The sequence below is a fragment of the Primulina huaijiensis genome, chromosome 8 (genome assembly GCF_012295235.1).
Source record: "Primulina huaijiensis isolate GDHJ02 chromosome 8, ASM1229523v2, whole genome shotgun sequence".
Classification (NCBI taxonomy): Eukaryota; Viridiplantae; Streptophyta; class Magnoliopsida; order Lamiales; family Gesneriaceae; genus Primulina; species Primulina huaijiensis.
In genome coordinates, this window is record NC_133313.1 from 6,370,501 (window position 1) to 6,442,589 (window position 72,089).

The window sequence follows — 72,089 nt, forward strand, 5'->3', positions numbered from 1 at the left end:
AATATAAGACTTTCCTCCCCTTATTTTCACCTTTATTTTCTCCGAGCACTACAAGAAAAACAGCCTTCAACAACGCACATACGACAACGGTTTTTCACTAAAACCGTTGACGTATATTTTTTAACAACAGTTTTAGTGAAAAACGTTGTCGTATGTGTGTTTTTTTAAGCAAAAGACAACGGTTTTCTAAAAACTGTTGTCTTTTAGCATTTTTTGGGGGGTCAAAGACAACGTTTTTCGATAAACCGTTGTCTATTAGCGTGTTTTTTTGAACATTCGACAACGGTTTTAGAAAATCGTTGTCGATTAGTATGTTTTTTGGACAAACAACAACAGTTCATTTAAACATTGCTATATTAAAATTGTCGCTAATTTAAAAATAGAAAACCGTCGCTAAATTTAGCGACGGTTTATATTCTGTGCTATATATAGTGACGGTTTTAAGAAAAACTGTCGCATGTTTTAAATTAGCGACTGTTTTACTGAAACTGTCGCTAAGTAAAACAGTCGCTAAATTTAGCGACGAATTTAACAAAATCATCACTATATTTAGCGACTGTTTAACCAAAAACCGGCACAAATTGTCTATAAATATCCGCGTTTTCGGTCCGTTTTCCTCATACTACTTCACAACACTTAAAATTTTTTTCTCTTACACGATTTTAATTTCGATTTAGGGTAAATTTTTTCGCTTTAATTTTTTCTAAATTTAAAGTGTTAGTTAAGATCATGAATATTGTTAGCATAGTCATATTATAAGTTTTTTTTAGAATTATTAAATTATTAAAAGTAATTTTTTAATTTTACTGAAAAAATTAGCGACGGAAATCATGTCTAGCGACAGATTTGATGGAAAACCGTCGCCGTCGCTAAATTTAGCGATGATTTTGCTTAAACTGTTGCTAATACCGCTGAAACATAACAGTTTAATAACGGTGAAAAATCATTGTCGCTGATCTACGACAACGGTTTTTAACATTTGCCTTTGAGCGAACCCTTTAACAACAGGGGCTTTAACAACGGTTTTTCAGAGCTTACAACAACGGTTATTCATCGTTGTCTTTAGGCTTTTTTCTTGTAGTGGAGCCATTACTCCGTTGAAATTTCGAGAGCTTTCCCAACCAGCATTTTGTACGCCCGACCACTTACCATCAGACCCCTTTCAGTAAGTTTATTCATTTCGATTAAGTCTAGGATTAGAGATGTCTTCCCCCGATGAATCCTTTGTTCTGGAAATATTTGATTATTTAGATGATCCAGTGTCTCAAACAATTGAACCCGGACCATCCCAACCCTTAGAAAAATATCCAGAACCATGTCTTCCTGAAACCCGAGCTGAAAAATCTAAAAGACCGAGGAAATTAAAGGCTTATGAGGTTAGATTAAAAGAAGAGGGTTGGCCCTGGTATGAAGTCTTGGCTTCTCACTTAGATCTTGACCTAGAGAGTGCTCATGACAACTTCAAGAAGGTCGAGCTGAGGATTCAATGCTTGATGGACGAGGCTCAGAGGCGTGAAGGGGAGGCTGAAGCCACATGGGCTCGAAAAAAGAAGAAGTTAATTCAATCCTCGGATTTTGAGAGACTCCGTGCTGGAAGGGCCGTCGTCTACTTTGAAGAAGGGTTCAAGAGTTCCTTGGCCTAATTCAAGGCTAATGTCTATTCTAAGGCCGAGCATCAGGCCTCATTCGTGGATTCAGAGATGGCTCTTAATGATATGACCGGGGAAGGAGAAATGTCCGATCAAGAAGATCAGACCAAGGGTGGAGATGCGAACGACCCCTAGTCCCCCTGAATTTAATTTTTTTCCTTTTTGTATGTCGTGTTTGGCGCTTTTTGATTTGTAATGGCTAGTTCAGATTTATGAAAAAATTTATGCTTCATAATTTACATTCATAGCTTCAGTCAATTTATGATAACCGAGCTGGATGGTTGTCCCGATCCTTCTGAATTGAAACCCAAATTGGTTAACAAACACAAAACTCGAACATATTGATGTTTGAACCTTTTTTACTTGAAATCAAAATTGACTAAGTAATAACATCAAAATCGAACAGGATCATTCCAGCCCTTTTGAATTGAAACCAAAATTGGCTAAGTGATAAACATAAAACCCGAACAGGATGGTTGTCCGAGCCTTTTTGACTAGAAACAAAAGTTGGCTAAGTAATAAACATAAAACCCGAGAGGATGGTTTTCTGAGTCCTTTTGACTTGAAACCGAAATTGGATAAGTAATAAACATAAAACTCAAACAGGATGGATGTTCNTCTAAATTTAAAGTGTTAGTTAAGATCATGAATATTGTTAGCATAGTCATATTATAAGTTTTTTTTAGAATTATTAAATTATTAAAAGTAATTTTTTAATTTTACTGAAAAAATTAGCGACGGAAATCATGTCTAGCGACAGATTTGATGGAAAACCGTCGCCGTCGCTAAATTTAGCGATGATTTTGCTTAAACTGTTGCTAATACCGCTGAAACATAACAGTTTAATAACGGTGAAAAATCATTGTCGCTGATCTACGACAACGGTTTTTAACATTTGCCTTTGAGCGAACCCTTTAACAACAGGGGCTTTAACAACGGTTTTTCAGAGCTTACAACAACGGTTATTCATCGTTGTCTTTAGGCTTTTTTCTTGTAGTGGAGCCATTACTCCGTTGAAATTTCGAGAGCTTTCCCAACCAGCATTTTGTACGCCCGACCACTTACCATCAGACCCCTTTCAGTAAGTTTATTCATTTCGATTAAGTCTAGGATTAGAGATGTCTTCCCCCGATGAATCCTTTGTTCTGGAAATATTTGATTATTTAGATGATCCAGTGTCTCAAACAATTGAACCCGGACCATCCCAACCCTTAGAAAAATATCCAGAACCATGTCTTCCTGAAACCCGAGCTGAAAAATCTAAAAGACCGAGGAAATTAAAGGCTTATGAGGTTAGATTAAAAGAAGAGGGTTGGCCCTGGTATGAAGTCTTGGCTTCTCACTTAGATCTTGACCTAGAGAGTGCTCATGACAACTTCAAGAAGGTCGAGCTGAGGATTCAATGCTTGATGGACGAGGCTCAGAGGCGTGAAGGGGAGGCTGAAGCCACATGGGCTCGAAAAAAGAAGAAGTTAATTCAATCCTCGGATTTTGAGAGACTCCGTGCTGGAAGGGCCGTCGTCTACTTTGAAGAAGGGTTCAAGAGTTCCTTGGCCTAATTCAAGGCTAATGTCTATTCTAAGGCCGAGCATCAGGCCTCATTCGTGGATTCAGAGATGGCTCTTAATGATATGACCGGGGAAGGAGAAATGTCCGATCAAGAAGATCAGACCAAGGGTGGAGATGCGAACGACCCCTAGTCCCCCTGAATTTAATTTTTTTCCTTTTTGTATGTCGTGTTTGGCGCTTTTTGATTTGTAATGGCTAGTTCAGATTTATGAAAAAATTTATGCTTCATAATTTACATTCATAGCTTCAGTCAATTTATGATAACCGAGCTGGATGGTTGTCCCGATCCTTCTGAATTGAAACCCAAATTGGTTAACAAACACAAAACTCGAACATATTGATGTTTGAACCTTTTTTACTTGAAATCAAAATTGACTAAGTAATAACATCAAAATCGAACAGGATCATTCCAGCCCTTTTGAATTGAAACCAAAATTGGCTAAGTGATAAACATAAAACCCGAACAGGATGGTTGTCCGAGCCTTTTTGACTAGAAACAAAAGTTGGCTAAGTAATAAACATAAAACCCGAGAGGATGGTTTTCTGAGTCCTTTTGACTTGAAACCGAAATTGGATAAGTAATAAACATAAAACTCAAACAGGATGGATGTTCGAACCCTTTTTAAACTTAAAAAGGGTTCGAACATCCATCCTGTTTGAGTTTTATGTTTATTACTTATCCAATTTTGGTTTCAAGTCAAAAGGACTCAGAAAACCTTTTTAAACTTAAAACCCCAATTTGGCTAAGTGATAAACATAAAACCTGAACATGATGGTTGTCAGAGCTTTTTTGACTTGAAACGAAAATTGACCAAGTAATAAACATAAAACCCAAACATGATAATTGTCCGAGCCATTTTGACTTGAAACCAAGATTGGCTAAGTAATTTTTCCAATCCCAAGATCGGGCTGATATATGGATTCCCCATTTGCAGGTTTATAAAGCGTCGAACTGGTCGGGCTTTGATGAACGTCACATTCGTGGATTTGTTTTTATGAATGTCACATTCGTGGTACATAGTGCTGAGCTGATGGTCGGGCTTTGTTTAATGTCTTATTCATGGACTTTGTTTTTATGAATGACACCTTCTTGGTTTTTCATAGTGTCGAGCTGATTGTCAGGCTTTGATGAATGTCACATTCGTTGACTTTGTTTTTAGGAATGCCACATTCGTTGTCTTACATAGTTTCGAGCTGGTCTGGCTTTCGTGAATGCCATATTCGTGGACATTGTTTTTATTAATGTCACATTTGTGGTCTTACATAGTGCCGAGCTAGTCTGGCTTTGGTGAATGCCACATTCATGGACTTTGTTTTTATTAATGACACATTCGTGGACTTACATAGTACCGAGCTGCTCGTGATTATACATTAATGCCCCATTTGTGGGCTTTGTTTTCGTGAATGCTACATTTGTGGCCTTACCTGATGTCGAGATGAGGGTTGAGCTTTTGGATTTGTGCCACATTTGTGGGCTTTGTTTTTATGAATGTCACATTCATTTGATTACATAGTTCCGAGCTGGTAGTCGGGCTTTCGAGATGATTTCCACATTTGTAGGTTTTGTTTCTATGAATATCACATTCTTGGACTTATATAGAGTCGAGATGGTCAGGCTTATTCCGGAATGCCACATTTGTGGGCTTTGTTTATGTGAATGTCATATTCGTGGACTTACATGATGCCGAGCTAAGGGTCGGGCTACTGTGAATGCCACATTCGTGGACTTACATGATGTCGAGTTGGTCGAGCTTTTATGAATACCACATTTGTGGTTTACATGGCATCGAGCTAGTCGGGCTATTCAGAGTTTTTCTTTCCGGAGGCATCCTTGTAAGATGGTCAACCCGTGTTGGGCTTACATTATGTTGTATTGAGTTACTTTACCACATCAGACGTTTCAAAGATAACTAACTGTATGATCGATGTGTGCTCGGTGGAAGGCCAAAAATAACTAACAGTAAGACTGAGGGCTCTTCTGTAGAATACCCGAGTGTGCTAGGAGGAAGGCCAATGGCTTTTCCGAGGAAGTCCGGGATGGGATCTTCCCGTGAAGACTAGAAACTCTTTCAGTGAAGACCATAAATAGTTCAAATGATTTGGTTCCCTACAAGAATGTTCTTCATGATATTTATTTTTGGTGTTTATCCTCATGATTCTATGTGCTCTTGATGATGAAACATCTTTCCTCTTCCTCTTTGATTTACCATCTCTTCTCTTTTTTTTCAAGTTCTCATAGACAGCGTCAATTGATGATACCAAAATAATTTACACTGGGTCCGGTCTGGAGTGCAGGTATTCAAATCTTCGCAGCTGAATGGATTTGGTTGGTGCTCTGAGTTCTGGACAGACAAAAATATGGTTAGGGGTGCCGAAGAGTTTACCTACGTTACTCCTCCGATTCTTAAGTCAGTCTGGATAGCAAAATAAAGAGTGAGATATAGTAGTGTTAAGCGAGTAAGAAAGTGTGAATGAATAAAATTGTAGGCCAATAACTTGTATTTTTAGAGGCAGGAGGGGCTAGTTACCTTACGAGAGTAGAAATTTGTTAGGATAGAAGTCTACCTGAGATAAGGGACATCGTTCAGTAGGTCTCAGTGACCACAATATCTTCTTGAAGACGGCTAGGACTTTTGCCTTATCTCGAAAAATTTTGATCGAATCTAGTATTTATTAAAGTTTCGCCTTTATCGACAAAGATGTCTTCATATTCCTTAACAACGTCAGAGCTCTGAATTCCCGTCCACATTAGTGGGCTTAAACTTCTAGTAAAGAGTTCGGCCCTTTAATAAATAAGGTTGAGGAGTCTGCTCTTCTTAGAAATTAATGAGCTACTCCTGGGCTCGGACACCTTACTATATGGTTGGTTTCGGTAACCGGGGCCTTGATCAATAATGAGGTTTCTGCCTTAAAAGATTGGGACCAATTTTGAGATGAGCTTGGATCCATCGAGATATTCTAATTTTAGGTGCATCAATCTTTTTTACAATTTTGAAAATTTTCTTATCTAAAGTGCGTTTTTTAATCAATAATTTCACGTGTTTATATTAGTTAAATCAATTTAAAAACTTTTACTACAATATTTGGTTTTATTGAGTATATTTAATTATAGGAACATTAATATTGGATATATATATATATTTTTGTGTGTGTTTGAATGCATATAATCATCCATAAAATTTTATTGTTTGGCGAATTTGTGTTTAAAACAACTCTTATTTGGGTCATCCATGAAAAATTATTACTTTTTATGCTAAGAGTACTTTTTATTGTGAATATCGGTAGGGTTGATTTGTCTCACAGATAAAGATTCGTGAGACCGTCTCATAAAAGACCTACTCATTGAATAAAGGGAGATGGATTACACAGTAAATAATTTTAGCGGGATAGAAATTTTCATGTTTTAATAATAGAATATTTTAAAATTCGTACATCAAATTCTAGTTTTATATTATATTTGTTTGCTAATTTCAACGATGATCTTACCCACTGCGTCATAAATATATTATTGAAAGGTCAAATAATACCAGTAAATGATGTGTCTTTAAATATTTTCTATCACATTTTTAAAATATTTAAGTCATCAGAATTTATAGTTTTCATTCGATAATCTAGAATTCATAAAACTATTGCTCTGATGTGGTAGTTGTTTTTAATATAAACAAGATTTTAGCATTGTAACTTTTAAGAAACTTGGTAATCAATGAAGATATTTAAAAAAATATGTGCACTTTTTTTATATCATTTGTAATTTTAAAAAAAATTAAATAATATTGGGTCATTTGCATTAATCGATATACCAAATTAACAGAAAAAATCTTGTGAGACGGTCTCATGGATCAATTTCGTGAGTCAAATGTCTTATTTGGGTCATCCATGAAAAAGTATTACTTTTTATATTAAGAGTTATTTTTTATTGTGAATATCAGTAGGATTGACCCGTCTCACAGATAAAAATTCGTAAGACCGTCTCACAAGAGACCTACTCTCAAATTAATAGTTTATTGATATATGGCTCATGAATTAAAGGAATGTTAATTCTGTTTTAGAATATGAAAAGATCACTTATATTTAAAAATATGGGCAATATAAAAGTCAACATAATACCAACCAGTAATATGGAACAAATTGTATGCCAATTATGAATTAACAATTGTGGTCCAATTAGCATCTTTGAATAAATAAATTTGATTCTAATTAATTGTCAATTTTATGCAAGAACACCCACTATGAATTTATGGTCTACCACTCCTAATCAAATCTAGAGAAATTGGCCGAAATGGAATAAATTCATTCTTAATTTAATTTATTTCAGTATTTTTTTTAGTGAATATAAGTATTTTTTTAGTGAATATCTATGCCATGTTTAAATATTAAAATTATTGTCGGGGACAAAAAAATATCACATGAATTGGAAATTCTTATCATTGTCTTAGAGGAAATACTATTGGGACTAATAGTTCTGTATTTCCTTTTGACTGATTATCCTCTCATATTTTATATATTATTATAATTTATCATTCATAAATATAATTTATCATTCATAAATATAATTTATCATTCATAAATATTATTTATTATTATAATTTATTATTCATAAATATAATATAAACATTTTTCTTTATATTATTCATTATATAAAAAGTGAGTAGTATTTACCACATAGGAAATTTAGAAAGACAGTACCTCAATTTCTCAAACGACTCGTCCCAAACCTAAGATTTCAATGTCAGATGAGTTATAAATAGTTGATTCTTAAACAAGAATTTAATGTTTGAATATTATGGCAAAATGTGCTTTAGGTAACAAGGAAAGAAATAGGAAAGTGAAACTCAAAGGGGAACTTGATATGAATTGCAGCCTACATGGAATAATGCAATATTAGGCTCTGCACTCTTTTCTTAATTATCTTCAAACGATTGTTAGTTCAAGACATGATACAAACTTTTCTAAGCAATGAAGGCAAATCTGTCAGTGCAAAAACCATAGAGAAAATTGCTGGTCACTGCACGGTAATTTTGATGCTAAGAGAAAGCAAGGCTAACAGCTTTGGTCCGCACAACCAGCCGACTCCGTGACTGATGGAACAATGGTGATTCTTCTTTGCTCCGGTGAACAAAAACCCAGCATCATTGGCTAGCTTTGACTCGAATGCGGAGAGGACAGCTCAATCAGCCAAAAATTTCCTATGTTTCAAGATACGGTTCTTGCATAGCAAACGGAAGCAAGGTAAAGATTTTTTGCCCATTTCTCCTGAAAGTAAAGTAGTTTTCAGGTTTCAAGAAAAGATCATCAGGGATAAATGTTAAAAGAACGAGAAAAGAAAGATACATAATTTTTAAAAAATGCCAACCTTTACATGCGCACTCGGAAAAGCAGAAGTTCGAAGGGTCTCCTGTGTTTCATCTGTGGGTTTTCTTCTGGGCATGCTAAGAACAAGAGCCGACTGATCTGTTGTCCCTGCCATCGAAGTGATACGGTACCCAGCTTCCCACCTTCTATGAACACCTTCACTGGGATAAAGAAAGTCCAACTCCACAACCTAGAGTTCAATGAATAGATACAATGAGACTGCATTCTTTTGGGTTCGATAAACTGGTAACCGTAACATAACAACATGAACCTGATCGGAAAACCCTGCCCCACGAGACATAACAATTGCCCATCTGGATCCAGCAGTAGCCATGGCAGTGACATAGAATCCCTCCCGCCATTTTTTATTGATCCACTTGAATGGAAATGATTCACTAACTTTATATGATTGTTGCAAATACTGGGTACCTGTATTTCGAAAGTAAAACTCGAGGTTAACGGCATGTAATAGTAGCAAGTGTAACAATTAATTGGATTGTGAATAGTGAAACTAACACCTTTAGACATGATTACTAACGAGCTCCCGTTGTCCGCCCCTGCTATTGCACTGATGTAGAAATTCTTCTCCCACTTATCAATTATCCATTCCTAATGACAATATAATTAATTAGTGGTGTCTGAAATTCAATTATTTTAACAATGGCTCGATATTATATTTCCAATCGTAAAGATTTAGAGCCTCGACTAAAACCAATACCAATAATTTTTTCAAACTTTGCTTTTTAAATTAATTTTGAGCTGGTGTGACATGTAAAGATTAAAAATTACAGACTGGATGTACGCAGAAAAAAAGAAACCTTGTGAAGAAAATGAGGTGAGAGTTCATAAACTTGATCACTAAATCCAGTTCCAGCATCCATTATTAGAGCCCATAGATTTAAGCAAGATCCCACAGAGCTAATAAATAGTCCATCCTCGTTTCCTTTCTCAATATGCTGAGAAAGCCTCGTGTCTGCGACATTGTAGTGATATCTAAAAGAGAAAATGTAAGATATAACTACTGTTCCAATGAAAAATAGAGGATGAAACTTAAGCGATTAATGCTTGCCTTTGCTTCATAGGGCGTCGAGCATTATACACGCTAATCCATTGTGTGGCAGGCATTCCAATACGGACCTTTTTCTTTGGTTGCTCATCATCACCACCTTCATCCTCGTCCATCATAAGCCGTCCTCTCTTTTGTCCCACTTGATATATGAGCTTCAATGAGGTAAAAATTGTGCCGTGAGAACAAAATCAAAAGTGAGCAAATTTATGTAACATCCACAAAATAATCCCAGATATACTAAAAAAATTTCAAATACCTTCTGAGCACCTTCAGTGTTGATTGGCCTGATGTCTGGATTTGGACCAACTATTCCATCGAAGAGGGAGATGTACTTTGCGTAATTAGGCTTTTCATCAAATTTTAAGTTCACAACATACTCAACAAACTGCCGGAAAGGTGCAGGGCAGAAGCAACAAAGAGCTTCGGGAGAGGTTGACATCTTTTTTTTGCACACGAGGAAGCCTTTATTCTCACCCTATAAAAGCACCAAAGCATGAGAATGGCTAATAAATAGTCAACGAACATGCTTTTGGAGCTGCGACTGCCAACCTGGAAACCCTGCCAAGGAAGACGACCGCGTAGAAGAAAAATGAGAGTATAAGCAAGGGACTCCAAATCGTCTCTACGGCTACCAGTTCTTCCGAGATGGGCATGCGCACTAGCATATCGCACAGTTCCCCTGAAAACCCAAAATTTTCATGCATAAACATTACCATTGATTTGAAATAGTATCAAATTTCATCCCAGATGGGAAAACAACAAAAAATTTCACCTGAACACGTCTGGCCGTTGATCATAGTCAACATGCAGGCTAGTCGAAGTATCACGCCAACGGGTGGCTGAAATTTCATAAGAGTGGCACAAGTAAGCATGTTTTACTTATATCTACAGTTTGCTTTGTCATAAATATGTTACTGTTTGACAGAAATTACCCAATCCAAGGTCAACCAAAAAGAGCTTTTTCTCGTCAGTTGTACCAGGTGGACCAAGCAAAAAGTTTTCTGGCTTCACATCCCCATGCACATATCTGAAGAAATAAGGGATAATATTAATGCGATTTTTTGAAGTAATACAGGATGATTGAACTCCATGGCACATGATCATAACACTACAACAGGAACATTAATTGATTTTCTTCCAAATCAACTATTAGCTCAATAAACATCCAACTACAGATTTCTTGTCTCAAAACATTAAAATTTCTATGACCCAAAGATAGTTGTCAGATCTTAAGCCTTGTAGTAGGTGCATCCAAGTCTCAGCCTCTCCCATAAACCAATGCGAGGGATTAACAATATCTACACCACTCTCTAAAAGATGCAGTACAAATCTTTCAGGATTAATTGATTAAATAAATTAATCTCCACGATATTTCAAAAAATGCAATAAGAAACATCCGCAAAGTTTGTTTCTTATTTCCAGAAACAATTTCTCATCCCCAAAATAAAAACAGACACTACCGTTGATTTTTATTTTATTTTCCCAGAACAATATTTCCATCCTATTCACATATTCCAACATAACCAATTTGTTTAAACAAACTTCTCACCATTTCCAAAAATTATTATATTATCATATTATATTCTAACCCAAAATTTATTCAAAATTCTAAAATTTGAAATAATTGTATTTACAACTTCTGCCATGAATTGGCATCTTCAGAAACAATTTCATTTTCACATATCAACAAAAAATATCAATTTAATTTTCTGGAAACATTACCCCAAAATATTCTCAAAAACTCTTCCCCTAATACTCCCAACTTAAAACCAAAATTGTCATCATTTTTCAAGAAAAGGTAATTTGAAAAGATTACCCCCTAGAGTGTAACTTCTCTAAAATGGAGATGGCTTCAATGGCAATGCATGCCACCATTTCAATAGACATCCTGCAAAAGGGGCATGATGATGTTACATGCAAGCCATATAATAAAAGACAAAAGCCAAAAGGTATACAAATAATCAATTACGTAGGAGACATACATGTGGGAATTGTTGTTCCAGACGTCCCACAAACTAGGACCAAGTATATCCATTATCTGTGTAAAAAGAAAAAAATATTATTTTTACCCTTAGAGGGAAAATGAAAAGAAAAGGTATGGAAAAAAATATGTACTAGAGATCAGATAATCCACCATTATATAGTAGTCATTTTGCCGTCCCTTGAAATGTACATGTGGAATGCCATGACTGCCACCGAGTACACTAAATCAAATAGTGATTTAGTTTAATTCTGTAACATCTCATGGAAGAGAAATATTGAAACTTAGCAACAGAGAAACAATGTAAAATGAAATCACTCACTTATAGACTTGCCACTCGTATGGTGGTCCATAATTACAGCCTTTACTGCTCCGGTGCTCAAATTTCATAGCAACCTAAGAAACAAAAGAATGTTCCATCACACAAACAAAGATCAATGCTGCAGAAAATAGGCCCAGGATGCTAAGTATATACCTCTAGAGCTCCTGAACCTGTTCTTTCATTAGGATTTGGAGGATTGATTCGGCGACCTACATAAACTTGCCCAAACCCTCCTTTCCCCAGTTTCTTCTCAACTCTATAAGCAGGAGAACCACCAACCTGAACCTGTTAAGGATCAAGCAGATTCAATTAACTCTGACACTCCAAGCTGGAAAGAATCAATAGCTCTTTTACTGAATTCTTTATGAAATTGAACTAAAACCATCGCTGAAATAAACTAAATTAGAAAGATAAATGATGTCATAGCTTCCTAATAAAAAAACATCATCTTGTGTCCCTTAACTAACTCCTTTATCTCATTAAAGCAAAAAATTTGTAACCAATGGACAAAGTTGATAACAGCATCAATGTGACGCATAGTATTAAAATAAGTGTAACAACTAAAAACCATATAAGCCATCCAGACAAGATACATTTGATCGCTCAAAAAGTTGATTTTACGCCAAGTAGCAAATAAGAACAAGCATCCTATCAATTTTTACACCAAGTAACAAATAGCAACAACCATTGCGGTATCAATTGCTACATCAAGAAGGAAGAAGCAATGAAGGCAGGTTGCCCACAACAACGACCGTTCACTCTGAATTATAAATTTCCCAATAAACGACAATTTCAATATGAAACAAAATAAAAATATACTTTCAGTGCCGTATATTTTTTTAAAAACTTTTAGGTTTCAATTTCACGGCCTAAGACCAATTCCTGGCTTAGTCACTGCACAGAGCAACAGCAAATCCCATATCAAGTTTATTGCCCCGGACCGGACCTAGTCCAGGAGAACCCAAACGGCAAACCAAGAAAAAATGTAACCATATAAAATCACAGAGAAATTTAGAGCCTGAGCTTAAGTCATCTTTATAATCATCTAATCCATCCCTTAGACACCACAGCTTTTACACATTAACCAAAATAAGCTTCTTCAAATTAAACCTGAAAAAGCCAATATACGCGTACAAAATACCCATTCACAACAAAAAAAATTAATTGAAACAACATTTCACCAACCCTTTCAGGAAGAGGAGCGGTAGTTCCTTCATCCTCGGGTCCCACACCCTTATCACCACTGCCACGCGCACCACTGTCATTCTCGTTCATCTTCTTTTCCCCTACCTCTTCTTTCACTTCCTCAACTCTGTTACTATCTACAGCCTTATCCGACGTTGTTTCCGTCAAAACACCGGCACCATCTACCTCAACCTCAACCACAACTTCCTTATCCTTATTTCTCCTCCCTGCAGTACAACTGGTTCTCCGTACAAATACAGGTGCTTGCGTATCCTGGCACGGGAGGAGTCGAGCAGCAGCGGGTTGGCGTCCTCGGCGCGCTCCGCTACGCAGTCGAGGCATATCTACGGAAACCCATCAACCCTTTCACGAATCCCTGGAATAATTCTTCGTCAAAACCCAGCTTCTTCCCTCAGATCCCAAATAAAATGTAAAAAGAAAATAAATTGTAAAGAACTAGGCGATCAATAACCAATTGATAGTTGGCTTCTGATTATATGAAACCCGATGAAACATGCATGCGTGTGAACAAGTAGATTCCGAAAATTGTAACCAAAAATCAAAAAGTGGAAATTAGGGCAGGGAGTGGCTCGAAAAAAGGTTGTACCACCAAAAATAGTGGTGTATATCAAGAGAGATGACCAAGCAATGCTTCTCTCTCTCTCTCCTGAAATGGGGTATATTTCGGGTGTGGCGGGCCCATGGGCCATTTTACGCCAATCCAATGGTTTGACCTCTGTTTAAAGCCTGTAATATATTTTGGCCCAACCCAACATTATGGGCTTCAATATTGCCCCATTGTTTAAGTAGGCGTGACGCTTTCCTTCTACACATGCAGCAGCAGCAGCAGCAGCAGAGAATTCAAGGTAAGACCTGATTCTTGTTTCGAAGATTTTCGTTCGCTATTGTGTTCTCGTTCCGTAATCTGTGGCTGATTTTGATTGATTGTGTGTTTCATGACTCGATCTTAGATTTTAGCGATTTTTACGTTAATTGCTGCGTTTATTGATGATAATAATCAGAGAGTGGATGGCTGATAAATTTTTTTATGCTTTATGTGAAATTCCAGATTCTCTATAATTATTTGGCTAGGTCACTGTTGGAACTTGATTCCCCCTTTTGTAAGATTACGAATTTCTTACTTGGAGGTCATAGGGATCCATACTGGAGTGGACCAGCTGCTTTCATCCCCCTCAAATGGATAAAATTAGTTAAAAAAAAAAAAAACTCCAGAATATGTCATCGATTAAACTTCTGGGTTCCACTGGGTACGTACATTTTTCAGGTTGACCAAGGTGCAGAACGATCTAGAATTGGATGTGGCAAATGTTGAAAACCCTATCATGATGGATTAAAGGCAAAATCAGTGATACATCTGCTGATATGCTAAACAACTCTCTGTATTTTTTCTTTATTGGTGCTAAAAAAACTACCTTGATCCAAGGATTTGTTGTCATAAATCTGACAGAAGCAAAAGTGTTGAAAAAGTATAAAGAGTTAGAAAACCTTTGTGAGGTGCTGCAGTAAACTGCATCTGTTTTGATTTACTTAGTTTTCTGTTATTTTTTCGCTTGGTATAGACTTATGTGATTAATGGTCTCCATTTTATAAGAAATTCTTTCAGTGGTGGTTGGTTAATCAATTATTTATGGGAGTTGGAGTCACGAATAATCTTGGAAGACTTGTTTTTCCTGATTTTAGCTTTCTAACGCATATGTTCATCATTCTACTAGTTAAAATTTTATACGCATTTGCTAAAGATTTGGATTGGCTGCTCAAGAGTGTGTGCTAAACGGTAGCAAGGTAAAGATCAAGATCCATCAAACGCTTCATAGAAGTTTGCTTTCTCTGCAGGCAGCCTGAGCTGTATCCTTCAATTCCTTTTGATTTCACCTTGTGAGTGATCCATGGGGACTCCAGAAACATCACGAGAACCTTGCCCTGATCGTATCCTTGATGATGTTGGGGGAGCATTTGGCATGGGTGCTGTTGGTGGTTCAGCTTTCCATTTCTTGAAGGGCATCTACAACTCCCCTAAAGGTGAGCGTATTATTGGTGGAACTCAAGCAGTTCGAATGAATGCACCTCGCATTGGTGGTAGTTTCGCTGTTTGGGGTGGACTCTTTTCTATGTTTGATTGTACAATGGTCTACCTCCGCCAGAAAGAGGATCCTTGGAACTCGATCATTGCTGGTGCTGCAACAGGAGGATTTCTACAGATGCGTCAGGGATTAGGTGTTGCTTCACGATCAGCTATGTTTGGTGGTGTCTTACTTGCTCTGATTGAGGGAGCTGGAATCATGTTAAATAAAATCATGAGTGCACCTCAGAATCTCCCACCAATGGAGGAGCCACTACCAAATGTTCCTGGTATGCCTGGATATCCAATGGGACAAATTCCTGGTCAAGCTCCTGTAAGCGTTGAGAGCTTGGGAGGTGGATCTTCGTCATCTTCATCTTCATCATGGTTTGGAGGCCTTTTCGGTGGTGGCAAGGAGGAGAAAAGTACTAGTGATGAAAGCAAGACAAAGGTCTTGGAGAGTTTTGATGCCCCAACCCCACCATCATTTGATTACAAATAATTCTAGAGGCATTTTCTGGTAAGTGAGACTGTTAATTTATTGTGTTTTACACCTGTAACACGGTACTCCGGAGATATGTCTTATGGTTGCCTGCTTGAGTCGTCTTATTTCATTGTGTGTCGAGTGATGGAGTTGGAAGATTGGATGATCGATGCTCCAATTTGTTTTTGTGTTTACCTAGGTAGTTGCTGATTGTCTTTCACCTTTGGTAGGCGACATTTTGTCAGGGAATTGGTTGAAGGAAGGAGAAAATGTATTATAAATTATAGAAGCTTCATCTCTTATGTAGCTGTTTTTGATATGTCTTAGGAGAGCTGAAACTGAACCAATTTACTTGAGATTTTCTTGTGTGTATTGGAGCAAGATTTGAACGCATCTTATGTTGATCTATTAGAACTATCATATTAATCGGTAAAATAACTTCCATCTCCTGAAGAACTTTGGAAGGCCTACACTTCCAGTTGTTGGTTATTTGGCTCGATGGCACTTTATATCGTCATTGAAACTCTCGCACACTTTGATAATTCAATATCTTATAATACTCGTTCTTATTTCAGAATTTTAACAATTTAGCTTATATTTTTGTCAATAAATTCTAAACATGGCTGATCATTCCACATGATCGTTGAAACGTATATGTACATGACCTTGTCACCAAGCAATTTCATTGTTTCAAAAGAATCTTGAGATTACTTGCCTTGATGTAGATGTGAAATAAAGGGTTTCCATGCTTAAAAACATATGTTTGAGTCTGACTACTGGTTTTTTCTTTGCATAAAAGTGGATTTTCTCAATATAATCAAGAATGTTACTTTCAAATTATCGTAATATAATCATGAATATTAGTTTCAAATAATAAAAAAGGGAAAAAAAATAGTATAGTCGATCATGATGCATACTTCGTTGAGCCAACTAACCCTCAAGCGTAGCATTGTATTATGCATATCAAATCAAAAGATAATGGAATTTTCAACGTGTGCCAAATGAAAGTTTGTGAGACTATGCATGAAGGCTGTAAGAAGCAAGTGGGTAAAGCAGTCCAGAAGAAACATAATTTAATATCTGAGATGTTCGATTAATATATCCTCCCCTCATTTCAAAATGTCACCTTTTACTTACCCTTTCTCATTTCCGTAAGCGGGCTCATTCATACTCCATCCATTTTGCTTGCTCGACAGCCAGTTTACTTCATTTAAGCACCAATAGTAAATTTATCTTTGTCTACATGGAGGTGAAGCAATTTTTCTCTCATAAATTATTTTGTGTCTCACTTCTTGCTTTTGAGGCTGCAAATTCAAATATACCGTGGTTTGAGCATTTATTAACAATATTAAATTTAAACTAAAAAACTCTTTTCTAACTAATAAACAAACAACAAACTCATTTCCTTCACCTCAAGTTTGATTTGTTATACATAGAGGTAATATATAGGATTTATATCCCAAATTTAATTTCAAGAACAACACTAAAGGGCTCAGCTTTCTCATTTCTCTAACTAATTAATTTACGATATACCAAATTGATGTCCCCTAAGATTATCGTTTTTGACTACTCCAAGCCCATATACCATTCCAGAAGGGTCGAGCCCATACAGAAGGACTGAGCCCATATATTGTTCCAGAAGGGCCGAGTCTTTTGATAAATAATGGCCCTGAAACGGGTCAATCCAGATAATTTATCAAGATCTTCAGTGATAGGTAAGAAATTCCGATGAACGCGTGATTTGGTCAAATCTACAAGGGTAAGGCGAGAGTCCTACTGCCATGATTATCTAGTCTTGTTAGTCGAAATCTCCTAACTCTAGTATAATTCTACCAACATCAGAATCCTATTTCAACAAAGTAATTAGCCCCTTCTGCTCCTATAAATATCAGGTATTTGCTATGATCTTGGATATTGACATTCTCTTGCTCTCAATCTACACTCTTATAACACAATTTTTTCTCTTCGCACTCATCATCAAAGTACCGACTTGAACATCATAGGGGCCATACTGGAAAAATAATTGACGCCCCCTAAACTTATTTTTTTTTCTGTGCAGACTCTTCAACTCCGAGCCGATCCCAAAAACATGGGGAATTTGAAGACTCGCTCACCAGATCTACCAAAGTAAAATTTTGGTATTATCAATTGGTGTCGTGTGTGGGAAATTAAAAAATAATAGATAAGATGGTGAATAATGAAGATATTTCCAACGGGGATGGCGGGAATTTGAACAACAATGGTAATCGGGGCTTCAATGTTGCGGAACTGACACAGTTGATCACAGCCACGGTCAAACGGGACTTGGCCAGAAGAGAAAGAGTAGAACAAGAGACACGGTGACAAGAAGAGATGAGGAGGGTGAAAGAAGAGATAAAATGATTGAAAGAGAAACAAAATGTGAACCCTCCACCAGTGACCTGTGCCATAGCGTTTTCCCCCAAAATATTTGTGTAAGAGCTTCCTAAGAATTTCAAGTTCACAAATGTTGCGGAATATGATGGGAAAGAAGACCTAGAGGAACATCTGTCTCGTTTTGAAAATGTCGCACTGCTGCACCAGTATTCAGACCCTATCAAGTGTAGGGTTTTCCTAACCGCCTTGCTAGGGTTGGCACAATAGTGGTTCAATCTGCTCCGACAGGGGATATCACCACATTCCAAGATTTCAATAAAGCGTTCCTCCATCAGCTTTCTAGTAGAAAAGGCATCCTATTACGCCTTTCAGCTAGTCTTTTTGCCATAAAGCAGCAGAAACATGAGAACCTACGAGCGTACATGCGAAGATTTAGCACTTCCGTCATTGAAGTATCTTCAGCCACATATGATACATTGAGAAGTTCCTTCTGCCAGGGGCTTATTGTGGAAGATTTCCTCAAATCATTGATAAAAAAATCGTCCCAGACATATGATGAACTCCTGGCTAGAGCGGAGAAGTTCGTTAATCCGGAAGAAGTACAACTGGCCCGAGCTCATCAATGAAGGGAGCCGCCCACCAGTCTCAAGAAAGCCAGACCTATCAGTTCGGTCCCTCGCTCGGACCGATCGGATCAGCCCGAACCTTTGGGTCGCTCGTACCGATCGGATCAGCCCGAACCTTTGGGTCAGTTCGTGGCATACAACCCCTTAAATTCAGTAAATTTAGAGCCCTCCAGATCTGCGAGAATAAGCATCTTATACAGAGACCTTCAGAGAAGTGATCAAGGGCCTCGGAGACCTAGATCTGACAAGTATTGCGACTTCCGTAAAGAGTATGGACACACTACGAACGAATGCAAGCACCTTGAACCTGAGATAAAAAAAAAATGCATTGTCCAACAAGATGCGGAAATGAAGAACATCTTCCTAAAATATATTATCCTATAATTTGACATAATTAGAATAATTATTAATTGTAAATTAAAATAATTATTTATGCAAAATAATTTTTGAAAGTGTCTTTAAAATATGAATTTTAGAATATCATATTTAATACGATATAAAATACATCTGGAATTTGAGCTAATCAAATGCAAACCCGAGGTAAAAAAAAAGGTATGGGTTACTATTCTTTTAAATTAAATTGCACTACATTATATACAAGTAGACTTGTCAAATTGGGTCAGGTCCGTCGGGCCGGCCCGCCCCGCTATAAAAATTGAGCGAGTTGAGTTGATAAAATAGCAGCCCGTTTGGAGGCGGGACAAATGGGCTGAGCCCGTTTGGGTTGCGGGCCAAGATGGGTCGGGCCCAAACGAGACGGGTTGGCCCGCCAAATTAGGGTATAATTTTATTTTATTTTTTATATTTCTAAGTTTTAAGTTTTATATAAAAATTAGAATAAGTCTCATGCGTCTCCATCACTCTCTTATCTTATTTCTTTCTTATTTTTCTCCTTGGCCTCGCCTCCATCACTCACTCTGGTAAAATCTGAATCAACAGTAGGTATGTTTATGAATCTTAAAAGGAAGAAATTTCTGTATATTTTATTCATGAATCTTAAAATAATTTTTAAGCATAACAGTTGTTTGTGAACCCAAGAGCGGTTTTGTTTGAAGTCCGACGAGTTGTAGTGAAATTTTGTAGATCCAGCGGAGGTTTGATAATTATGTGTATTGTTGAACACATAATATTTTCTTAAATTTACAACCTTCACTTTCCTCGACTTTCTGTTCTCTTCCATGTCTCAATCTTCATGTTTGGTTTAAGCACTTTACTTTTTATGGATTATGTTGATGCTTTCTTAATTTCTCTTATTTCAATGTTTTTAAGTATTTTATGAAACTATTTGACTAAAATATATTTTTCTTCTATGTTTACTGCGATATTGTTTAGTATTTTTTTTTAAAAAAATAAACGGGTTAAAAATAAGCGGGTCGGCCCGTCTAGCCCGCGGCCCAAGGTGGGTTGGGCTGGGTTGGCCATTTAGAGGCCCGCGAAAATGACGGGCTGGCCCGCCCCGCCCCGCCCCGCCAGACCGTTTTGACATGTCTATACAAGTACCATCTAAAATGTGCAATTTTCGTCGATAATCACCTGAACTACAACAAGTCCTCTCAGGATTTCATGTAAATGTACGATAATTACATGTTCTCGTATTTCCATTNAGACCGTTTTGACATGTCTATATACAAGTACCATCTAAAATGTGCAATTTTCGTCGATAATCACCAGAACTACAACAAGTCCTCTCAGGATTTCATGTAAATGTACGATAATTACATGTTCTCGTATTTCCATTTTGACACTTTTAAACTCCGCATTTTTAATTAAAAATGTGTTTAGAACAGCTGAGTAAACAAAAGAAGAAGACATCAGAGTTCGGACATGCTTGGTATTATAGTGTTGAAAACGTGATCTACTACAGAAATATATCCCACGACTGAAAATCATTTGTGTTTGCAAAAGAAGGGAGTGTAGCTGACCATATGCTAAATATTAAACATCATCGAAAGCTTGTATACAAAAANTATGATCCTCCATAGAACATTTTTAATTAAAAATGTGTTTAGAACAGCTGAGTAAACAAAAGAAGAAGACATCAGAGTTCGGACATGCTTGGTATTATAATGTTGAAAACGTGATCTACTACAAAAATATATCGCACGACTGAAAATCATTTGTGTTTGCAAAAGATGGGAGTGTAGCTAACCATATGCTAAATATTAAACATCATCGAAAGCTTGTATACAAAAATTAAAAAGTAATTAATTTATGTCTAAATTGAGGCGGTTCACCCTCTAAAAAGGACCTTTTGGAGCATATATAATCAGTATTGACTCGTTAATTGTTTCTTTTAATCTTTTTTTTTTTTGAAAGACTTAAATTAATCTACAAATTTTATTAAATAATAATAACAAAGAGAGAAATCTAAGTTAAAAGAAAACTGCGCAAAATTTAAGAAACAAAGATAGCCATTTGTCCAAAGAGGTTTGCACATACAGTGTCAATATGTTAGTTTCAAAGTTCGCAGGGAAATGGATGGATGAGAAGAGAGAAGAAAATTTTTACTTTTTCTACCATTTCAATCATATTTGGAAGGAAAAATTTACTCTAAATCTATTTTTCTTTTTTTTAAAAAAAATAAAGTCATTCCTTTTCCTTCCATTAAAATCTCCCAAACCACCAAAGTTTTAAATTTTCTTTCCTTTCCGTTCTTTTCCTTACCCAAACCGACCAACTCCAAACTCACAAAGAGTAAAGATAATAAAAATAAAAAACAAAGAAAGAATTAGAAATATCCATTAACTAGATAACAAAGAACAGAACCCGAGTGAATCAAGAAATACACACCTATTAAGCACCGTTTGAATTCGAAGTTAAAAGATAAAATAATAATATTAAAATAAATAATATAATATGATAAAAAAATAAAAATTATAATTAATATAATATTTGATTGATAAATTTTAATTGATGAAATTTTAGATAAAATGATATATTATTATTTTGTTTTTAATAATTAATAATACTATTTATTAAAAATAATATTGTAATTTAAATTTAAAAATTTGATTGATATAAGATAAATAATTAATAGATTGATAAATAATATGACAAAATAAACATAAAATAAGATAGATAAATTATCAAATAGATACCTTCTAGTGATAATGGGAATATCTTATTTGTTGATTGATATAATATACATTGTAGAGGGGATTGTATATGCACAAAACAACTACAAAATTAAGGACTCTCACCTATGTAAACATCCCATTTCCCTTTCTTTTCCAATACAACTTTTCTAGTCCTTTGTCAAAGGACTACCACCAATATTCCATATTAAACAAACCCATTAAAAAAATTGATGGGAATTAGAGTGGAAAATATTTTGTATGGAGTAAATATCAAGACTGCCAGAACAAGTCGAAGTCGTTACTATACAACGATCGGTCTTGAATTTCCAGATTTGCAACATGCCAATTAACGAGCTGTGATTGGATGCATTTACACACGACAAGTGCAAATGGAAAAATCCACCATTCATTTTCGTCCCTATTGTACATACAATTCATAAGTGACAGTAAAGCTATATGATGTAATGGCAAGCATAAAAAGATTTAGTCTTGGCTTACTTGTTCCATGACTGAAAATTTGGAAATCTCTTACTCGATTGAGTAGAATGGTGAAGAAAGCCACAAATGAACGCAACGCCCTGCAAGGGTAAACCCATAGGAAATCATGTGTAATAAATAGAAAGCAAAAACAGAACTGAAGCCTAAAATTCAATAGTGTACAGAAATCTTTCCACAATGCGTTTCGAAGCTTAACATGATATAATGTTTACCAAGAATAACACATTGATATTAGTATCTTCATTCAAAAGGTCAGGCACACCAGCATATCTGTTCCTTACATGCCTACTCTATTTACGCACATGGTGGTGCCAGCATAACTTAATTTGATTGATCAGTGTCCGAGAGATATTTAAAGCAAATCAAGAATGGATCGAGAAGCTTACAACATTTATCAAGGATAAAATGTTCCACAAAGCATATACACGTGCAAGACCTGCTGATCGACGTGGTCCGTGACTGAATAAAGCATTGATACCGGCAGGGAATGGAAGTAAAATCCCCAGGGGTAAAATAAGCAAGACTAAAAACACATCTGCTAAAGAAAATGAGTACAACTGAAGCAACGTGAGCAACACCAGACTAAAATCTCCTAGAAGCAGGATAGAGATGACCAAACCGACGAGGTCCTGCAGCACAAGATACAAGTTTTTTTCAGGAAAATGACAACACAAGACAAACGTTCAGAAAAGTAGAGTGGATCAGTTGTTTTTTTCGGGAGGGTCCAAACTGGGTACACAAGCTTCAGGTAGTGCATAAACTATATTAACAGACACAGCAAGTATCAGGTATGGAGGGTAGTTAGGGTCAGATTGCTGCTCAATTTTTTTTCATGAGACTGTTTTGTCCCACATTGAGGACTGGCAATTCATTGTAAGGATGCTTTAATCCAGAATGTGATAACAGAACTCATGAATTCAAACAATCATACACCTGGAATTCACATTCATACATAAAAGAAAAGGAGCAGCAAAAATGGAAATATGTTAAAAGATGGGACATTATCTGGTGACTGAGATGTTAAAAGATGGGACGTCATCTGGTGACACAGATTTTGTAGAAATTCTCAGTGTGTTGCTTTCAATATGTCATTGTATGAGTGTTCTTTTTATTTTGTTTTTCATACGCAATGCCTTCAAGAATTCCAAATCTGAGGTATGACCCGACCCCCTTAAATCAAAGGGAAAAAACACAAGAGTGGAAGAGAGTTTTCTAATATCGTACATCAATGTTTGGAAGAACTAAACAAAAAACAAGTTAACCAAATCCTTTGTTTAATATCTTGTTTTGTATTTATGAACCGTAAAACTAGATCAGACTCAACATTGACCACCAACATCAGTCCTGTCTGAGAAAGCATTTGAATGGAGAAGTATTGTTAATCAAAAAAATTTGTAACTTCAAATAGTTGATGCTTGGTTGGACTTTCAGAGAATGTTTGGATCGAGTTGTTTGAAATCAAGCATTTCAAATCTAATATTTAAAACATTTTTGTTGTTTAGATATAATTCATCCTGGCTAACTTCAAATCCATCCCCTCTCAATCAAATCTATATTTGTATTAACAATGGCATTGAATTTCAGTTACACCTCACATAGGTATCGTTTGAAATCCAATTAAAATCCAAACTTCAAACTCTCTCCTCAAATCAAATAAAAAACATACCGGCAACTTTACAATTACGAAGTGATATAAAAAGCCAGAATTTAGAAACAAGAAATGTGGGCTTAGGGCTTCTTTTTTAGAACTAGAGAAAATGTGTTTCAACTATGATAGGTGAACATACAATTATTTGTAGGCTTTCTTTCCAAGAAAGGAAAAACACTTGAGTCTCATTTAAAAAGTGAATTTTAATCAAACTTCCTGTGTATCCACACTAACCCTGAATGTGAGATGTTTGATGACAGACACAGATACAGGCGGAATGCAGCAAGTGATCAGGCATACTCAAAACAGAGCCTACTGTTGGTAGATTTATTCAGTATCCAGAAACTAACCAACACTCCAATCACCCAACAGTCTACCTAAAGCTGATTGGGCTGGGTAAATCCCAAACTTAAAGTAACACCTAACCCTACCTATAGCATTCAATTTTCCGGTATCCACCTCTAAAGATGAATTTAAACATAGGTGCGACAGGGTGGTAAGAAATATACCTGATGACCAACCGGTTTAGTATTGTAAATTAGAAAAGAGAGTGCAAAAAATCTCTTTCTTTTCTCATCAAGCAGCTTTAAGTTGCTAATATCCAAAATCCCGCCATTAATATTCGGCCTTGGATTACCTTCAATGGTCCCAGGAGTTCCATCTTTTAAATAGACATTAATGGCTCTGCATCACAAAAGCAACCAGGAAAATGAGATCATATAAACAGTGAAGAAGATATGATTCTCTCCAATTTCTATTCCTACAAATAACATATTCTACTAGAGAAAGCCAACCAACCTAAATCATAAGCTATTTCAAGCGTATTTAACAATTAATATGTCTGTATTCAAGAAAAACAGTAAATCTGTTTTGACCAACTTCAATTTTATTGCAACAATGATTGTTGATAGCAACTCATGGAGATGACAAGGAACAGGAATTACTCACAAGTAGCGAGAAATATCCACACTAGTCACCCAAAAAATCAATTACTGCATCAACAAATGTAAAACTTAAAAGAAAATATTTTTACAGCAATGTGGTGCAACATAATATGTAATTCAACAGAAGATTAACGCCAGAGTCGGAAACACTTCATTATAAGGAAAAGGGCAAGCAAGGACTTGTTAAATTTAGGATCTAAATAATATCAGTAAAGTCGCTGTTTGCAAGCTTTGAGGGCCAAGGTTCAGAGATAAAAGTTGTACCACCATTGCAACCACAATGTAGGAAAGACCAAGTTTATTGAAAGCCTAGAGTTGAAGCAAAAATCATGGAAAAACAGGAACTTGAATTTAGGAAGAATTTTCAACAATTTCAACAGTGGGCGTAAGCAGACATTCAAGTAGATGACTGTAATATAAAACTCTTAACACATGCTACAACAAACAGGTGACACGAATGCCGTAACCCAATTTGCAAAAAAAATTTACAGCCTCAGAGAAAAACCATATCCACACAGTGCAAGGAACAAACAAATAGAGCATTGAGTTATTGTGGTAACAATTCCGTAACTCATACAGTTATTCATCAACAGTTTGCGTCACTTTGGAGGCAAGTTGGGGAATCAGTCTTCTTCCCCATTTAATCAAGGACATGGCACTTCATATGACTGGCTGTATAATATTTGCAACACATTAATAATAAAAAAATGCCATCATGGGAATGAGTTCCACACAGGATAACCTGTAGCCAAAATTATTTTTTTTTCAAGTGTTGGAACATCACAATTATTCATGAACTCAAAATAAGGCGCATTCCTTATTTTTTTTATTTAGGACATTCATAGCAACAGATGCATGTGCAATCATAATTCATACCGTGAATGTTCTTGGTCTCCATGTGATCCATCAGGCCATCTTAATGATACAAGGTTCGTTTCTTCTTCAACAGCATAAATCAAGAGTCCATAATGACAAAAGCTCCCAGTGGTTGCCCCAAACCAGGCAAGATCCACACACACCCCATAGGTCCTTAATGTGGGATTTGCATAAACTTCAAGCCAGCGGATGACAGGACGAAATTTTGATCGAAGGCAACCCCGACGTACCAAGCGCAACTGTGCATTTAGACCTGCCACGAAGCGATACCACGTGGTCGGTGGCACAGACTGACGGAAAAAGAGATAGTCAGTACAATTCTCTACTTAATAACAAGAAGAGAGAAGAATGGCTTTTCCAAGAAATTCAAGTTCGTGCACACATGAAATTCAAAGCCCCGGCAGTGACAACATACCTGACTCATGAGACTGGTAATTATACCGTCATTATGAAGTGAGAAAGGAGTCATATAGCTTCCATTTCCTCCAAATAATAGAGACATTGGTAATCTTTGGCTAAGACTAGGAGGAAGATCACTTCTCTTTTCATCTCCTCCAAGGAAAAAGTCGACATAAGCTAGCATTAAATCTGGAGTGGCAGCCACCTACCACAGACATGATAAACAAGGATTAGTTTGAATCTTTCAAACAAATGGCTTTCAGTGAGATGGGAAATGGAGATCAGTTTGTACAAGAAAAACATAAGCTAACATGAAAAAATGTCTACTCGATTTGATCAGATTACAACCCTAATATGAACTGGCCATTCTTTAAATGCTTCGTCGGGAGAAAAACCTTGAATCATTAAAGGAATTGTTAACATGGTAAATAGACAAGTGTTTCTCATTCAACAGCGTGAAAATATACAAAATTCCAAGAATATAACATCTAGCCCATGAAGAACACAATAATAATTCAACCTTGAAAGATTATTCGCAACATACAGATCCTTTCAAAACCAACCTTCAGACCCTCATATAGAGCACGTGAACGGCAAGAACGTAAGCAAGCATGGTCATATTCAGACCGCACAAATTCTCGTATTCTTTGTAACTTGATTCTCTGCCTCCATTGTTGCCAAGACCATGCAAGGGGATATGCGAGAAAACAAAGAATACTATGTAGTGATCCTTCCCACCATTGGTATGCAGCGAGAGAATTCATCTCATCCACAAAGGTATTAAACGCACCCTCATACCTGCCCATTCAATGATTTTAAAAAGTATATCCATCAAATCATATGGCATACGAGGCATAATCTATCTTTTCTAGATTACACAAAATATTCAGATAAGCAATGAAAGAAGAAATCAGCCAGGGGCAAAATAAAGAAAGAACTTACACTATCTCCTTAACTTGCTCAGGAGGTGTATGAGGAAGATGCCAAGGTTCACTGAATGTATTAGGACCCATAAAATACATTCTATGCACGTGGCTCTGTGACTCCTCAACTCTGTTAGTTTCCAAAACCTGATTGAGAATTAAATTTTCTTTCTTAATTACCACTAGTTGCTGGATTTTGAAAATTTAATAACAATAGTATATTGCACCACATACATATAAAAACTATTATTATAAAATTAGACATGCAAGGTTAATCAGACAATACTTCATTAAGGGACTCCAGAAAAGGGAATGAGTGATCTATTTGAGAACCCTGCTGCATAGGTGCTGGGCCTGATAACTCCTCAACGCCAATGAACTTCATCCGTGCAACACTCAGCACCAAAGCAAGCAAAATTAGTAGGCCCAAAAGAAGCAGACAAAAAAGCCAGGGTCCACCAAATGTATATATCAACTCTTCAAGAGCTGTATAGCAGTGTGGCAAGTGATATCTCTCGGAAATGCATTTATAAGGGCAAGGTGTTTCTGTAATACCACCTACATGGAGCAAACAATAATCTCAAATTAAATCTAGCCCACCTAAAACATATATGATAAAACAATCCAATGCTACTGTTTATTTGCTACTGTTTATTTCTATCATAGTAAGAATAGAGTACAGATTCACCCAAAACACATTGGACTAACAGAGAATGATAATGACATCAACATCTCCTAATAATAAAAAGCCTCCATAAAGGGACAAATTCCCACAATGAATACCTCGGACGTGAACATAACCGCCACGATTGGGAAGTTGATTACTTGGGCATGAAAAACAGAGGGATCTATCAGATCCAGTAGAATTTTTATACGTGCCCACAGGACATTCCTGCAGAAATTTGAAAGAAAAACATCAACATCCAATAGAATATGGTTCTATCACCTACTAACTTGTAGCTTCTCAAAGCAAGGTTTACTTTTTATCTGATAACAAAAAAAGACCAAAAAAATCATTAGATGGCATCTTGACGAAGAAAGTTGGCAGGTTTCACCAGATCAAAATCTTGCAAAAGAAGCCATAATAACGATGTGGCGAGTCAGTTCATCTAACAAGCATTTTTCATATTAAATTAAATATTCAACAATCACCACAGTATATCGCATTCTTCCTGTCTCAACATTTAAAGTTATTTTTAACAACACAAAAATAATAAAGCTTCTAATGAACAATGTTGAAGAAGATGAGACAAATCTATAAAATCTACTACCAATTGATGAAAAATAAACTACCTCACAGAATATTCCATAAAGTCCTTTCGGGCAAGCTTTTCCACTAACAGTTCCATTTTCACCAGTATTACCTTGGTTGCCACCTAATCCACCCCTATGGTAAAGCAGACAACATAGAATTACTGAAAAAATGCAATCCAAATAACAAAACTGTAGACAGATTAAAAAGCAGCTATTCAAAAAGTTTTGAGTATCCATTCATGTTGATTAGTACATTCATCTTAAACATCCATACCACATTGTGATTCAACTGATTATTCATAAATACATGAGATGTTGCACTTTCAAAAGGCAACTATAACACTTCCAATTTTAGTACTTGACATTTGTTTGCCTCTACTGACGAGGCCCTGCTTGTAAATTAGTACACATTAAAGTAAATAACAAGCTACTGTCACAGGAAAAGGATACTGTATGCACAGCTTCTTTCAACAGTCAAAATTGCATACACCCTACACTACAGTGGATGAGATAAGCACTACAGCTTCAGCTTTGATAATTCAGTAAAGTGGCACTGCCAACCCTCAAACATAAGACTATAAGATGCCTCCCAAGCCTTAATTTTTCAGTTGTAAATCATTATCGTGATGTTATGCACTTATGCTAGTCTTAAATTATTGATTTTGCAACCTGATCACAACTCAGTATGTAAAACAGGAATTGTTGCCAGACATAGCTTCAATCACATACCTAACACCCTTTCCATACGCTCAATTTTAGAAACAAAACTGGAAAAACATTGTTGATTAATACCTGTCAATCATTATCAAAAAACATGATATTAAAATTGATCAGACCCTGGACAGGTGTAATAGACCAAAAGAAGGCTGTATGAAGAAAAAGATACAAAATGTGGATGCATAAAGAAAAATTGAAGAAAGTCAGCAAGAGAAAAATGAAGAACAATATAAAAGGAAAGATAACATGATTGTTAAGCTGAAGAACTGCACAATCAGATAAAATGTGCAAAGGTTCAAAGAATGAACTAAAGCTCAAAACCAGTAGAATGAAATAAAATAACACAAATGCAGTTAGAGGTTAAAATCAAGCACAACTATGTGACAAAGCGAAAAACACTTGGTATAGATAAGCACATGCGGGTTAAGTATTTTCGCTAACCTCAAATTAATGCTGCCATTCACTACAGCTAATGGCCAAAATTCATCTCCAGTGGCAATGTCCGACCAGTGAAAATGAATCCTGCCACCACCTCCACCTCCACCACCACCAAGGCTACCATGACCTCCAACACTTGACAAAGTGCCAGATTCACCAAGAGCCAAAAAGTGCAAAAACACCAATATAGTTCCCCCAGATCCACCCCCAGGTCCCACATTTACATTATCGATATAGCTGTTCTTCACTTGGAAGCTCTCCCCATCAGCCTTAATGGAACCTTCAACATTTAAATTCATCAAGGGATGCTCCAATGAACCCATCACTGCGAGGAAAGGGCAAATGAATAAGAATAAGAGAAGAAACAAGTTCAGGAGCCAATCAGAAATTTCAGAGCACAAAGGCATGCACTTAAAAGTTAAATCATAAATGTGACTCAATTCATAAAACATCTGATAACTAAGATGGGAGTAAAGTTCTGCCATAGATATCCATTGCAAACCACCTATCTTTAGCTTTGAAGATTTCTTTGGGGATAACATGGGAATGTCAACACTGAAAAAAACAAGGCCTGTCGATATCAAAATAAAAGATCCATTTCCTGCTTCCACTAGCCCAGAATGGTAAGCATCCAAGTGCCGCACAGAAATACACCAAAGGAATGCAAGGAGAAGCATAAAATAACGCATATGATATACTAAGAACGTCAACCTAAATATGATCCTGATATCACTTTTGAACCTATCAAAATCGAGAATTCTTCCGTTTATGGTTTAGCTAATGGGAAAGCCGATATTTCAATTTCTTTATTCAACTTAATAATTTCATCAAAAACTACCACCGATAACAATCATAAATTAACATAACTGTATACCAAATTGATTAAAAAATTTACACTCAATCAGCACAAAAAATAGAGAAGTTTCCAAAAGAACAAAGAGCTACATCACTGAAATAAGAAAAAATAAATCAAAAGATATTTCACCCAAAATGCCACCACCAGCAGTAAACACAGCTGAGCTCTCATTTCCGCTTCCACTACCCAGTTCACAGGGCAATTTTGCATTTCCATATGATATGCCACCCTCGATACAGTCATCTTTATAACAGCCCATTCCACCTTTACCACCATGACCACCACCACTGCCAAGGCCAGTACTCAATACGTTTCCTTGACCAACGCCACCAACGCAGCCTGCACAGAGCAAACTCAAAATAATGGAAATTGTGGTTGATGTGATTCTGTAACAGAGATACAGTGTTTTTGATTGACTACAGATTGTTTCATTAAGCAGAAATTTTTCCAATTCAAAAAAATATATTTCCAGCTATGTCCATTACTTGTCTACATAGAAAAGTATTAAAGATGCCGCACGTACAAGAGTTAGAATCATACCCATTCCAGATGTACTAATGATACCACAGGAGGGAACCTTGATTGTTCTTGCTCTATGAAAATGAACAACAGAACCTTCAACAGTTCCTTCAACAAGGATATCCTCCACACGACAAATCTGCATGCAACTAAGATATTGAAAAGAACTATCCCAACAAAAAGCTATGTGATAACTAAGAAAGATAATAGGTTTTGAACAACACATAAATGGAAAATCACAAAATTCACTATTTCCAAACAAAAAATATGCACCTGTAGGGTAAAGGGCAGAGAAGAATTCACATTACAATCTTCAGGTGGGTGAAGTAGTTCAGTGGGACAAACTTGTGACTCACAATCTAGTTTGAGCATTCTAAACAAGCAACAAAAAATTGAATTGAGCAAGGTAGACTGGCACATTTCTGTAACTGATTAAAATTGAATTAAAAGCAAAACTTACAAAGCATCTCTAGAGGCATTTTTCAAAGGACCACGGAGAATAGACCCAGGTCCAATCTTCATTTTGACATGAGCAAAATACAGAACCTAATTAATTTAATTCAATAAAATATATGTTGCATGCAGCCATGCACAACCTAAAACTATACTTAATTTATCAAATAAGACAAGAATACTCGGTCAAGATCATGTACAATTTTCCAGCAGACAAAACAAATTGGAAACAATCATGATCTGTATTGAAGAAGTTCGCTGAATAGTGCAGTAGCAATAAATGCAAGAATATGAAACTAGTATATTGGAAGATCAATTGGCCAAAGTTGCAAAAATAAGAGCTTGAATTGTCTGCAGGAACAAGTTCTTGCAATGTTAATTAGACAATGCACTTAACACGCTCTTACATTACCAGTTACATGTTTGTAGGAAAAATTTACTTGTCAATTGATTTGTTAAATTAATTGAATATTATTTTGTACTTATTTCTATAGGTAAAGGAGTTTTTTAGTACTTTGAATATTCTGAATTATAGTGGCAGATGAAAAAATCTAGACAGTGGTGCATACCAATATGACATGAAATAGAGGAAATCATAACACATAAATAGAAGCCTTGAGATAGAAAATATAACAAGGACATTAAAGAACAATCAGCACAGAGGTAATGTGGGATATACACTAAACATAGAAAAAGATGTAACAAGTCAACGTGTCAAACATAATGATAATAAACCCAGCTATTTGCCAACACAAGAATTTCTGTATGTCCCATTCTACTCATGGTTTTCTGGGGGATAAGAAACGTGAAAATTTTATAAATAAAAAAGAAAATGACAAATAGTGATGTATTGGGCCAATACATATGAGAGTGAAAAAAGTTCACTGTTTGCAAAAAAATCGAGAGAATAGTAAAATTTAAGTTCAGAGACCTGCAAAGTAACCAAATATAATATGGTAAGATAAAACAACAATTATCCACGAAATAATAATCTTGAACAGAAAATTTTAGAAACAAAGCAAATGAAAAATAAGAAATATCCTTGTCCCATTCAAATCCAGAAACAGAATCATAAGAAAGGTGAGTTGGTTTGCCCTTGCAATAACAAGAAGCAAAAGTATAGGTAATAGAAACCTAACTCTGAATAAAGCCTACTTTGAGAAATATCTAAGCTTGGATTTTTTAAACATCAAAACAAAAGGTGAAGAAAATATATTCTCACATTGACGCTATAAAACAATGATAACACAAGATCTTGTGCTTCAATGCAATCTCCTGGTCCCGACAAATTTAGTAAACCTTGTCCGTGAACTCCTAAGTTAGCATTAGAATGAATGAGGGATGATTCCTGCGTAAACATTACATAACCAATTAGCCAGTAAATTACTGATATACAAGAAATTTTCAAACTTTAAGGTAACGTATAGCTGGTAGTTCACCTTGAGAACAATGAGATTACTAGCCTCAAGTAAAGAGGTCTCAACATTTTCATCCCCACCCCCATCTATCAGCAAACTTGAGTTCCACATTAGAAACATTTTAACAGACATGCGAAGAGCACCGAAAACCTGTAAATGAATATGGAAATGAAAAATAGTGTGTTTTCCAAACTTCCAGCCTGATAAATGAATCATGAAAGGAAAAAATACTGGCATAAACCTAACATCACTCAACAGAATGGTAGACTAAGCAGAAAAACAAATCATTTATACTAGTATTTATAACATAAATCATTCATGGAATTTAGCTCGGAAAAGCAAATAAAAAAGGCTCTTTTTGCAAATTACACAACAAACTTAAATAAATTAGACAACTGCCACTTACTCTAACTATAGAATCACTCATCAAAAGCTCTTCTGCCAACAGTTCAAACTCCGACATAGAATAATGTGCAAGTCCAAAGCTCAATACTGCTCCAGCCAAGAGGCTGATTTGTCCTTGAACCTTATGACGCATACACAACGCTGATTTAGACAAGTATAACCATAGATATAACTGAGGCAGAGGTTTTAAGAACAAGTTCATAGCATATTTTTAAAAAAAAAACTACATGCCGAAAATAATACTGATGCAGAACATAAATTAAGAAAATGAAATTAGATCTGATGTGACTTTAGATCATTTATGTCTTGGACTGCCTTATTTTCCAGCTCAGGAAAGAGAACGGTGTCGCTTTTTGCTAGATAACTGGCAAATAGACCAGGTGACACTTCCACAGATCTTTGAGCTTTTACTATCCGGGAATAGAACATTACAAATAAACCCCAAGGATTGAAATCCCATTGATGTCATTTCATACGTATTTATAGTTACAAATGCATGCGTTCCGAATGTGCCTGTGTTGTAAGATTGCACGTCCAATAGGTACTACCTAATATCTGACATAACGAGAATCTAAGTTTCGCTAACCTGAACGCGGCTCCACAACAAGGGAACAGCAGCCTTAGCATGGTTCTGGATGTAGACATTGGTCAAAAATGGTTGAGGAAAATCCATGAGCAGGGTGTCTGTATATGTTGATTTGTAATGATTGCTGACAGTAAGGCTGCGAGGAACGGTATCATAAAATGTACCCGCAGCACCAGCATTGTCAGGACAGCCAAGACTACTTCCTCCTGCATTGATAAGTCATGTAACTCAGTTTGTCAGTTGCTTACAAAAGCACTTTATAGCCCTAAGGACTAGATTGTACAAGCTAGATGCAGCTACAACCAGCCAGCCATAGACCAACCAGATGTAAGATTTATACAAGAAACACATTTTGTCAGAAACTGAGTCCTATCTACCTCTGCATTACACAAATATTAATTTTAATCAACCACCAGAAATCAAAAAAGCACCAACAGTTGTCACCATACTACCAATGTTCCAATATCAGTGCCATCTATTCCTCTAAGCAACCTTATCTAATCCCCACCCTCTCCCAAGGAAAACAAAGCCAATACAGAAAATAACACCACTATTTTACAGGCAAAAAATACATGGAAACTTTTATCCTTTCTGACTAACCCAAATCATGTTGAAGAAAGTAGAACATCAGACAATACAAAAAATGGAACATTTCAAGGAAAATTGATGAAATTATATTTAAAAAATTAAAACCAAAGGATAATTGAAGGGAAAAAAATATTACAGGTCATCATACCATGCATGGATATGACAGGTTCGTCATGCCTACTAAATATATCAACAGACACTCTACCGCCACCACCTCCAGCAAAACCATTACCCCCACAAGCACTTATTCTACCAATTCCAATCCTGCACTTTAAAAGAATAATATGATTACAATCCAATCAAACTCTAATCTGCAGCAACCTTCTGCTGGCTTCAGATACCTCATATTTTATCTAATACAGCTAGGTGGAGCAATAATACAGTATAAGCTGAATAATAAACTGAAATAATGGTGAGTCAAAGGGGAAAAAACGCCATCACACAACTCTTTAACTTAGACTATAACATTGAACTGTAACAATAGATTGGACAAAAAATTACATCTTATAAGCCTTGATGTAGATGCTACCGCCAGAACCACCTCCACCTTTGTTACCTCCATCTTCTCCATCTGCCAAGACACTGCCATTTACCTCCAGGAGGGATTTAGTTACAATCATTACCCTCCCACCTCCACCACCTCCATAGTCAACCTCCCTGCTGGTTGTCCCACCTCTACTACCATAACTCCACGGCTTCTCCAAGGTTGACCATGAATATGCATCCCCACCCCACACATCTTCCGCAAGCTTCTTCTTATCATTCAAACAAGCCGCCCCTCTTCCCCCATGCCCCCCTCCCGCTCCATCCAACCCCTGTGGAGTCCCACTAGTCTGAGGCGGTGGCAAACCTGCCAACCCGGTGGTATTCACAGCAGAACCGTTACCAAAACTTGCATTTCCTGCAACTAACTGAAAAGTTCCAGTGATTATTGAAGAATTTTGGCCTAACGTGAAGTTCCCCGTGACGTTTATGGTAAGCTCGCATCCCGAGAAGGACGAACAATTCAGAGCAACATTTGGCAAAATCACAAAATTACCCTCCCCTTCTATGTACACGTTCTTCGACAAATTCAAATAGGACACTATCTGGCAGGTAGTATCCAAAGAACCAACCCCACCCAAATCGTACTCACATGACAACGACGGAGGATGCGGCGGCGGAGGAGGAGGCGCCGGTGGGGTATAGTCCTGGTGAAACAACAGCACATCCGAATCCTTCTCGTCAACATCCGAGTCACCATAAGCAGACGAGGCCAAAATCAAACTAGGGTTTGCGAATACAGTCAGTAGTAGCGCGGACAACACCACTACTGCAGGATATGAGAATGCAGAAGAAAAAGAGGAAACAGCCATTGGAAAACAATAAGCTGAGAATAGTCATCACATCAGGCGGCAACAACTGGATTGCATCTGCTAAAGCACTTGGGAGTAGAAAAACCCACCTCCAAAATCTTGATAAAACTCGAGTGCGCTTAACTCCAGCCCCACTACACGTGTCTGCGTATTGGGTACATCTGCGGGCTATTGTGCACGCATATATTGGATTTGGGTTGAATTGGGAAAGAAATGTGTTGAGAGAGAAAGGGAGACAGCAGATTATATAGAGTGTGTGTGTGTGTGAGATCACGCAACCGAATATGAAAACGTGAGGGGGTTAGGTGGTGGATTTTTGTTTAATTTGGCCAGAAGGTAGTAGAAATCAAATGCCACGTGTTTTTTTTTTTTTTTTTTTTAACAGTAGGTAAAGTAAGAGCTAACAAAATAAATTTGATCAAATATTTTTTTTATGTATATTTGAAAATATTCAAATATATTTGAAGAAGATATTTTTTAAAAAATAAATTTTAACTAAAATTATTTTCCAAATATCTCCAGAAAATAACGAAAAATGAAGAATTAATAAAAAAAAAGTATTTAAGCCTTTGAATGATTATTAATATAAAGTTCACATATGAAACTTTTACATAACATAAAAGGATTTAACAAAGATATATCAAACAAATTAAACAATAAGACAGTGTTTGGTTCAATTGTTCAAATGGTAGGATTACTTAATGATTAACACATAAATGATAAAATATATGATTATTTACGGATTTGTATGGTGTGCTGAAATCTTTGTTGTGTTTGGTGAGATTTGTAAAGGGTCTGATGAACTAATCACTAAACTTTGTACTACCAAAACTACCCTTTCACATATTTGTTTAATTATTAATTTCAGACCAACTTTTGTTACCTATCCGCCCATTTCGACACATTTCCTCCGCACAATATCTTCGAAGAAAACCCTAGCCGACATCAACGTAAATAGCTCCGCATAGATGTACGAATTTTTCCCGAAAATCTCTAGATCGTGATGTGTTCCAGGTGAATCCGACATCCGAAGGAGTGAAATTGGATTGTGTAGGTTCTTATTCGGTTCAAATCGCAAGAAAATGCAACAGATAACATATTGTGCAGAAGGAAATTCGATCTCCAACCTTCTTACTGGCCGTGAATGTGAGTATTTTTGACAAAATGTAAGAGTTTCTTTTTTTTACGAAATTTTTTTCATTTCCGTCTCATTTTGTATAAATCTGTTGAAAAATAAATTTTGAAGTTTACAACAACCGAAATGGGTTGCAAGTTGTATGGGTGTCGGTTTTAAATGTTATTCAACTGTGATTTCTCTGTTTTTCGTTGGTTTAGGATTTAATATTCTCTGTCGAAGTTGAAAACTAGTTTACTAGTTTTTTGGTCTACTAAAGTTGTTGTAGTTTCCAAAGAATTAGTTAGGTAAAACTTTATTTTAACGACATATCTGTAGCTATGTAACTCATTTTAAAATTTATTCAATTAATCTTTTCCATAGCTTTCATGGATGTGAAGACACCACCACAATGCGAGTGCGGCAATGAGTATATGCTAGTACGTGAAGCTGGTCAATATTCAACCCGACCAGGGAAATATTACTTTATATGTCCTGTCGGTTTGAAACATCGGAACCGATTCTTTTGGTACGATGAGTATAATGTTGAAAAAGTTTCTGGGAACAATGAACTATCATCGAAATTGAAATGGGTCCAAATTCATCACCAAATCTCACTTCTCCTTTTACAATTCGTCGGCATACACAAGCATGCAATCCCGCTTCTAGTTCACAATCTTCTACTCTGAAGAATGCCGATACAAATGACACGAAACAACACGTTGAAACGAAATCGGTTATGGCATCGACCACATCTGGGATACCCAATAATGCAGTGGAGCACACACCTTTATCTGTGGAACAAGTTTATTGTTGTTTTGGTTGCTTTTGCACATTACTTTGTTTAATGATGTTTTTCATACTTGTTATTATTATTTCTAGGTAAGTAATATGTTGTGTCTAGGTTTATTTTTTTGTAATATCGTGGTGCGAAATGGAGAAGACGTGATGTTTGATATTGTATTTGACTATTTGTTATCACTATTTTGTTATGGAATATAAAAGTAATTGGTTTTGTAATTTTTGGCTGCTTTCATTCAAATAGTGGTAATACTATACTTTATTTTAGTTTAGATTCTCATGTTCAATATAATTTAGAATCTACTTTCATAATTACATTTGTCTTATTGCCTTCATCAATCAATGTAACTTCAGTAGTAACCTTATCTACAATGAAGCAATGGTAAGATGACAACAAGAAACCCATTCTCTCATTTTCATATGTTTACATTTTTTTTAATTCAACATAAACTGTGTTCAACAACTGTTTGTATAGGAATTTCCATAGGGCAGAGGATGGATAATGGCCAGGGATTAAGGTGCAGAGTATTGATGAGTTGTGCTTCTTCATTGCGATGCAATTGGTGTAAGATTTCAAGTAAACTCAACCTTCCATCTTGCTGCAGCCCAAGGTCAGTTAGGTGTCTATGTTGTCTTCACACTTGTCGTGGTTATTTACAAACATGTAAGCAGATTGATGGGATAAGCTTTAAATGCACTTCTGAATAATAATTCATTAGTTTCTGTCTCCTAACGTATGTAATAATTTTGAATTGTCATATACTGAATAAAAATGAATGTATATGTATAGGATTTGACCTAAATTGCCTATAATATCAAATCAATGAAATTTGATATCTCAGAGGATATGATATAAATTTTTGTAGATTTGTGTGTAATAAATGTTTTTTATTGTGTACTTAAGGGCGTGGTGTAGTGTGAATTGCTTTGTGCAATTCATGCAGCCGAAAATAACACATCTCTTGTTTTTGTAGCCAAAAAAATGTCTATGACTTTCCCTAGCTACTCTCAAGATTATGTTACGAGCAAGTATATAATACTAGTGATATCTCTGTTATCAGATGAAGAAATCAATGGTGATGATCAACCTCCAGAAGCATCAAAGACCAAAAATATGGTGGGTGTGTCTCCTTCACTTTCATTGAAGAAAACAGCAGGCCGAACAAAGACTTTTACCCTGTCGCCGACATGTACTACAAAGAACTAATGAAAGCATTTAACAACCAAGAAACGTGGCTGTATTGCAGAGAGTAGCTCAATGAAGAAGCGTGTTACAACATATAATTGTGTACCTGTTGTTATTGTCGAAACATCGGACGACTCAAGTGGCTAAACATGTTACTTTCTTCCTTAAGTGATGCGGTCTTGCAACCACCATTTTTTTATTTTTGATTGTTTTATAGTTGTATATATGTACTCGACGGCTAGGTGGGCAAGACTAGTTTGGTTTTCTGGTGTTGTACAATGGGTTGTGTATGAACAATTATTAGTACGTTTTGATGCTTAAGCTTCATTAATTTGTAATGAACTTATGATATTTAGCTTTATATCTCAGATAATTTTGTGTAATTAACAAATTTCCAGCCCAACATAATTGTTTGATGCAAGAGTGCATGTTTACGAAATTGAAAGAAACAACTTCAGTATAATGTGTGGCTTGTGATTAAACATAATTTCAGAAACTGTAAGGTACATTATTTTATATCATTACTTTAAAAAAATTCTTATTGAAAAAAAAAAGTTAGTTATTATAAACATAATGTCAGAAATTGAAAGAAAACCTATAAAAAAAGTGATTATTAAACGATTGGTCATTTAATAATAGTGAACATATTTCATATTAATTTAACTAGAAAATTAAATTATGAGAACACATAGTAAACAATAGTGTGATTGTTTTACACTTCTTAACAAATTTGGGACCTCTTATCAAACATACAAATACAACTTGATCAAAAGTTAATTCACAACAAGAAATAAGTCAACAAAAGTCATGGAAAGTTTTACGTGCACACAAGTTCATTACTTCAAAAAAATGATTGCATGGAAACTTAATATTACCCCAAAAGTGCCGCATGTAAAGGCATAGCTTCAACCTCATCTTAGCAACCGTCTCGCTAAGCTCAATCTTCCGGCATCACCCAAACGTAAAATCAGTGATAACTTGGCAGGGTTGTCCACCAATAACTCAATAACAATAACTTTCTCATCTTCGTTCAACTCGGGAATTGTTTCCATGACCTTTAACACATTTTCTTGTGCATTGCGCGCATCTTGTCATCATCCGCTTCTTTTTCTGTTGCCAATTGTTTGATAAGGTCCGTCATTGTATCTTTCGTGATGATGGCGAAATTATTTATGGCTTCCACTATCGCATCATCAGCATCATCCACCTGCTTTCGTTTCTTACCCTTCGACTTTGCAGTTGATGTTGGTCGCGAGGATGGTGTTAGAGACACAGACATTGACTCAGCAGCTCCCTCGTCAACAAAAAACAATTCTTCGAGGCTCATACCTATATTGTTTGGTACTTCATGTGTCATTGTAAGGACCTCTTGAACTGCTGCATTAAAATGTTCAGGTTTGTCTCCGGTAGCCCGATCATTACCAAAGATTTCGCACCAATCATGGTAATAGATCCACCTTTTGTGTCTCATTGATCGTACATTGTTTTCTGTCTAAGAATTTTATAAACAATATACTGAGCTGCATACTTTTTGTAAAGAACAAAAGTCGAGAATATCTCGAACAAAAAATACCTTAATTAGTGCTTCCCATATGTCGTTTGAAGCTTCAATGGTCTTCTCTATGTTGTACCATCCGACTCCACTTTTACTTAATATTGTCACCAAATATCCGTACAATTTCTTCCACACATGAACTTTGGAGTTAATATGTGGGTTGTCACGTAAGTTTGTGTTAGGGAATGCAACTTTCATACGATTTTCAAGAAGAGATAAATAGTCTGGCCGAAATCCATTGTCGCTCTTCCAACCTTCTATGGAAGCCTCTTTCAGTGCTTGTATAAAAAACTTTTCTTCACGTTCACTCCAACTACGTCTTGTCTTATCTGCTTTTTGGCTTTGCTAACACAACTCTCCGAAGTTTCTCCACTTTCCATAATTAAGATGTTGCCACTGCCGTTGTTCTATTCCTGCAAATAATACAGACCACTAGTTAAGCATGTAAAAAGAAGTTCAATGACTGACAATCACATTTTGTAATAACGAAAAAGAACAACATTATTACGGTAGAATTAATCAAAACAAAATAACATAAAATGCAATCATGTTCTCAACATTTAAAAGTAATGAACATCAAATGCCACAAGTACATCTCTTCAAAAGTTCAAACGAAATAAGTACACAAATCCGAATGTTTTAGTTCAAATTGTTCCACATCGACATTGCGAGGTTCTCCCTCCACGTAACCCACTCATCCGAAGATTCCAAGCTGTTGATGAAATCATCTTGTGTCTCATTGGCCGGACTTACTACATCATCATTCAATTCCTCAATTGGATCATCGGGCATTTTAGACCTGATGAAGTTATGCAACAACATACATGCCATTATGATTCCGTTTTATGTCTTCAATGGATAGAACGAAGGACTTCGAAGTATGGCCCATATTTTTTTCAACAAACCAAAGGCTCTTTCGATTACGTTTCGGGCTTGCGAGTGTCTCCAGTTAAATAACTCCTTATAATTATGTGGGCCATTTTCACGGTTTCCCCAAGCATCCCTATGATACCGTACTCGCCTGTACGGAGTCAAGAATCCCTCGACATTGGCATATCCATTGTCACATAGGTAATAACAACCTGAAAATAATAATCTTGTTATTATGTCATTAACATTATGTAGAGGCCCGTATTTCGTATTTGTAAATTTACGGAATTATTTAAAAATTTTCTCTCTAAATAAATAACATGCCTCATTCATAAAATAAACTGATAAAAAGATTTAATGTTAAAATAGCAGCGGAAGTAAATGTTGTTTTCAAACCACAACTTAAAAATATTTCAACAAGGTAAAAATGAGTTTGAGCATAAAAAGATAAATAAACTGAAGCATGAGGTCCTCGGATTCCTACTACTGCTGACCCAAGCTGGCTCACTGGTCCCCGTCCTCGGTCCCGACCTCATTAGTACCTACAACAATCAAGTCTAGTGAGTCTAAAGACTCAGCATGCATATATCGTGAATAACAAATAAATATCATAAAATCGCATGCAAAGTAAAAATATCATATCGTAAAGCGTAACGTGAAAATCGTGTCATGAGTAATTATAAATACGTGCATATCTGAAAAATTGTACGTAAAATGTTTGCTCGATAGAGCCCTGTCACAAAATAGCATATCATAATTTTTCTGTAGAGATAATGTTCTACGCAAGTGGCCCGTAACATATCATGAACGTAAGCGCCTGATCAGACCCGTAAAACAAAAGAATACGCTGATGGGCCGGGGGTTGAGATATCTATGTGATATTCGTCTAAAAAGCCTTTTTTTTAAGGCATAATATTGAGAATGCTCGTTGAATGAGCAAAAATTCTGTTTTTAGTACTGTTCGGGTTTTTTGTTTGATCAGGCGACACCCGGATTTGAACCCAATTGGTAATATATCTACGATCTGGGCAGTAGAGATCATCACAGCCATTGGACTCGATATCCGTACCCATACATAATCATAAACCAGTTGTAAGTCACCGGGTGAAGCAATCCCATAAGCGTAAGGTGGCCACAAAACATATCGCATATATCTCAAAAATAAACATTTTATATTTTATGCACGTAATATAATTATAATCCTGTTTTATCGAATGAGTTGGATCGTTCCCAGGCTTGTTACGACCTAATTCTAACGTAAGAAACATGCAAATAATCTCAACTTGACCAACACTTCATAACCGAACCAAAAACGAGACAATTACGCCCAACAAACTTAGTATCCAACCATGACTTCGTACCAACCCGAACCAACATCGAACCATCGTTTAGTCATGATTAAAATACACCTAAAATACTGGAAAACATAACCTTAGGGCTGTAATACACGAAAATTGTGCGTGGAGGCCAAAATCATGAAACGCTCTTTCGAGAGTCACTTTGGCACATTGCACCGTAATTTCTCGTACGACTTCTAAACTTAACCAAATCACAAACGACCAAAAACATGATCTTTCTAACTTATTTAGGTACTGTCCAGTCCAAGGCCACAGGCTAAAAGCCAACCAAGAACTCGAACATGACCTCTCAACCAAAGACAACGTTGCTGTCAAATAACGTGGCAGCAGCTGTGTTGCTTTGCTTCGTTACAAGGCTAATGGCCATTGGGGCTTGAGCCACTGACCAGAGCTACTTACCAACATCCTAAGATATGGCTTGAACCATGGCTAAGGGCCATAGGCAACCACAATCCAAGCAACCACCCAAAACAACACCACGCCCGCACCCGAGAACCATGCTGCGCACGCGTGGGGTGTAATGCCTCACTTTCTGTCTTGGTCACTCCAATGACCATATGATTGACCATGGCTTGATCTAGACATCACGAGGTATTGTGTGAACCATGACTAAGGGCTAGAAGCCAACCAAGATCCACCCAACACCATAAAATCGAAACTCACTCACCCAAAACAGAAAAAGAAACCGAGGGACACTTGTGTTGTAATGTTTCAAAAATCGATAGGACCATGAACCGAGCCTTGAAAGGCTGACTTGGTCACGTCCTAGGCATGCTAGGGAAGGGTTCTAACCATGGTTATAGGCCCTAGGCCAACCACAATCCAAACCCTCACCTTAGGCATCCAAACAACCAAAATTCGAGACACATATTGCAACTATGGGGGAAGTTGCAGTCAAGTCTCTTCCTAACATGCATGGGCTGGAACCAACCAACCAACATGATCTTAACACACCCTAGTATGTGTCTATGTGCAGCTTTGAGCGTCTGGAATCGAGCCACACCCTGAAATCACAAAAACAATTCACCCGTGAAGCATGAAATGATGGCCAAGAAATCTGTGCAGAATTTTGTTCAAGTTGCTGTCATATTTTCGGTTTTCTCCTTTTAAATCATGTATATGTAATGTTTTAAAATAATTATATGACTTGATTGAAGAGAAAAGAACAAGATATACATGCCTGAATTATGTTTAGAAGAAAACAAAATGATACGACGAATACGGCGCGGCGGAGACGGAGTTTTCAGAAGAGCCGACCTCTCCTAGTACGGTATCAGAGCCGACCTCTACAGTTGGTATCAAAGTCGACCTCTCCTAGTACGGTGTGGTTTGGGGTCAAACCAAGCGGAAGCTAGTGGGCATGTGAGGCCCGGGGCCGAACAGGGCGGGGGGTGATTCGCCGGTGCCATGAGGTTGCACGGACAATGAGCGGCTCTTAGCAGGCTTCAAGGCGGAGGGAACATGAATGAACCGATCTTACACCGGAAGGAGAGGGATTCCGAGACTGTTCAATGTAATGCACTGTACAGTTGAAGAGGGCTTAAAAGATTTGATATGTACTACTCATACCACGAAGGTGCATCTTCTTTTCGGTAGCTCATCACATAAGAACGCCAAAGTTAAGCGTGCTTGACTTGGGGCAATTCTGGGATTGGTGACCTCCTGGGAAGTTTCCTAGGGTGCGTGTGAGTGAGGACATAAGCACGCTGGAAAGACTCGTCTTGGTACAGTGATGACAGTCGTCGAATCTGGGGCGTTACAGATTATGTAAGCAGTAAATTTATGAAGAAAGAAATAACAATGTTTGCAACCAATATTTAAAAAATAAAACTCACACACAACAGTTAATTATAAAAAAATCATAGTAACAAAACCTCTTGGAATTTTCAGTGTCTCATCACGAGTCAATGCATCTTTAAGAACTCTAGCATCTGCTGCAGATCCCTCCCACCCCGTAAGTGCATATATAAACTTCATGTCCCGGTCGCAAACCCCAAGAACGTTGACTGCAATAGTACCTTTTCTTGTTCTATATCGTGCCTTGTCCATGGTAGGTACATGTACACTTATATACGTTCCGTCCAAAGCACCAAGACATCCCTGTCCAATTTATGAATAATAAGTTAATATCAATGTAACTATCACAATATTCATACATGAGTAGTTCAAATGTTTATTTTGTACAAGTAGTTAACAATGGTTTGAGCTTACCTTGAATCATTTCCAAGATTCGTTGGTGCAAGCATCATCGACAGAGGATGCTTTCACCAGTAGTATAGGATGTAACATGAGAATTAATCGGAGCACTTGATGGAAATGGGTGCTGATTGTATGGCCACTACGTACATAGTCATGACCAACAAGTCGAGTTTTCTTGTGATGAGCCAATATAGACAGAAACATGGTGACCTTCTCTTCAATACGAACATATCTAGACTCAACTAGTCATCCAACATTAGTTAGCAAGTAACACAATCGTGCAAATGCATTCCTATTCATTCGCAAGTTCACCACACATTGAACATCTCCTATTTCAAAGTCGTTTCGCACGTAACTTCAATCGATGTCGTCTCAAGAGTAACATAATCAAGAAAGATCGACACATGATTTGGTTAAGCATCACAAAAAGTAAAATGTGTCTACGCACAATGGTCATCTGTCGAAGATACTTCAAAAAAAGTTCTAATTTAAATGTTTTTAAAAATGCATTTACAAATACCTAATAGAATTTCATATATTGTAAACAAAGACAGTATTGTAGGGTGAACAACAAATTTTTTGTTTTTCAAGGCTTATTAAAAAATACATCCAATTATATTTCAAAACAAATTTTAATTCACTACAAAACACAGTTCTTTCTTTACTATTAACAAAATCCATTATTTAAAATTCGATTATTACACGCACATCTAGCACAGTGTTTTAAGTAATAAATTGACATATGATTATTCAGATTTGGTCTTCGATTGTAATGAAATAACATTGATGAAATCGAAAAACAAGCGCGGCATAAGAATAATATTACAAAGGAAAGATACAACGGTTTCGTCAAATACAGAAAATACAAACACAAAAGAAGACAATATTGAATTAAACTATGTCAACCCAAACTAGAAACAAAACATATTTTTTGCAGAAACCATAAACAGAAAGAAAAGTCATTTACTGACACAGTGAAAGCCTCCTCAGATTTCTGCAAAATTTTGCAACTTACATCCGAAAATTTAACCTTACAAAACTTAATTTTGACAACAGCTTCTGCAAATTCAAGTGTGAAATAAAGAATTTCAACACTAATTACATGATTTCAGAAGATTTCTCCGCAGACAGCAAATACCTAAGTCACTCCCCTTTCTTCCTTCGTACGTTGTTGTTTAGTTGGAGGAAGACTCTGTTTTTGGGCTTCTTGGTTGGAAGAAAAGGTATTATAGGAAAAGCCACGTTTGATAGAAAGAATGACTATTAATATTGGCCTGTGACATGAGTTTATTTTAACCAGGCTAGTACAATATAGTCCATTGGAGAATAGATTGGGTGAGTTTAATTAAAAATGTACCAAACATTGGATAAGCATGAAAAAAAACACAAACCTACTTAATCCATGCTACCAAACGTTGCGTAAAAGATTTTACCTAGGTCCACCTCATGAACATAAATTCATAAAAACACCCACAAACGCCTTAAACTTCATTTCTCAGTTAAGCAAGCTAAAGAGCTGCAACATGAATTTATAATTTCCCGATTAAACTCGAACCTTGTATTTATAATCTCCTGGTTCATCTATTACATTATGTTTTAACCAAAAACATTTTATTATTTCTTAGAATTCCAAAACTTAAATAAATTTTTTGTTATCTCATATTGAATCCGAGTTAAAAACAAATATAGATTATATCATAGTAAGGTGATGATTTAGCACAAATAATTTAGCATGTCATACAAGCTAAACTATGTATTATTTATTTTTAAATTAAAAATAAAAATAAAAAACATAAATTAAACTTACAAATTTGTACACCAAAAGCTTGAAACTTTTAATCAACGGTTGAAGAAAGGTTCTTATTATTATATTACTATTATTAATTTATTATTTTCGTTATGTTGTTTTTTCTATTTGGCACTATTTTTTTTATAAATGATGATGTATAAATTCATTACATATTTTTATTTCGTCAAAGTTTAGTTCAAATTATAAAAAAGATTATAGTTATAAATTATTATATTATATATGTAAATTCATTTATCATTCATATATCATACATCATTTATCATCTCATTCACGAACAAAACAATGTTTGATTGATTATTATTAACATATTTTATGTTTATTATTATAATTAAAATTTTTGATCATTGTTATCTCAATTGCTATATTAAGTTGCAACCACTGACGAAGCACCTGTCAGGACCATTGTTTGAGAAGTAACGCGAAGCAATGAGTCTAAGATCTATAGGTAGTTGGGTATAGGGCAAGTGAGAGATTGTTAGAGTAGGTACTCGGCAAGCCAAATTGTGGCTCGAGCTTTATTGACTCTAATGTAAACCAATCTTTATTTTAATAATATTTTACGATTTTATTCGATTATGGCATTATACTTTATATGTATACCCACGCAAGCTGCATAGATAAAGTCTTTGAATATACAATAGATACCATGAGGTCTGCGTCGCAACGTAAGATCATCAAATTCATTAGGAAATGTACCGTATATTCTAAACAGGTTCTTAGTCGAATCAACCGTCTAAAACAAGGATAAAGGTTGCTCGAGCTTGAGACTAGCATATGTGATGTAAACGTCTTGTTTCATTGGCAAGGGCATAGAGATGTCCATTCACACAGATGTGTGATCATATGATGATGTACTGAACAACCCTCTATCGACTATCCAAGTGGTTACAACTTATCGAGTAGAATATTCTGTAGTTATGGTCGTACACCATTAGTCCTTTGACCCGGGACAATGTAGGGGCTATACGTACTAGCATGCACTTTGATCCGTTTACCGACTCCATCGAAGGTCATCGGGTGGCAATGTTGGGCGTAGTTTCAAAATACATAGGAGCAAATGCATTGTAGTCGGGGATTCACCGTTCTCCTACGGGTGAAGATATCCTATGTAATCTGATGAGTTAATAGTGCAAGGAGTCTCTGGCCAGAGCAAGAAATGTGCTTTAGAGAAAGGTGTTTTCCTAGTTGCACATATCATGACACTATTAGTACTCAAAGATAAATCGCATCGTTGTCGAATTCATATGCAACTCCTGATATATCAATGGTTTCAAATTCGATCAGGATATATGCAAGGTCCAGGAAATTTGATCTACGTAACCTGAATGCATGCAATCTATGGTTTTATTTTAAAATATGTGTTTAATGATATTTATGCATTTAATGCATAATTATTGCATGATTAAGGTTTATTTCATGATTATTTTAAAGTTTCATGCATTAGGTGTATTTCGTGCTCGAACGAAGAACGGAGACCGGGGATTATCAGGAAAAATATTTTTATTGAATGATTAATTTTAATTTATTAATTTGAAGTGTTTTAAGGGTATTTTTTGGAAATTGAGCCATGGTGGGTATTTTTACTCGTCGGGTCATATTTTTAATCGGTACGCAAATTTAATCGAATTAGAGGACTTTTTGAGAACTCGGGCAATATTTTCAAAAATATACCTAAACGAAATATTTTTCGGGAGCGTTTTTGGGCTTGATGGGTTTTTTTAATGCTTAATAGGCTCAAAACCATTTTTAATCATTTTAAAATTTATATTAAACCCATTATTGCATGTTTTATTTATTTAAATCCTACCCTAGCAAACCCTAACCCTATTCCCTACTAGTGGCCGCCCTCCCTCCCCATCAACAGCCTCTCCCTCACCTTTTTACAGCAGCAACCAGCCCCCATCGATATTCCTTCATTATTTCTCAAGAAGGTTTCCTTCCTGCTCCTCTGTTGCTTCCCCGACGCGCATTTCTTCGAGTTTGTGAGAATTTACACGACAAGGCACGCCTTGTATCCCATTTCTCATCATTCACATTGTATATGTTGCCATGTGTGTGTCGTGTATGTTGAATATGTGAGCTTTGCACATTAAATTTTTTTATGCTTCGGTTGTCTTGATTTTGGAAAGGGGACTGCCGAAGGGGTTGCTAAGGGGCTGAGCATGTCAAGGATTAAGCGACTTAAGTGCTGGTGTTGAGTGTCCCTCAAATCATGCAAGAGTCGATCGAGTTTAGGGTAATTTTGGGGTGTTGGCGGCTAGATCGGGCAAGGGAGAGAGGATCGGCTGCAGAGGATTAGAACTGAGCCATGGTCCAGTCCCTAATGGGCCTGAGACGGGGCTCATGATGGCTCAACCACGGCTTGTCACACTTTAGGGGTCGATCGTGGTGCATGAAGTCGAGGGGTGGTCGGGTGGTTTTTTCTTGTGTCGAGTGTCCTTTCACGTCCGAAGTCACGGGCTGAATGCACGACTAGGTTGTCCAGCAGGGTGCCCTAGGTATGTTTTTGTCTCTAAGAGACGTTGGTTCAAGGCTTGGTCGGGTTGGCTAGGTCTAGGAGCGAGTTATGGAAAGTTGGTGCACTAGGGATTTGGCTTGCTTGTGCGTCATAATTTCCAGCAGCTTTCGGTTTTAATTTTGGGGTCACAAGTGATCTGGAATTATTGGTTTAGGGGCTGGTCTAGTGGAGTTAAGTCATGGTTTGAGTTGGGAAAATTTTGGTTAAGTTCCGAGTTGATTCGGGTTAAAACAAGACCTCGGTCCATGTTTTAAAACGAATCATGTAAGTTTTGAATCGAGCTCGAGTTTACGTCTAAGAAATGCTTATAAATATGTTTTGGGATGTTTTAAGAGTTTGGTAAGCTTCGGGTCGAAATTTAGAGGTCCATGGGTAAAAAAATGGTCATTTTGGATTTCTAGGAGAAAAATGGTCATTTTGCAACCGAGTCGAGATTTTTAGTCCTGGCAGGCCCCTAATCACGATTTATCATGTTTTTAAATGTTAATGTATCATGTTCATGATTTTTATGTAAATATGAAAATTACGTTGCATGCTTGGTTTCAAGAAAAATTTATGTATATGCATGATTTTATTAAGTGATGAATATAATGACATGTTTTGAATGATGGGAGTTGGTTGTGATAGTACGACGACACGATGACATGTAAGGTCAATGCTCAGTGGACAGGTAATGTTGTCGCTGATGTCCCCGCCGTCGGGTACCGTGGTTACACGTAGATGGATCCAGCGACTGACATGATGATACGAAAATCACAACTAATGAATGGAATTCAATTAAAAGAAATGAAAACGTATATGATGTTATGTGAGATATGTTTCGACACATATACTTTGTTATTTTTACGTTTACGCTTTAAAGATCATGAATTGTTTTTTTATTACGGTACTTTTCACTGTTGCATGTATGTATATGTACTTGGTATTAACGTTACAGGTGTTTTGAGTCTTTAGATTCACTGGGCGTGAATGATGCAGGTGAGCATGTCGATGAGGAGGCTGGAGGTGCCAAATTCTGAGTAGGCAGGGCTGGATATGCGCACATGACCTGAGGTCCATATTTTCCGCACATCACGTTTTATGAGTTTTGAGTAGACTTGATCAGTTTTATTCTCTTGTTATGATAAGTTGAGGATTCCCACGATTTTTACTTGTTTTATTATCGATGGCCGTGTCGGCAAACTTTAAACTGCAGTATTTTATTCGTCATTAGATTACGATTATTTTTAAAAACTACATATTTTTCAGCAGTCCTGCATGCTTGCATTTATGGGATTTTCATGTATTAGCTTTTAAAAAAAATTTAGTAGTATTTTTAAGTAGTATAATTTTCAATATATGTTTTGAAATGACCGTATTGTACGCTAATCATGACTAAAGGTTCTTGCAGGCACTATCAGTTATACGTAGGGGATCATGGGGCGATGCTACTAAACGCTCTTACCATGATCCGATGGATGCAATCAAAAATGAGTTCTGACATTCTTGATCAAGGAGTTGATGTAAAGAATGTGGTTAACTAGGGTAAACCCGAATAAAAATAAATGTTATTCTAAATTACATGGAGATGTGAATCCACAGCTAGTTGTATTCCTGAACCATTGAGGGTCACACAAGTATCGGATTCTGTGTTTCCGTTGAGATAATCAAATTTCAAAAAGTTGGAATTTGACGAATATAGTTTGATAGAGGTCAAACTGGATGCTTATAAAGGAGTTTATGAGCTGATTCCATAGGATAGAAGAAATGGAAGTTAGCATGATTGCTAAATAAGGAAGGAGAGTGGAACTGCCTGTTTTGTGAAGGAGTTCACTAAAACTGGCAGCAGCCCAATATGGTAAGTGAAAATTTTGACATTCGAAATTTTCGATTTTCATTATATAAACAAGACTTGTATCCTTGGTACATCGACGCTCTCGGATCATCGATCGGAGTTATAATGAGTTCGGACTCATTTATTTGGTGAATGTGGAATTTACTAATTAAATGTTGGTGCTAGTAGTGGTGACTACTAACATGTACAAATTCTCATAAATTTCTAGAGGAGTCTAAAATAAAATTAACGAAGGAGTTAATTAATAAATTAAATAATAGTTATTTAATTTAATGTACATATACATGTATATATTTTATATAGTAATATAAAATATGTGTATATGGTATTATTATATCATGTATTATTAAAAGCTAATAAATACATTATATATTAATTATAGGGGAGTTTTAATATAATGATATATGTAGAGTACTTGTGAGAGAGGGACTCTTAATTAGATTATGAGTATCAATATATATATATACACCATTAGGCCTCATTATGGGTTGTTGAAAAATTGTACACAAATCCTCTCCTCAATTAAAGCAAGTGTTCGGCCACTTCATGAAGTTGTTGGAAGGAATTTTTTGCCACAAAAGCAAATTAGATTTGCTTAATTATTGATTAAGAACCAATAAGTATGTGGTTAATTATTGATTAAGAATAAATAAGCACAAAATTTACAAAACCTTCCCACTTTGGAAAATAAACTCTCGGCCATCACAAGAATTGGTGAAGAAATATTTTCGGCCTTCCTTATTCTTCCACCGCCGCGCCGCCTTCGCTGTACCATCTTTGGATTTTGGAAATTCGGAGACTACAACCTCAACGCAAAAATCGCTTGCAATTTCTAGTACAATCCAAGCAAGGAAGATATTTTCGATCGTGAACCTGATTAGATGATCAAAGAGGAGAGTCGTTCGTAGAGATTTACAGGAATAACTAGTTTGCTGAGCACGATTCCCCTTTCGTTGCAACTCCCACTCAATGTCCTTCAGTGACTGCTCGGCTCTAAAAGTTTTGGCAACGACAGTAGTATAATCAGTAGAGTTGCTGAGCATCACATCACGTCGGATAGTCGGCCTCAAACTGAAACAACCCACTTCCATGACAATAACATTTAATAGAAATAACGTACGCGGAAGCATTTCATTTAAAAGGAAAAGTACTAAATAGCATTTACATTATAACCATTTCTTAAAACTAGCAACATTACTAGTCACAACATATTATCTATACATAATCAAAAGACAATACAAAGTTTTCCCATCATTCATTACCAAAATACATGATATTTTAAAGCTTTACATATGTTCACTCCACAACAATTTAAAGTGACATAACCAAAAAGTCTTTCCCATGGCATTTTATATGACTTCTCCCGCCTCAAACAATCCATTTCAGTCTTTTTTATCACCTGCATCACATGACATTAACTGGAATGAGAATAAACTCAGTAAATAGAAAGTTGTACGTAGAAATTACATATATATAGCTTTGGCTTAAAACATGGCTATGGCAATGGCATTTTGGCAATGACAATGAAGAATGAATCATAAGTCTCAAATCAATGTAAATGGTATCATGTCATGAATTAAAGGAAGGAAATGACAGTGCTGTGACCTGTGACCTGTGACATGTGGCAAGTATCTCTTTGATATAAATATCAAAACTGTGAGAGATACTTCATAATCATGTGATTGGCCAATGACATGCATGAATTACTATCATTCCTTGGCTTTAATTATAGGAAACTTCATTGAGGCAATACATCAAACACTTGGTAGGAACAATGAGTTACTAGCTCTTTTGTCAATGAATTCAATAGTAATCTTGGAACAATGAATATATATAACAATATACATATCAATTATATGTCAATGGAAGGAGCTAGTTAACAATAACATGGCTTGATACATATATAAATAATGTGAGCATAAGGAAGAGCTTTCACTTACTACCCACAGTCACTATGATGGCTATGATGATCTTGAATGAATACTACAACAATAATCATAATCATAATCATAAATCATCTCCAATAATCCAATGAATCATGAACCCAACTTAACCCTCAATACTCCAAACCCATATAAACTCCAAGAATAGTAAGTTCTTACCTTGAAGCTTGAAGATTTAGGTAGGAGAAACTAAGAAATATACTATAATCCTTAAATTTGAAGTGAAGAATTGAAGGGAAGAAAAACTTGAGGGAGGAAGGGTTTGATCGATCAAGGAGAAGAGAAAAGAAATTGGAAATAAGAATAAGCCATATCCAATGCAATATATAAACCTTTTAGTGCCTAAAAACGTGTTTTAAAATGGCACTTCTGCATTGATTAGCGCCGCGGCGCCATTCCTTGGCGCTGTGGTGCCTGCCCGCAGCGCTGCTTGGAACCACCTAGGCGCCAGAGCTAGGCGCTGCCACCTGCAGCGTGCTGCGAGCAACTTCCTCAAATATTGCTCCAGAAATGCCTTTTTCCTTCATAATTAGGAAAAGTGGTAAACATGAAAGTTGTATTTCTATGTCTTGGCTTAAATCTCCAATTGGCTTCATGTCATTTGAAGTTTTGAGTAAAAAGTTATGCTCATTCTCCCAACATGTGTCAGTGCAAGAACAACGATACACACGACACACTTCGGGCCACTTTTGGCTCGTCTTCCCTAATGACTTGAACAAAACTCAAAACATAAAAGTTATAGCATTATATCTTATCTTTCTAATGAAAGTAGCCTCACATCAATTGGATCAATATACAAAATATTATGCTAAAAATCACAACTATTGCCGCATTTTTCATATTGTTTATGCACTTCCATTTCCTATTTGGCTCAAGATCAACTTTCTATTCTACCCATTCATTACCATTCTCAATCACAATTATATAACATAACTCCAACAACTATTCCAATAAACATAACCATAACCATTCTAATCTCATTTCAATAAACAACACCATAAACAATAACCCTTTAACATAATCTCAACCATTAAATTATAAAACATGATCATAACAATAATAAACCATAGAGATTAACATGATAAAGGTTGGGCTATTACACAAACCATCTACGAAGTGTCGTAATTTTTCTGTAGCATCATTGGCAATCAAGGGCACAAAGTGACACCCCCTATCAAACTTCTGCACGAACATCATATGTGAAATATTTATTATAGAACACCCTCTTGAAATCCTCCCATGTCAAAGTCGCTAAATTCACTCCTCGCTCCGCTCTCTCCCACCATAAATAGATGGTACAACGAACTCAATCAGCGTCTGCCATCTCCATGTAACGAAAAATAGCCTCCAAAGATCGAATCCATCTCTAAAAAATGAATGGATCAGTAGTGCCATGAAAATCCTCGGGGTTCATCATCCTAAAACGCTCATATGCAGCCTCCGATCTAACCCTCGCTCCATTTCCTACGTGTTGCTCTAGTAAACGTGACATACCGGCTAGTACACGTGTCCTAGCATCTTGATTAGGTGGAGGCTGTGGAATCTCCTCCTCATGTCTAACCTCATCATTCCTACGCAAAATCCTTCTAGGAGGCATTTTTGTACACGTCTTCCAACCACGAAACCAACATGCATTTAAAATTTTTCATGCAGCATGCAACTAACATTTATATCATGCATCATAAAAGCATTTAAAAGAATTTTAGCATACAAAATATAAGGCTTTAAAACTCACATATTTGATGCGTGACTTCTTGAGCTTCTCGGAGTGACAGTACACAAGCTTTTGGGGATCCTTGGCTCTGATACCAACTGAAACGACCTCGACCTTTTTTTAAAAAAATAATAAACTCAAAAATTCCAAATAAAATAAACTTAACATTTTCATAAATCATAATAATTTAACATTTGAAATCTCATGTGCATAAAAATATCCCTAAATCATCAACTAACCACAAATCCTATGTCGACCTTTAAAAAGATCAACTAACATAAAATTAAAGCATAAAAATATCTCTAATAAATTTGTTAATATAAATCTTCATCTATCAAGCTAGTGCGGAAAATGAATGTCCCTCGGGAGTGTACTGCCGCACTCGATCCACTCAAGCGTCAGTGCCTCTTCATATCAACAAATCATGTGTCATTCAAAACTAGTATGTCTAATGACTCGACACGTCCTAAACATGAATAGCAAATAATACATATACAATCACATGCATTAAAAATCATATTTTTATTTAAAATAGCTTGAAGCATAAATAAAATATAAAATCGTAAAATCATTTTAATCGTAAAGCTTTCAAACGTTTATCATTTTAGGTGAAGTTTGATCCTTGAAAGCGACTAGCTTTTATCCTCCAGTCGACTGATCAGTCTTCAGCTCCACATGGCCCAAGGGGGCGGACAGTAGGCTCCACCATGAAAAATACAATCGTCGGGCTCCCTCTAGGGCTTTTTCCAGTAAACGGGCTCCTTCTGGGGCCTTTTCCCTCATGACGTCTCCACAAATTTGTAAGTTCACCGTTCTTTTTTAAAATGGATCCCCCCTCATATCATATATCATTTGTCACAGTTAATTCACATCCCTCAAAATATTTTTTCTTTTCTTTTAAAAGCATAAAATGTCATGACTTTTCAAAAATAGCATTTTTAACAGTAAAAATTGCACAACTTTACCATAAATCATAAAATATCATATTTTCATCAAAATCATCATTTTAAATCATTTAACATGCATTATGATCCTTCGGGATATTGCCAAGCTTTTACGTATTACCCAAGTGTAAAATGATCGTGTTGCCCCTAGACGTAAAAATTCTCGTTTTTGACTTTTTCTTACTTTTAATGACACGAACTTATCCCAAATAATTATTTAAGCTTAAATCTAATTTTTTATTATTTTATTCAGTTTAATTCGAGACTTTTCAATTAATTATTTAATTAACGATTTGTGAGACGTTTAAATCCCGAAAAAATTCAAAACTTAATATTTTCTTCTCAAATTTTAAACATAGACTTTTTATTACCTAAACTACCCTTGTGAGCCATGAACAACCCCCATGGACCCATGGCTCCAAATTTTATTCATTAAATTCGAAATATTGACCCTTTATTGAACCCACAGAGCCATCTCCCAATTTCGTCGAGCCACGGTCGAGCCACCCCAAGCCAGACCCTAGCCAACCCATCTAGGTACCCGCCAGACCAACCCTGACCCTTAGAACATGACCCTAGCTTGCGCACGGACCCTGAACAGAAGATGCAAAGCTGCGCGTGTGCATTCCCTTCTCGCCTAAGACTCCTAGTGACCCTACGACTCTTCTACTCGAGCCACCACTGAGCCCACCTGACCCTCACCGACCCTGGACCACGCTCAGACCCAACCAAGCCCCTGAACCCACGTTGCAAGCCACTTGAACATGAACAGCAGCCGCACGCGCCCAAGGTGTTCCCTCATGTTTTTCTCAAGCCACGTCGCACCACCCTGCACCAACCCATGACCCGAACCTTGACCACCTCCCTTGGACCCTGATGGATCAGCCTGGCTTGCCCCCAGGCCAGCCGCAAGCCTCTCCCCTCACAAACCAGCCCTTGCGTGCGTGGTGTGGGGGGGAGGGGAGTCCTAGTTCACTAGGACTTTTTCCTAGCCACTCCCTCGGACCCTAGCCGCCCTAGGACCCAACCTAGCCCTAGACTGAGACCAACACTACCCTTGAACCAGCCTTGGCCGAGCCCCAACTCGCCATGCACAGTAGCCGACCCCATGACCACCCAAGCGCACGGCCCTTCCTAGAAGACCTTAGGTGTTCTACCTTCGATCAAGTGGTTCCAGCATGTAATTTTCCTCTTAAATTTGTTCATGTTTTAATCAAAAATCATCTCTAGCTGGCAGCCTATCCCTTGGAATCATAACGTTTTCAAAACAAGCGTAAAATCATCATATTTTTGAAAATAATTGTTCTACCATAAAAATAGTCGAACACTAATATTTTTCATGCATACACAATTAAAACATGCCTAATATGATTTGAATGATGATTCAAAAAAATTAGAAAACGTGTCTTTGCGTTTAAAACGTTCGAATATTCAATCGTCGGCGAGGGTGCGAAGATGGACGACCGGACGACGAAGAATCCTAGATTTTCCTCCTTCTCTTATTTTAGAAAATTAGTGTGTGCAAGTGTGTGTTTTTCGGCTGATATGGTGCTCTCAAAAGCCTAGGTAACATATTTATAGATTTACTTTTGCATGCTAATGAGCTTTGGTTTTGGGCCTCCAAGTATAGGAGCAATTGGGCCTATTTAATTTAATTAAATTGGGTCCAATAACTCTTAATTAACTAAAACATAAAAGTTTATAAAATTTAGTTTCCAAAAAGAATAATTTTGATCTTTGAAAAACTCATCTTTTACCCAAAACCGGCTTTCCGGAAAAAATCGAGCTCGACTCATAAAATAACTCGAACTCCAACATTTTTAGAAAAATAAAATCATTTTTAATCATATTTGGAAGCCTTGAAAATATTTAATGAAAAATAAATATTCTTGTCTTGGTCGTCTCCGGTCTCCTTTCCCCTGCCTATTATCGAATATTCGGGTAAAATCTTTCAATTTCATGAAACCATGTCATATAATCATTTAATAAATATCAAGTAAGCATTTAAAATCAATTAAATAAAATAATTAAGCAATTAAAATAATTTGCATGCATGTGGTTTACGTACGTTGGTTTTTCGGATGTTACATAAGTAGCCAATGAAGAGACTAAACAGGAATCGAGGATGCTGAAGGTATATATGTTTGCGGTTCATAGGCCATGGTTAATTTTTTTTGAACTGTGTTTTCTTTCTCTTAAAACAAAACTATCATACACTACTCTATAAACTCCTATATAATATTTTGTCCATTTTCGCATTTCCATACAAAATCATTATATTTATATCAACTTTATATCACTCCGAAATACATGATTATGATGTTATATTCTTACACAATACATCATATTTTAAAATTTCAAATACAACTTGGGGTATTAAAGAAATTATATACATAAGATGATAATACTCAATACATTCTTGCATGAGATGATGTCATCAGAAAATTTATATGTTATAAAACTGAACCAAACATACATACGTCGAATCCGGATCCCCTACAGTGTTGGTAAAACAGCAAATGATGTTGTGTCCTACATGGCATTTCTTTTAATTTTTTTTAATTCTTCTCTTTTTTTTTTCATTTTTTTCCCTTTCTTTTTCTTTTTTATTTTCCCTCCATTTTTTTCCTCTTCCACAAACATTAGTGGACAGTTTTATATGAAATAATATAAACATTTTAATTCTTTTATGTTAAATTAATAATTTTACAATTAAAAATAACTATATTAAATTTTTACATGTGAAAAACCGTATCATTTTTTTCGAATTTGATGAGTATTATTAAAATTTTTTCCACTGAACAAAATTTTTAACAATATAAAACTATTAACATGTTAATGCTTAAATTAAAATTTAGAACATTTCCATCATGCAATATCAAAAACTAAAATTCAACACTACATTTCCATCAAAAATAAATAATTCATATGTTTTGAGACTTCATTTCAACTAACAATGTTAATGGGCTATTCTTTAAATAAAAAAACTACTCAAGATCATTATTAGATATATCTCCATTGAAATCTATGGCTTCAAGAGAATGGTGAGGATGATCAAATTGTGTCTACATTAAATAAGAATAAATAATATAAAATCAATTTTACCATATAAGAATTAATATTTTTTTGGCTTAAGATTTTTACCCACTAAAAAATTTCTAGATATCTTTAAAGTTCATACCATCAATAATTCAATGAAATTGAATTGACTTACAGTTGTTTGAAGACATGCATGAGGTACCGGAGGTGCTGAACAAGATACAAGTAATTCATCGTGTGTTCCGATGTCCTACAATGATTGTAAAAAATAAGAAATCTAGATAATTTTTGTTTCAAAAAAGTATTAACAGTAGTTAATTTACCTCGACTCTCAAGTTTTTTTTTCTCCGTTTTGCTTGAAATTCTACCCAACTATTCAACCTTCTTGACTTTTTCACACCATTTCTTTTCTTGAATCCTTTTGCTTGTATAATAGAAAGTCCTATCGATGATGTCCTGACACCACCATTGTTGTCTTGGCTCACTTCAGTCAAACGGATTTCCATGACTTGCTTGGTTAGATCACATACCAAATTATGCACCAAATAGAAAGTTAATGGTTGGACAGAGACTTCGGTTGCCAGTCTTACGAGCATCATACAAAGTTTTCTATATCGTCGTATACTTTCTCGTTTAGGATCTTCTTCGACTTCATTGCTCATAAAATCGTGTACCACTCCACTCCTAGCTTTTCTCGTCCATCTATTCAAGATATAATGCTCTGGTAGTTTTTTTACGTCCTGCACATCATATACTTTCACAGCATGATAACACAATAATCCAATCATCTCAAATTTTCAGAAACTACATGAAATGATCTTTGTGCTTAGATTAAATGTCACCCTCCATTCTCTTTCTTTATCAATTAGCCCGACAACATATTCAAATAATGGTTGTGTTTTATTTTTATATTTAATGTAAGCAGATGCGAACAAAACAAACTCCACTTGAAATAGATGAAAGATAGTGGGGGTATAAATTTCAGAAAGTTGACGCAACATAGGAGAACTCTCTAGCTTTAATCTCGGTAATTTTTTGCATGTCTCAAATGTTAGAGTATATGCCCTGCAAGCCAACTGTTGGCTAGGGATTTTATTGACTCAATTGAAATAAACAATCTTTATTTTAATATAATTTAACTTTTCATGGTTTCAGTTTACTTTATCTGTATACCCATGCAATCAGCATAGATAAAGTCCTTGATTATACTTTAATACAAATGAATCGTAATTCGATGTTGAAACTCATTTGTAAATACTGTATAATCTAAATTCGTTTCTAGTCGATTCAGCCGCCTAAAACATGGATAAAGTTCGCTTGAGCTCGAGACTAGCATCTATGATGTTGTGTACCGCGTTTCTTGGTAAGGGCATAGAGATGTTCAAACATGCAGATGGGTAGTCATATGATGATTATACCGAACAACCCTATCTCGGACTTTCCAAGTGGTTATAATTCATCGAGAAGATAAGTCCGTGGTTATGATTGTACATCATTAGTCCTTATGACCCGGGACAACACTGAGGTTCTATATGCTAGGGCTGTGTTTTGACTTGTTTACCGACTCCAGGAGAGTCATCAGGTGGCGAGATTGGGTACAGTTGCGACACATGTAGGAGCCAGTGCATTTTAGTCGGGGATTCACCGCTCACCTACGGGTGTGGATATCCTATGTGATCTGATGAAATAATAGTGCATGGAATCTCTGGCCAGAGTATGAGATGTACGTTGGAGAAGGAGTTCCCTAATAGTACATGTGATGCCACTATTTATATGTGTCACATAGTTATCGAATTGATATGCAACCCTCGATGAACCAATGGTTGCAGATTCGATCGGGATATATGAGATGAAGAGACCGTACTGTACGTTAATCATAATCGACTGGTTCTTGCAGGCAATATCAGTGATACCTAGGGAATCATGGGGCGATGCTACTAGACGCTCTTACCATGATTCGATGGGTTTAATCAGAAAATAATTTCTGACATTCTCATGATCAAATGTTGGTGCATGGAATGTGGGAAAATTAGGGTAAGTCCGAATAAAGGATTATGTCTTGAATCACAAAGAGTTGTGAACCCACGGCTAGCTGTATCCCTGAACCATTGAGGGTCACACAAGTACTGGATTATCTTGTCTCCGTTGAGATATTAAATTCAAAGAGTTGAATTTATAAAAGAAAACATTGAGATAATAAATTCAATGAGTTGGATTTATAAGAATAAGTTTGATATGATCAATCGATAAGCTTATAAATAAAATTTATAAAAGCATAGAAATTTAGAGAGCATGACTGTTAAGACAGTCAAAGGAGTACACCTGCTTTATTTAGACACTGGTGATCTCGAAATTAAAGTGTGCATCATAACAACAAATAAGTTGAAATTGTCACATCGATGATGTTGGATCGTCGATCGGGATTATGATGATATTAATGTAATGGGAGCATGAATCATTGGCTTGTAAGAGTATAAGCCCATCATGCTAAGTTATTAAAGTTCAAATGAGCTTTAATAATTAAATTATATTTTAATTAAGTTAAAATATAACTCATTAAGTTTTTATTAAATATGGTATTGATTTATGGAAATATTCATGATATCATAATTTTAAAAACTTGCACACAAAGCAAAATAATATTAATGCATTAATATTCGAGATTGCATTTAATATGGCATGGATTTAGAATCTTTAGTTGACTTAATTAATTGGATTAATTAAGTAAAAAGAAAGGTTAGAAATATAATTAGAATATTTTATTATTATAATTGCATGCATTTTCGAGAATTGACAAGAAAGAATATACATTGCAAAAGGCATAATATTCGAGAATCACGATTAGCATGCAATAAGAATATTTCATTTACTTAATTAATTGGATTAATTAAGTTAAATTAAGGATTAGTATTAAAATAAGGATTTCTTATCCTTATTAAGAGGCATGCTATTCGGTGGAAACCAATTCGTGGGAAACATTCTGATTTTGAAAACGAAAAAATTATGACTGAAGCTTTAAAAGCGAGAAAGAAGGAAAAATTCAATCGGGATTTTTTTTTTGCTCTCAAAAGGGTTTTTGAACCAATTTGTTTTCACTATCTTAACGCAAAAACATCTTCTAATTTTCTAGTGCAAATTAGAAGATGAACATTTAATCCGGTCGTGGACCTGATTCGGAGAACGAAGAACGTTCGTAAAGAATTACAACAAGAGCTACGTCCGCTAATATCGGTGTAGTTGGAGCCAAGTGAATTATTTTACTAAAGATATATTACTAAACATCTTATGTATGTTTATTTATTAAAACCATACGAGTGCTCAAAAATATCTTGAATGTCAAGATCTAAAAATTTTAAAACTTCCGCTGCGTTTTGGGCACGAGAAAACCGAGATCCCAACATCAAATTCACACCTTAGCTCATTGTACCGCTTTTCCTCTAAGACCCGTTCAAAGTGCTTAAAAAATTGCATTATATCTAAGTCGGGTTTCATAAAACTCTTGATATCAGAATTGAAACTTTCACTGAGTTGTGTGCTCCTCATACCAAGTGTGAAAGCCTTGTTCATGTAACAAGCTGTCTATTTCTCCTTTATATTGTAAGTGGATTGCAACCATGTGTTTTCTTGAATATTATATTGTACTAGTAGAACACTCCAAGCCTCATCAAATCGGGTCTCATCATCAATGCCATACATGCATCTCTTAAAATCAGTTAAGAAATTAGAACCATCTTTCATCAAGTTTCCCAAGTGTTTGACGCCATTTTGCATCAAATGCTATGTGCACAATCCATAAAATACCTCATGCATTACCTCATGTAAGGCATTTGCTATAGCTTGATCCTAATCAGTGAAGATAGTGAGAGGCTTTTTTCGCTTGTGTGCCTCTAAAAAAGTTTCGAACAACCATTTAAATGATGATGCAGTCTCATCAAACAAAAATGCTGCACCAAAAATCACTGCTCCTCTATGATTATTGAAACCTGAGAAGATAGCAAGTGGTCGGTATGCACGGTTCGTACAATACGTGATATCTAGTGACAGAACATCACCAAAATACTCATAGTCGATTAGCATTCTCGCATCAGCCCAAAAAAAATAAGTTATCTGTTCTTCCACATCCATCTGATTAGCATGGTAAAATGATGGTTTTTTAGATAATTGTTGTTGAAAATATCGCATCAGACAACCAACTTCCCTATACACCATACTTCTTTGTCTTGTGAATCGAATATAATTTTTAGCATCCAACATTGCATAACCAAGACAATCTATTCCCCCTGCATGCTTACTCATCAACTGAAAATTTGATTTTTGTTTAAGCCCAACATCTTCTGCCAAATCAATCTCATAGGCTTGAACTTCTGTAATTTTACGTTGGGAAGAAAACATATGAACTGTTTCTTGAAGATGGAGTGGGTGATTATGCTCTTTGATAAACTCATTAACTTTATATTTACTATAAACAAATGTGACGCCCATTATTGCTTTACAATTTGTTCGAGTCTCAAGCCGAGGATTGAGTGTCGATGATTATCTTTTGTCTTTTTTACGAACACCCTCCTTGCAACAAACATATTTATAAAAATTTATAAATCCGGTGTTCTTGTTCTTGTTAAAATAATGCTTCCTAACTCCAAATCCAGTTTTCCCACCATATTCAACCCAAAACTTCCAAGACTCGTCTAGACTATCAAATTCCATACCAATCTTAGGCTTGAATTCGATATTTGAACTAGAGTCCATCAAGAATCTCAAATTATCAATAAAATTTTTGGCTTGTTTCAGTCTCAGTTTACAACGACGGTGACAAAAAAATGCAATAAATTTCTCTGTTAAATATTAAATGCAACAAATTAATAATAAAACAATATTTTTCTCAACAAATATCAAAAAGCAATAAGCCAAAACTCAATAAGTCAAGTACGTCAATTGTAACTAGTGTCAATCAAAATTCTAAACCAGACGAGTTGTGTCATGTACAAGAGAACGATGAAATAACCTAATTGTCTTGTTGGTCTGCATTAAGTATTTTGTATTGCTCCATATTCACCCTACTAGATGTAAAATTCGTACAAAAATCATATTCAAATGATATCTTTATTAATGATAAATATAAGATTCTTACTAAACAAAAGTTAATTTTAGATTAGATTATTACATTAATTTTTTTCTAATATTTTACTAACTTGAAAATACATCACGGTCAATTTTCTAAACTATGCAAAAATGAAAGGAAAATTCATAATTTAAAATCCCGATACATTCTTCAATATTTTTTTATAATTATTGATTAAATATTTGATATTATATATATAATCTACTAATTTAATACAGATCAGAACCATATATTATCTTTTTAAAAAAAATTAAAATAATGTTAAAACAAAGTCACAAGCTAAGAAAAATTCATCATCTTTACCAAGAATTATTGAATATCATGAGCTAAAACCTAATCTTACATGGTTATACATACATACATATATATACATACATATATATGCAAATTATATACATACATATATATATACAAATTATATATTTATAAATATGAAATTCGATAGCCAAACAATTAGAAAAAGAATTAGACATTTAAAGGAACAAGAAAATCGGACCTTGTATGTTATAGTATTTCCTGTAAAAATAAAAAAATAATAAAATTGAGTGAGAGAGAAAAAGAAAAAAATAGACACAAGAAGACGAGATGAAATAGCTGAGAAGAAAACAAATGTTTATATTATTTCATATAAAACTGTCTGATAATGTTTGTGGAAAAGGGAAAAAAGGAGGAAAATGGAGGGAAAATAAAAGAGAAAAAGAGAGAGAAAAAAGTGGAAAAAAAAAAGAAGAATTAAAAAAATTAAAAGAAATGTCATGTAGGCAAACAACATCATTTGCTGTTTTACCAACACTGTAGGGATCCGGATCCCATACGCCGATGGTACCTCCAAAAGCACACTCTCCTTAAGTCATCTCGGAAATGCCGAAAGTAAAAGCCAGTCGTCAGCATAGTTTTTGGTTCATTAGTTCACCACATATTAGTACACAGGATGTCATGTATCTTGCAGTTTGGAGACCTTCAGGTTGAACTTGCTCCAGAAACAGCATATATTGGAGCTGGCATTGGCTTTATTTTTGGGTAATCATTCTACTAAGTTTTAGAGACTTATATTTCTCGTAAAGAAACTCCAAAAACAGGATTCTTCGTGGCAACTAGGTCAAGGCATCCAAAGCATGCTGGAGAGCTCCTTAGAGTTTGCAAATAATAATGCTCTGCTTGTTGCTAAGGTGCTAAAATAAATCGTTGATTCATTACAAGTTTGTTTTTAAACCGATAATAATAATATAGTAACCTTGTAGTCGCTAAGAGGAGCTCTACTCGCGATTTTCTATTCTTCTGCGGTGTTATCATATCATCTACGTGCAGTTGGGAGAGGTTAAAGGAGGGAAAATTTATATTGGAGGAGAAAAAGTATAATAATGTTTTTGATTTCAATTTCAGGAAATATATTATCAAGGAGACTGTCTTAATGACCATCCTTTTGGTGTCCATGCCACAGATGAACATTTTCAGTCTGAAGGATTTGGAGACATGTCTATTCTAGCCCGACTGAATATTTGAATCGTGTCATGTGGTGAGGATGAAGGCAGCATATGAGAGAATATAGTAGTATCAAATGAAGTAAGGATGTCTTTATGCTTATTGATTTTAAATCAAAATATTTCAAATCCATTGTTTAAATCAGTTGCACTTGTTTATATGACTGTGTTCTTGGATTTCGAATTCCTTTATTGTCATTTCACGCTCGTTTCTAGTCATTCCAATGGTTCTTAAATATTATCTCAATTTAAAGTTATTTTAAGCTAAATAAATGGTAAACATTTTGTTAAGAATCAGTTTAATGTATTTTATGCAATAAAGACAAGTGATGCAAACCTGAAGAAGGCATGAAAAAGAAAGAAAAACCACTAAAACTGAAATAAATAAAGAAAGCAATTTCGTATGTTACACTCTAATCTCTTAGACCAGGTTATCTATTTAACGATAAGAAAGAATTAAACGTTGTTCCAAATACAAAGACGTAATCAGGAATCCCAGAATAGAACTTGTAATATAAAAGAAACCTGCGAGGTTTTGTTATGGACGTGACATCAAAGTAAAGTTCTGTGTTTTCTTACGGCCATGCTGTTTCATTTTCTTCTTCAATTTCTTGGACGCGCAAATGAAGCTGAACTGAAACCCATAAGCATTTCCAAAACATGAAAGCAGCCCTTTTCCTTCAGGACTCCCTCTCTTGTGATGGCCCGCTTTCTTCCCGTTTCTCAATGGGATTTGATCCTCGTCTGTTAATCTCCTTTTGACACTTTTAGGTTTCAACTTGACTTCTTCACTTTTCTCTCCTGTTTCTGTCCAGTTTTCGAATATAGAGCTCCCGTATTCTTCGTTGGAATACAACCATTTTCTCACGTTTTCAGAACCATGAATGGAGGTGTTATCAGTTGATGCCCTAGGACGTCCCGGGTCATGGATAGGCCCTGGGACTTCCTGGGCCATGGAGCATGCTGAATAGTGCTCGGGTCAGGAGGGGATGCTCTCAAGACGAGAGCATGACAAGACTGGTTAATAACCCGAGTTATATAAATACTTGGGACGAAGAAAGTACAAGGTGAGCGACCAGTCGGTAGGCCGAGTCATTGGACCACCCGGAACATGATTTCCCAAAGACGAGGAATGCCCGAGCTCTTCTATAATTGCCCGAGAAGCATTTTAACCGGGTCACCTCGATATGAGTAAAGCATTTAATGGCGTCAACTTGATAGAGCATGCATAGCCGACCTACCTCTGACAATAACATAAATGATTGACAAAATTAAGTGGGCCGGATGTGACTAGTATGCGATTTGACATGTCAGAATATAGGGTATAATCAGGCACCCTATTATAATTAATGATCAGCACAAAGAACGAGGTCATCATTGTCATTTCTACTATAAATATCAAGTACTTTATTTGCATTTATTCTCCATTCAGATATTAACTCACACATTGAATACTCTCATTTATTGGGTATTTACTCCCTACCCTACCCTTCACATCAATTACACAACCATCATTTGGTTGCATTGATTTTTCCACTTGAGCTTCCTACTAACCTAGGGGAGAAAAAATTTTTAAGTTCTAACGTCCGACTCATATTTCCTTTCATCTTTTGATAGTATACCCGGTCGAGTATCCGACCCGACTCTTCCCTTTTTACCCGGGTTACATCATTGGCGCCGTCTGTGGGAAATATGAGTTTTAAGACGTTGATATGGCACCTACTAGGAGAGCCAACCAGGACACCTCCCGAATTCAGGAGGATAACCATACTCATCTCTCTGGTGCAGGAGGTCCCCCACCCAATGGTCCTCAACCCACCATCCATCTAACACCTGAAGAGTTGACCAAAATTGTAGCTGATGCTGTTAAGACAGCGATGGCAAATAAGGCTCCTAATCATTTTATTCCACTGCAAGAAGAACCGGAGCAATTGCAGGGTAGTCAAGAAGAGGAGAGAGAATCAAGCGCAGGTTCTAAGTCCCCCACTGTTGCGGAAGAATTGGAAGAGTTGAGGAAGAAAGTAAAGGTGTTAGAAGGGCAGGCTGGTTCCAAGGATGGTGCTCCAGTTATAAAAGGTTGCCCATTCTCTGATATTATTATCCGAGAACCATTACCCGGACATTTCAAGTCCGCCAAGATCAAGGACTATGATGGGAGTTCTGATCCCGAGGAGCACCTTGCTCGCTTCGAAAACATGGCTATGTTACATTGCTACGGGGACCAAATCAAGTGTAAAGTGTTCCTCACCACCCTCCTCGACTCTGCACAAAGATGGTTCGAAGGGATGGCGCCCCAAAGTATCAATTGTTTTGAAGATTTCCAAAAGGTATTCTTGCATCAATTTAGCAGTAGCAAGAAGTACAAGAACACTGCTTTCAGCCTATTTGAGGTAAAAAAAAGGCAAGACGAAACCCTCAGGGCGTATCTCAAAAGATTCAACCGAGTGGCCCTGGATGTACCAGCCTGTGCACCCGAGACGAAAACTACAGCGTTCATGCAAGGGCTATGGGAAGGGGATTTTTTCCGATCCTTAACTAAGAAATTGCCCGTGAATTTCGAAGATCTCTTGTCCCGTAAAGAGAAATACATTAATATGGAAGAGGCGCAAAACCAAAAGAGGGAGGCTTTGAAGAGATCCAGAGGAGATCGGATAGCTAAGCCTGACGAAAGAGCTCCCAAGAAAAGTGGCCCGGGACATTTATCTCATGTACCTTTGAGAATTTCTCGAGATCGAGAGATTCAAGAATGCAGCTCGGACGTAGTCTCGCATCTCGGACCAGTAGCCAGAACACCAAGACCGGAGCGGAAAGGGTACTTTACCCTTCATAAAGAATGTTCTCACAATACAAATGAATGCCGAACTCTGAGAAAAGAATTCAAGAAGCACTCTGAACCGGAATCTCATCTCTCCCAGGATGAACCTATATCACCACCTTGGGTGTATCGTTGCCCCGGATTTAATACTCCCAAAACATCGGCGGATATCCCGAGTAGAAGTGGAAGAGCAGAAAGAAGCTCTCGGGAGAAGAAAAACACCCAAGAGAAAAGAGACCCTTCCCCAAGCCGAGGAGTAATAAAAATGATTTCGGGAGGATCCACCGATGGCGATTCTAACCGGGCTCGGAAAGCCAGGAGCAGGAGAGAATGCTTGGAGGTCGATGAGAGGAAGAGAGACGAGCCAGTCATAAGCTTTGGACCAGAGGACATTAGAAGAGTTAGTTTACCCCACGATGACGCTCTTGTTATTCAGGCCCGAGTGGCTAACTATGATGTGTTGAGGGTATTTTTTGATAATGGCAGCTCCGTTAATGTTATATTTAAGGAAGCCCTGGTCCAAATGGATTTGCACGAATATCAATTAGAGGCGGTTGAGACTGCCTTGTTTGGTTTTGATGGACATGCTGTGTACCCTGAGGGGGAAATTATTCTACCCCTGACCCTGGGTACTGGAGATCTAAGGAAGACTGTGGTGACTGTTTTTACAGTAGTGGATGCCCCATCCTCGTACAACATCATATTGGGAAGGCCAACCATGAATGAGATGAGAGCCGTGGCATCTACTTATCATCAGAAAATCAAATTTCCAGTACGAGGACATGTTGGGGAAGTCAAGGGGGACCAACCCTCTTCTCGGAAATGTTATGGGGAGACGGTCCGAGTAGATCAAAAGAAGGCAAGGAAGGCAGGGAAGGAGAAAGAGTATCAAGAAGGGGCCAATGAGGGGGAAGTGCATTTTGTTGCAGAAGAGGAGCAAGAAGTGGTGGAAGTTGAACCTGGAAAACATGTCCGGGTGGCCCGAGACATATGGGCGTCTACCCAGGTAAATCTCTTAAATTGTTTAAAAACTAACATTGGTGTTTTCGCCAGGTCTCAACAGGAACTGACCGGGATCTCGCCCCAAGTGGCCGAGCATAAATTGAATATCCTCCCGGGATCCCGACCCGTAAAGCCAAAGAAGAGGCATTTTGGCCCTGAAAAAGATAAAGTGATTGAAGAGCAAGTGGGAGAGTTACTGAAGGCCGGACATATCAAGGAAGTCCAGTTCCCAACCTGGCTATCAAATGTGGTTCTAGTCCCAAAATCCACTGGGAAATGGAGAATGTGCGTTGATTTCAGGGAATTGAATAAAGCATGTCCTAAAGACTGTTATCCACTCCCCCGGATTGATCAGCTGGTAGATTCTACTTCTGGATGCGAATTATTAAGCTTTCTGGATGCATATCAGGGGTATCATCAAATCCCCTTAGCTCTGGAAGATCAAGATAAAGCCAGTTTCATCACCTCTGGGGGCACCTTCTGCTATGTTGTCATGCCTTTTGGATTGAAGAATGCAGGGGCCACGTACCAACGCTTAATGAATCTAGTCTTCCACAATCAAACCAGTCAAAATATTGAGGTATATGTGGATGAAATTCTAATCAAGATCCGGGAAATATCTAATTTTATTGATGACTTGGCCGAGACCTTCACCATCTTAAAATAGTATGGAATAAAGCTCAACCCGAGCAAATGTGTGTTCGGGGTCAGGAGTGGTAAATTTTTGGGTTTCTTAGTAACTGACAGAGGAATTGAGGTCAATCCTGAAAAAATCAAAGCAATAATGGACATGCCTTCTCCTCAATCCGTCCGAGATGTGCAAAAATTAACCGGGAGGATTGCTGCCCTCTCACGTTTCATCTCTCGATCTGCTCATCGGAGTTATCCATTTTTCCAGGTCTTAAGAAAAGCACAAAAATTTGGCTGGGACGATAGATGTGAACAAGATTTTCAAGACTTGAAAAGACACCTTGCTGAATTGCCTATTTTGGCCAAGCCCGAGTCTGGAGAAAAGTTGTGGGTCTATCTCTCCGCCACTGAGTTCGCTGTTAGTTCTGTACTTGTCAAGGAAGAAGGAGCCGATCAGAAACCAATATATTATGTCAGTCACGCCCTTTGAGGAGCGGAATTAAAATACAGTGAGTTGGAAAAAATAGCATTGGCCCTGGTAATGAACGCTCGGAAGCTGAGGCCTTATTTTCTCTTGCATCCCATCGTGGTCCTCACCAACTCTCCACTCGGAAGGATCATGACTCACGCCGAAGTTTCCGGAAGAATGGTTAAATGGACTGTGAGCTTGGGGAGTATGACATCGAATACAAACCCCGAGCTGCTATAAAAGCTCAAGCATTAACAGATTTCTTAATTGAAATGATTCAACCGATGGAAAAAGAGGTATGGAGAGTGTTTGTTAATGGTGCCTCAAATTTATCAGGATGTGGAGTCGGGGTGGTCCTAATTGCCCCATCAGAAGAGAAAATCAAGCTGGCTTTAAGGATTGATTCCAGGGTCACCAATAACGAAGCAAAGTATGAGGCTGTCTTGGCAGGGTTGCAGGCTGCTCAGGAAGTAGGTGCTTCTCGGGTCATTATTTATTCTGGCTCCCAGTTGATTACACAGCAGATCAAAGGGATGTACGAGGCCAATAATGAAAAAATGCTCAAATATTTGGGGCTCATCACTGCCCGGGCAGCATCTCTTACCGACTGGATTATCGAGCAAATTCCCCGGGAGGAAAATGCAGAAGCTGATACCTTAGCTAAAGTGGCTGCTTCTATGTCAGATATAAGCACCCGGGAGGTTCTCTGTTTCACCCAGCTGTTGCTCTCCATTGATGAAGAAATACCCTCGATCCAGAAAAGCGCATGGATGATTCCCATCATTGAATATATAATACATGAAAAGCTCCCGGAAGATCGAGCCCAGGCTGCAAAAATCAGAAAGCAAGCGCCCAGGTTCGTCTTTTTGAATAATGTTTTGTACAGACGATCCTATCAGGGCCCATTACTCAAATGCTTATCAGAAGACGAGGTAGAGTACGTTCTCCGGTAAATACACGAGGGATGCTGTGGTGAACACCTCGGTGGAACAGCTTTGTCTCGAAAAGCTATATTAGCTGGGTTTTGGTGGCCTCGGATAAATCAAGATGCTGCCCAATTTGTTCAAAAATGTCAAGGTTGTCAACACCACTCTAATTTTTATCATCGCCCAGCTGCAAATATGCAACCAATCTCCGCATCATGCCCTTTCAATCAATGGGGTTTGGATATCGTGGGCTCTTTTCCTATAGCCCGAGCACAGAAAAAATTTCTTATCGTGGCTGTGGATTATTTCTCTAACTGGGTAGAGGCCGAGCCATTAGCCAAAATTACCGAGGATGAAGTCATGAAATTTCTTTGGAAAAACATTGTTTGCAGATATGGCATCCCGAGGAGATTAATTTCAGATAATGGAAGGCAATTCCAGGGAAAGAAGATCACCTCCTGGTGGCAAGAAATGAAGAGTATTCAATCTTTCACCTCAGTAGCTTACCCTCAGGCTAATGGCCAGAGTGAAGTAACTAATAGGATCATTGTGCAAGCACTGAAAGCCCGACTCTATGGGAAGGATAAAAACTGGGTGGAAGAATTATCGAGTATCTTATGGGCATACCGGACTACACCCCGATCATCTACTCAAGAAACACCCTACAGCCTTGTTTATGGTTCAGAAGCAGTCTTACCCGTGGAAATCGGGCAATCTTCCATTCGGATAGAATCTTATCCGAGCAACAATGATCAATCCCGGGCCATTGAACTTGACTTAGTGGAAGAAAAAAGAGATCAGGCAGCCATTCGAGTGGAAGCTTATCGCAGCCGGGTGATGAAATCTTACAACAAGCGTGTTTGGCCACGAAATTTTCAAGTTGGGGACCTGGTTATGAAAAAGATAGCCGGTAGGTGATGTGGGAAAATTAGAAGTAAGGTGGGAAGGACCTTTCAAAATAACTCAAAGAGTCAGTTCAAGTGCAGCTTATTATCTCGAAGATTCTCAAGGACGCATTCTTAAAAGACCATAGAATGCTTTTCATTTAAAGAAATATTACGTTTAAAAGCACGTGTATCTATTATTTCTTCATCACATAAAGGAGTTGTTCAAAGAAAATGTCTACTTAAGTCCAG

The 72,089-nt window shown here is 36.6% G+C and overlaps 5 protein-coding genes and 1 pseudogene across 8 annotated transcripts; 3 read left to right on the top strand and 3 right to left on the bottom strand.

Moving 5' to 3' along the window:
* Positions 1 to 8,044: 8,044 nt before the first annotated feature.
* LOC140983138 (casein kinase 1-like protein HD16) lies at positions 8,045 to 13,772 on the bottom strand. Its single transcript, XM_073450054.1, has 16 exons — positions 13,128 to 13,772; positions 12,096 to 12,227; positions 11,943 to 12,016; positions 11,774 to 11,843; positions 11,622 to 11,677; positions 11,456 to 11,527; positions 10,572 to 10,666; positions 10,412 to 10,478; positions 10,189 to 10,318; positions 9,896 to 10,114; positions 9,640 to 9,791; positions 9,389 to 9,563; positions 9,089 to 9,179; positions 8,842 to 8,999; positions 8,572 to 8,760; positions 8,045 to 8,471 (listed from the first exon to the last, which is right to left on the bottom strand). Exons 1-16 carry the CDS (start codon positions 13,467 to 13,469, stop codon positions 8,412 to 8,414), a joined length of 2,082 nt encoding a protein of 693 aa, XP_073306155.1. The 5' UTR covers positions 13,470 to 13,772; the 3' UTR covers positions 8,045 to 8,411.
* Positions 13,773 to 13,891: 119 nt separating this feature from the next.
* On the top strand, positions 13,892 to 16,175 carry LOC140983139 (mitochondrial import inner membrane translocase subunit TIM17-2-like). Of its 3 annotated transcripts, none has more exons than XM_073450056.1 (3): positions 13,892 to 13,993; positions 14,982 to 15,727; positions 15,891 to 16,175. In XM_073450056.1, the coding sequence occupies exon 2, from the start codon at positions 15,035 to 15,037 to the stop codon at positions 15,707 to 15,709; it is 675 nt and encodes a 224-aa protein (XP_073306157.1). In that variant the 5' UTR covers positions 13,892 to 13,993; positions 14,982 to 15,034; the 3' UTR covers positions 15,710 to 15,727; positions 15,891 to 16,175. The 3 variants fall into 3 exon arrangements, with proteins under 3 accessions (XP_073306157.1, XP_073306156.1, XP_073306158.1); XM_073450055.1 differs by lacking the exon at positions 13,892 to 13,993 and adding an exon at positions 14,200 to 14,395; XM_073450057.1 differs by lacking the exon at positions 13,892 to 13,993 and adding an exon at positions 14,502 to 14,642.
* Positions 16,176 to 21,777: 5,602 nt separating this feature from the next.
* Positions 21,778 to 35,904, bottom strand: LOC140983331 (uncharacterized). 2 transcript variants are annotated; one of them, XM_073450331.1, is made up of 22 exons: positions 34,773 to 35,904; positions 34,420 to 34,535; positions 33,684 to 33,889; positions 33,099 to 33,218; positions 32,714 to 32,842; positions 32,497 to 32,622; positions 31,282 to 31,337; positions 31,095 to 31,194; positions 30,843 to 30,960; positions 30,447 to 30,641; positions 29,450 to 29,771; positions 28,331 to 28,424; positions 27,821 to 27,929; positions 27,324 to 27,595; positions 27,057 to 27,184; positions 26,678 to 26,912; positions 26,131 to 26,319; positions 25,716 to 26,005; positions 24,405 to 24,579; positions 22,634 to 22,876; positions 22,248 to 22,327; positions 21,778 to 22,167 (listed from the first exon to the last, which is right to left on the bottom strand). In XM_073450331.1, exons 1-22 carry the CDS (start codon positions 35,624 to 35,626, stop codon positions 22,020 to 22,022), a joined length of 4,305 nt encoding a protein of 1,434 aa, XP_073306432.1. In that variant the 5' UTR covers positions 35,627 to 35,904; the 3' UTR covers positions 21,778 to 22,019. The 2 variants fall into 2 exon arrangements, with proteins under 2 accessions (XP_073306432.1, XP_073306430.1); XM_073450329.1 differs by having other exon boundaries at positions 30,432 to 30,641; positions 34,773 to 35,903.
* A 3,664-nt stretch (positions 35,905 to 39,568) lies between these two features.
* On the bottom strand, positions 39,569 to 54,411 carry LOC140982034 (protein ANTAGONIST OF LIKE HETEROCHROMATIN PROTEIN 1-like; annotated as a pseudogene).
* Positions 54,412 to 66,823: 12,412 nt separating this feature from the next.
* LOC140982035 (uncharacterized) lies at positions 66,824 to 69,595 on the top strand. The gene has a single exon (XM_073448451.1). The coding sequence runs from the start codon at positions 66,824 to 66,826 to the stop codon at positions 69,593 to 69,595; it is 2,772 nt and encodes a 923-aa protein (XP_073304552.1).
* A 617-nt stretch (positions 69,596 to 70,212) lies between these two features.
* On the top strand, positions 70,213 to 71,871 carry LOC140982037 (uncharacterized). Its single transcript, XM_073448452.1, has 2 exons — positions 70,213 to 70,883; positions 71,346 to 71,871. The coding sequence occupies exons 1-2, from the start codon at positions 70,213 to 70,215 to the stop codon at positions 71,869 to 71,871; spliced, it is 1,197 nt and encodes a 398-aa protein (XP_073304553.1).
* The last annotated feature ends 218 nt before the right edge of the window (positions 71,872 to 72,089 follow it).

Excerpts from the sequence above, each read along its gene's own strand:
- LOC140982035 (XM_073448451.1), top strand. The coding sequence starts at position 66,824 with ATGGCACCTACTAGGAGAGCCAACCAGGACACCTCCCGAATTCAGGAG.
- LOC140982037 (XM_073448452.1), top strand. The coding sequence starts at position 70,213 with ATGGACTGTGAGCTTGGGGAGTATGACATCGAATACAAACCCCGAGCT. Across the intron at positions 70,884-71,345 it reads ATCAGAAAGCAAGCGCCCAG|ATATGGCATCCCGAGGAGAT; the intron begins GTTCGTCTTTTT and ends CATTGTTTGCAG.
- LOC140983331 (XM_073450329.1), bottom strand. The coding sequence starts at position 35,626 with ATGGCTGTTTCCTCTTTTTCTTCTGCATTCTCATATCCTGCAGTAGTG. Across the intron at positions 26,320-26,677 it reads CTCTATATGAGGGTCTGAAG|GTGGCTGCCACTCCAGATTT; the intron begins GTTGGTTTTGAA and ends TGTCTGTGGTAG. Across the intron at positions 24,580-25,715 it reads GGAGACCAAGAACATTCACG|AGCCATTAATGTCTATTTAA; the intron begins GTATGAATTATG and ends TTTGTGATGCAG.
- LOC140983139 (XM_073450056.1), top strand. The coding sequence starts at position 15,035 with ATGGGGACTCCAGAAACATCACGAGAACCTTGCCCTGATCGTATCCTT.
- LOC140983138 (XM_073450054.1), bottom strand. The coding sequence starts at position 13,469 with ATGCCTCGACTGCGTAGCGGAGCGCGCCGAGGACGCCAACCCGCTGCT. Across the intron at positions 12,017-12,095 it reads CAGGTTCAGGAGCTCTAGAG|GTTGCTATGAAATTTGAGCA; the intron begins GTATATACTTAG and ends TTTGTTTCTTAG. Across the intron at positions 10,479-10,571 it reads TTTGGTTGACCTTGGATTGG|CCACCCGTTGGCGTGATACT; the intron begins GTAATTTCTGTC and ends ATGAAATTTCAG.